Source organism: Ceratotherium simum, chromosome 30 (assembly GCF_057802395.1).
Source record: "Ceratotherium simum simum isolate JZ-2026a chromosome 30, ASM5780239v1, whole genome shotgun sequence".
Taxonomy (NCBI): Eukaryota; Metazoa; Chordata; class Mammalia; order Perissodactyla; family Rhinocerotidae; genus Ceratotherium; species Ceratotherium simum.
The window spans coordinates 7,565,205-7,626,152 of NC_141929.1; the positions used below are offsets into that span (position 1 = coordinate 7,565,205).

The following is a 60,948-nucleotide window of genomic DNA, read 5'->3' on the forward strand; positions in this document are numbered from 1 at the left end:
AACTGTATTCCCTCAGAAAGAGTAGTTGAGAAAGAGAGAAAAGAGAAACCATCAATGTAGATAAGAAAGCTTCATTGTGCACTAAGAAAGGGATGCTATCTAAAACAAATGGGCATAGGTTATTGACCACAGGAAGAACAAAATTCATTGGTATGTGAAAACAAACTCCCCAGAATCTCTCTGAGCTCTCCCTTTGAGCCAGCACCATCAATTATGATTATTAAGTGCCTGTTCGGCTGCTGTGCAGTGGAAGAGGCAAGGAGGTTTGGTAGCTAGGCAACGGCCTAGAAACTCAAAGGGTAGGAGTTGTGATTCTGGCTCCGCCATAAAAGTGATAAGTGGCTTTGGGTAAACTCCCCCTGCCTTGTTTTCTTCATCTGAAAAATAGCATCACCAGTCTGCCTTTCTGCATTGAAGGAAGAAAACAGAGCGTACAGTATACTGCAATTGTGGGAAAGTGAGCTTAGGGGGCCTGAGGTGTGAAGAACTCATCAGAGAACCAACCTTTCAACTGAAATTACCACTTTATTCCTAGTGGTTTCAGCCTGAGTAATCTGTGCCTCAATTTATCCATCTGGAATGATTCACAGGTAACAGTCAGGTCCTGACTTAAAATACAGATTAAAATGTGTGGTCTTTATTTCTGTAGGATCTAGGGGGAAACTTAGGTGGAGGAAGCTCTCCCCCAAAGAGTCCTCAGAATTTCTCAAGTACCCCTAGACTGTAAGGACCTCAAAGGCAAATGTCACATCTGCCTGATTTACCACACAAGCCCCAGCACCTGGCCCAGTGTCTGGTACACAGTTGTTGCTCAGTTGTGTTCACTGAATGAGTACATTAATTATTTAAATAATATCACCTCTTTAAGTGCGGATGAGACGATATGCAACCTCAAATGAAGCATAACTAGAGAAAAAAAAAAGTCCACTGAACAACATTGGAGGAAGTAGCCTTGATCTATACTCGAGGGTAAAGCTAAATCCATGCCAGGTCATGAATAGCCATGAAATGAGATTATACTTTGACTAATTCTCTTTTATTATTTTTACAACTATTTGGAACAGTCCCAAATAATATAGTTACAGCCCAACAGCATTCCTCCCTCCAAATATAACTGTCATTCCTGTAGAGTAAGTTTCAGAAATGTTTATATATTATCAAAATTAAGTTTCAAAATGAGCTACAGTATCTGGAAAAGGGGGATAATAATATTTCACAGAAACTAATTGGAAACTTGTTTTGAAATAAAGTAGTTATTATTTCCATCATGGAGAGATGAAAGTACAGAGATTTCCTTTTATCTCACCCAGCCTAGTATCTTACATTATTTATTCAAACTAAAATTAAAACCTGGCCAAATCCTACTGAGGCATTGCATATCAGTTAGAGATTATTCTTCTGGAAATGAACTTTTGTTCACGAATTTCATTATGCAGTTACAAATGACTATTATTAAAATGTAACGTAAAAAACTAAATTTTCTTTTTTTTTCCTGGCCATGGACAAGGTTCATTTTCCTATGCAGTATTATTCTTTTCTTCTGAACTTAGCAGCATGGTGTCCCTCTACCCATTGCCTCCACATCCAGAGAATCTCACAGCACCCACCCCACCTGCCTGGAGTCTCCCTCCACGCCACTTTTTATTGCTCTGTTCCTTGCATCCCAAGGAACAGACAGCAAGGGACATTCTCCACCTGGTGACCTTGCCAAGGCCCATTTTCATTTTTTCTGCAGACTCAAACCTCAGGCAAAATGACCACCTATGAAAAGTACCTGGAGTGTGGTGTCAAGTACTTGCAGGTTTCTGAACGCCTAACCCTGAAGCTATTTCCCACCCGACCCCCAGGCTTTGCTGTATCCTACAAACATTGCCTGGAATGCTCTTCCTTGATTGCCTAACTCCAACTTGTCCTCAGGTCTCAGCTTAGACTGAAGGATTTCCCTATCTCCCAGCTACTGGGTCTGGTGCAATCTCTGTGTTGCCATGGTACCCCATACCATGAAGCACTTGCAACTTTTTCTTTCTAATTGGTCTACCTCCCACTAGATTGTAATGCCCATGAGAGCAAAATTAGGTTGTGTTGGTTCACCGTTCTTTCACCAGTGCCAAGCAAGGTGATGGGTCTATAGCCATTGATCAATAAATATTTCATGAATTTGGATTTATTTATATTCAACTCTGTTATCTGGCATCTGGGAAAACCAATATCCCATCTGAACCCCAAAGAATGCTCACTATCTTTGGGCTTTCCTGGCATTAACTTTGTGGTTCACCAGAGTTCTGCTTGGTTCTTCACCTTGAGAACTCTAATTTCTCTTCTGCTCATTTCCTTCCACTGCTAGAAGGTCCTGCCAAGCACATCCAGGATCTTCTCTTCTGGTCAATCTGTTTGAATCATGCTCATTAACCAGTTTTTAAACTTGGTCCTACTTCTTGGGTTCTTCTCGTCCATATCCCATCTCCCATACATCCAGGCCAACCAACTTTTACTTTATTTCCACCTTCTAGTCTACTCTGTAGCTGTCTATAGGTTGGCAAAGATTAAGCTTGGTGTGTGCTTATTAAGCGGGGACTAAAAACGTATCTAGGTACCGCATGGATTGTTGTATAAGACAACAATTTTAAGAAATTTCCAATCTTAGTTTCTGTTCATCTACATGAACCTCTGCTCTTGATCCTGCTCAAATTTCCCCTTTTCCCCAGGACAGTGACACTCCTTTACCTACTAGCCTAAAAAAAAATAGCCTCCTACCCCAGTCCTGAAGGTCATTTTCCAATCAGCTCAGTCGAGCCTTTCCCTCTGCCTAGGTGCTGCCAACAGCTCCTTGTTCATCATGGGTTTCTAGATTTATTTGTTTGTTTGACCCTGATGAAAGGCAGAAATAAAGGCAGATTTTCCCAGGTGGAAGTCAATCAGGTCATTTTTGCACAGACTTTTTGCCTAAAGACTGTCTTGGTTCACATCTTGTTTATATATAAAGAGAGGAGCTAATGAATGTTGCTTACCTTCACTCTTACTGTTTACATCATTTGAAGTATGAAAGAGTTAATAAATAATATCCTTCTCTATCCTTCTCAAGTTAAGAATCTACTGAGAAATAAGACACAGGAAACAGAAAAATAGACATCATAACATCAGCTTTATTATTATTACTGATAAAACTGATGTGAGAACTTGGCTTGAGGTTTGGCACAAGTGGGCTTGCTGATACTCTTCTCAATTAGGCACCCACCAATCACAGGTCTCACTACACTACTGAGGGGCCCTTCCCACCCAGGCAGTGACTGCTCCATAAGTTTCCAACGTGTGTCAGTATCCTGTAGAAAGCAGAGCTCCAAGAAATAAAGGCCTGAGATAAGTTCTTTCTGTAATCAGAGAAGGCCAGGAATGTGATGATGCTATGCCAAAGGAAATTCATCTTGAAGATATAAAGGCAGGGGGATGGAGAGTCCTTCCATACAGCAATCAAATTCTATCAAAGGTTCTTCCAAAGGCCCTAATATGTCCAAAGATCTGATAGGCTCAGGGATCCCTTGGTTATTGCAAGTTTACATTTTCATACTGTTGTGAAATAATATTTTAGAATTCCCATGAGGTGTTATAGATTCGTTTGGCCTCATCTGGGACCAAGATAAGGTTTCCTTAGCATTCAAACTAAGCCAGAAGACTTGGAAATGGGTGTACTGCTTACTCCGATTCTCTGATTAAGAAGAAAGTCCTGGGGCCCACCGGGTGGTGCAGCGGTTAAGTTCACATGCTCTGCTTCACTGGCTTGGGGTTCGCCGGTTCGGATCCTGGGTGCGGACTTACTCACCGCTCATCAAGCCATGCTGAGGTGGCGTCTTACATAGAAGAACCTACAACTAGGATGCACAACTATGTACTGGGGGCTTTGGGGAGAAAAAAGAAAAGAGGAAGACTGCCAACAGATGTTAGCTCAGGGCTAATCTTCCTCAAAAAGAAGCAGCTCCCTTAAAAAAGAAGAAGAAAGTCCTTTTTTATTTCAAACCAGATTCAAATGAGAGTCTTGATAAAACTGCATCCATTTACTTTGCTGCTGCCATGAGCACACTAAAAGTAATTTAATCTTTCTTTGATGATTCATGGTCTTTGAGAGCCTCACATCGTCATTATTTATATCAATTCTCCCAGTTTGGGACTGGATACACAGAGATACAAGACACAAAAAATTGGATTGAATGTGCTCTAACCAGAAGACAAACTGTGGCTGCCCAGGAAGCTCTCTGATGAGGTCAGCCTTTTTAAAATATAGTTGAAAGATAACAGGAATACAACAGAAATGATTGTGGTGGTGGTGGTGATAAGCATTTACTATGTGCCAGACACTATTCTAAGCCTTTTATGTGTATTAAATCATATACTCTCAAGTCCTGGAAGGCAAGCATTATTTCCATTTTACTGATGAGGGAACTCAGGGTCAGAGAGGTTAACTAACCTGTCCATGGTCTCACTGCTATGGGAAGTGGAACAGTCAGGATTTGCCCTTGGACTGTGTAGCTCCAGAGCCCTCACTCACAACTGCACGCTAAAACAAAAGAGAATGCGCATAGGAGTACTGAACCGAAAGAATACAATAGGAGGCTTAATCCCTCCACGTGTGGTAGTTAAATATACTTGTCTTTCATCCACGAACTCAGAAACACACACACACCACTTTTATCAGCTACAATCAAAGTAAAAAAGATGAACCTGAAAAACACACTCACCGCTTGGGGCAGATGATATAACATCAACAACCAAGCAAGAGAAAGTCATATGTCTCAACTTCTGTTGTATTTCCATCTTCTTTATCAAGGAGAATGATCTTTAAACTCAGGAGGGTTGAATAAATGTAGTTTAGAGGGAATTGAAGTATGAGATAAGAAAGGTGATAGCAGGAGACCATCTCCCCGTTTTAAAAGAATTCAAGTCTCCAGACCTAAACAAATTACATCCCAGTGTATGGAAAGACTTTGCAGATATAATCTAAGAGACAATGTCAGCAATCTGTGAGGGATCATAGAGAATAGAAAAGGTACTGGGGCAATGGAGCTAGAAAAACAGTATTCCAATTTGTCAACGTGGGGGAAAAAGTGTATTCCATGATCTACAGATCCGCAAGCTTGATTTTGAAACATGGTAGAATTCTAAAATGATTAGATAGATGATTTGTGAGCCCTTAGAAAAGGAAGTGGTGATCACTAGGAACCAGGACAGATTCACTGGGGAAAAATCACAAAGATTCTGCATGCTTCTTTTTCTTCTTTTTTTTTTTTGTGAGGAAGATTAGTGCTGAGCTATCATCCGATGCCAATCCTCCTCTTTTTTTTTTTTTTTTGCTGAGGAAGATTGGCCCTGGGCTAACATCCATGCCCAGATTCCTCTACTTTATATGGGATGCTGCCACAGCGTGGCTTGACAAGCGGTGCATTGGTGCGCGCCCAGGATCCGAACCTGTGAATCCTGGGCCACCGAAGCTGAGCACGCGCACTTAACTGCTAGGCCGCTAGGCCGGCTCCCCTGCATGCTTCTTTTTTGCAGGTTTAAGGACTGGTGAAACTGGGCTGCCTTGCACACAGTGAGGGACGTGAGAGCAACCTGGCTGAGGCTCCTATCACACTGCGGGTCACTAGGGTTGATTCAGATGATCTGGCTGACCGACGGGGACCCCTTTGCTTTACATTCTATGAAGTTGCACATTTGCCCAGAGAGAAACACCAGAGAGAGAAAAGCCTTCGTATGGACAAGGGAATACAAATCCTGTGCCTCCCCAAAACCACTAAACAAGCTCAGATCCATCTGTGGTTTATATCAATTAAAGCCAGCATACTCACAAAGTCTCTTAATATTCTTGGGACCTGATGGATAAGTAAGACAGTATTTTTAGGAGAATAAATGCCTGGTTGACCATTCATACCAAAACTTCTTGAGTTTATGAATCAATATCCTTCTGACTAGAACCTCTCCCTTCAGAGAGTTGCATAGCTCGCTCCCTCGCTCCATCAGGACTTTTCCCATTGTTGCCTCCTCAGGCATGTCTTCTCTAACCATCTGATGTAAGGTAGCATTTGCCCCCTACCATACTCTGAGTATCTTGTTTTATTTTTCTACATAGTTCTTGCCATCATCTGATATCATATTGTATATTCTAGCTCTTACCACTACCTGACATTGTATTATGTACTCTATGAAACATACGTGTATCTGTCTGTCTGTGTCCTCCTCTTGCAAAGCCAACAAATTCTATGTGACTGATGTCCCTACATCATGCAAAAAAAAAGTAGTCCTGCCCTTTTGAATATCAGCTCCATGAGGGCAAGGTCTCGGCTGTCTTTTTTACTGCTATGACCCTAATCACTAGAATAGAACTGAAACATAGTTGTGCTCAATAAATATTTATTTATCAATATTTGTCTAATTAATGGATGTCAATCTAGAGAATGATCTCTAGAGGTTACAGTGCTCTGTCCTCGGTCCTATCCAAAATATTAACTTTGGTCCAGATAAGGAGAAAGAAAATAAGAGAAATGATTCTGAGTCCATGTCAATGAAGCACTTATTATTATTGTTATTAACACTATCACCTACTACGTGATAAGCGCTTATATTATTGTGAATGCTCAGAACAAATTTAAGAGGTAGAAATTATTATCATTTTCCTTTCCACATGAGCAAACTGGGCTTGGGGAGTTTAAATAACATGCCAACATTAGACAGCAGGTACACAAAGCTAGGATTAAAAACCAAGATCCGTCTCACTGTAAAGTGTATGATTTTTTACAATACTATGATAACACTTATAAAAAACATGGAAAACCTACTTAAAATTGCAGCTGACAGTAAAACCAGTACACTAGACGAAAAATCAAGATTTTACAAGAGCTTGACAGATTTCAACGGCAGGTCAGAATTCAAAAAACATACATATTAGGTATAGAGGTAAAGTCCCATACGCCAATTTGAAGAATCATGGACGGGGGGACATGGAGAGTACATGGGGGAGGGTAGTCATGTATTTGAAATACGCCAAGCGGTGTCAACTGACCACAAGCTCTGTATGAACCAACATTAGAATGTGGCTGTCAAATGAACTAAAATGATATTAAACTGCATTATCAGAGACTTTCAAAAGGGAAGGGGGATCCAGTTCCATTCTGCAGAAGCTAGACAAGGAAAACCATAGCCAAAGTATAGTGTTAAGGCGCCCAAAATGGTGAAAATCTTTTTTTTTTCCTATTGAGGTCATGTTGGCTTATAGCATTGTATAAATTTCAGGTGTACATTATTATATTTCAGTTTCTTTGTAGACTGTACCATGTTCACCACCAATAGTCTAGTTTTTATCTGACATCATATATATGTGCCCCTTTACCCCTTTCACTTTCCCCCTAACCACTATTCTGTTCTCCTTATCTTGTGTTTATCTTCCAAATATGAGTGAAATCATACGGTATTTGTCTTTCTCTGACTTACTTCACTTAGCACAATACTCTCAAGGTCCATCCATGTTGTCACACATGGCACAATTTTATCTTTTTTATGGCTTAGTAGTATTTCATTGCATACATATACCACATCTTCTTTATCCATTCATCTGTTGATGGGCACTTGGGTTGCTTCTAAGTCTTGGCTGTTGTGAATAACGCTGCGATGAACATTGGGGTGCCTATATCTTTTTGAATTATTTGTTTCATGTTATTTGGATAAATATCCAGTAGTGGAATAGCTGGATCATATGGTATTTCTATTTTTAGTTTTTTGAGAAAAATCCATACTTTTTTCCCAAATAGCTGCACCAGTTTGCATTCCCACCAGTAGTGTATGAGGGTTCCTTTTTCTCCACATCCTCTCCAACACATGTTATTTCTTGTCTTGTTAATTATAGCCATTCTGACGGGTGTGAGGTGATAGCTCATCATAGTTCCAATTTGCATTTCCCTAATAACTAGTGATGAACATCTTTTCATGTGACTGTTGGCCATCTGTATATCTTCTTTGGAAAAATGTCTGTTCATATCCTCTGCCCATTTTTTGATTGAGTTGTTCATTTTTTGTTGTTGAGTTGTGTGAGTTCTTTATATGTTTTAGAAATTAACCACTTGTCAGATACATGATTTGCAAATATTTTCTCCCAGTTGGTGGGTGTCTTTTCCTTTTGTTGATGGTTTCCTTTGCTGTGCAGTAGCTTTTTTGTCTGACGTAGTCCCATTTGTTTACTTTTTCTTTTGTTTCTCTTGCTTGAGTAAACATGGTATTAGAAAAGATCCTGCTAAGACTGATGTCAAAGAGTGTACTGCCTATATTTTCTTCTAAGAGTTATATGGTTTCAGGTCTTACATTCAAGTCTTTAACCCATTTTGAGTTAATTTTTGTGTATGGTGTGAGATAATGGTCTACTTTCGTTCTTTTGCATGTGGCTATCCAGTTTTCCCAGCACCATTTATTGAAGATACTTTTCTATCTCCATTGTATGTTCTTGGCTCGTTTGTTGAAGATTAGCTGTCCACAGATGTGCGGTTTTGCTTCTGGGCTCTCAATTCTATTCCATTGATCTATGTGTCTTTTTTCTGCCAATACCATGCTGTTTCGATTACTATAACTTTGTAGTATATTTTGGATTCAGGAAGTGTGATACCCCCAACTTTGTTCTTTTTTCTCAGGATTGTTTTGGCTATTCAGGGTCTTTTGTTGTTTCATATAAATTTCAGGATTCTTTGTTCTATTTCCGTGAAGAATGTCATTGGGATTTTGATTGGGATTGTATTGAATCTGTAGATTGCTTTAGGTAACATGGACATTTTAACTTATGCTTACTCTTCCAATCCATGAGCACAGAGTAACTTTCCATTTCTTTGTCTTCTTCAATTTCTTTCAATAATGTCATACAGTTTGCAGTGTATAGGTCTTTCACCTCTTTGGTTAAATTTATTCCTAGGTATTTTATTCTTTTTGTTGCAATTATAAATTCTTTTGTTGCAGACATCTCTTTCTGCTAGTTCGTTATTAATGTGTAGAAATGCAACTGATTTTTTGTGTGCTGATTTTGTACCCTGCAACTTTACTGTATTCATTATTTCTAATAGTTTTTTGGTGGATTATTTAGGATTTTCTATATATAGAATCATGTCATCTGCAAATAGTGACAGTTTTACTTCTTCCTTTCCAATTTGGATCCCTTTTATTTCTTTTTCTTAGCTAATTTCTTACCTAATTTCTCTGGCTGAAACTTGCAGTACTATGTTGAATGAGTGGTGAGAGTGGGCATCCTTGTCTTGTTCTTGTTCTCAGAGGAATAGCTTTCAGTTTTTCACCATTGAGTGTGATGTTAGCTGTGGGTTTGTCATAAATGGCCTGTATTATATTGAGATACTTTCCTTCTATACCCATTTTATTGAGAGTTTTTATCATAAATGGATGTTGGATCTTGTCAAATGCTTTCTCTGCATCTAGTGAGATGATCATGTGATTTTATTCTTCATTTTGTTAATGTGGTGTATCACATTGATTGATTTGTGAACCATCCCTGCATCCCTGGAATAAATCCCGCTTGATTGTGGTATTTTAATGTATTGTGGTATTCGATTTACTAATTTTTTTTGAGGATTTTTACATATATGTTCACCAGCAATATTGGCCTGTAATTTTCCTTTTTTGTGTTGTCCTTGTCGGATTTGATATCAGGGTAATTGTGACCTGATAAAATGAGTTAGGAAGTGTCCTGTCCTCTTCAATCTTTCAGAAGAGTTTAAGAAGGATAGGAATTAAATCTTCTTTGAATGTTCAGTCAAATTCACGAGAGAAACCGTCTGGTCCTGGACTTTTGTTTTTTAGGAGGTTTTTGGTTACTGTTTCAATCTCTTTACTTGTGATTGATCTATTCAGATTCTCTATTTCTTTTTTATTCAATTTTGGGAGGTTATATGATTCTAAGAATTTCTTCTAGGTTATCCAGTTTGTTGGTGTATAGCTTTTCACAGTATTCTATTATAATCCTTTGTATTTCTGTGGTATCCATTGTAATTTCTCCTCTTTCATTTCTGATTTTATATATTTGAGTCTTCTCTCTTTTTTTCTTAGTGAGTCTTGCTAAGGGTTTGTCAGTTTTGCTTATCTGATCAAAGAACCAGCTCTTAGTTTCATTGATCCTTTCTATTGCTTTTTAGTCTCTATTTCATTTATTTCCACTCTGATTTTTATCCTTTCCTTCCTTCTACTGACTTTGGGCTTTGTTCTTCTTTTTCTAGTTCTTTTAGTTATCAAGTAAGTTTGTTTATTTCAGATTTTTCTTGTTTCATGAGGTAGGCCTGTATTGCTATAATTTTCCCTCTTAATATTGATTTTACTGCATCCCTTAAGTTTTGGTATGTTGTGTTTTCATTTTCACTTGTCTCTGGGTATTTTTTGATTTCTCCTTTGATTTCTTCACTGATCCAATAGTTGTTCAGTAGCATGTTGTTTAGTCTCCAAATATTTGTGACTTTCCCAACTTTTTTCTTGTAGTTGATTTCTAATTTCATAGCATTGTAGTCAGACAAGATGCTTGATATGATTTCAATCTTCTTAAATTTATTGAGGCTTGCTTTGTTTCCCAACATATGGTCTATCTTTGAGAATGTTCCATATGAACTTGAGAAGACTGTGTATTCTGCTCTTTTGGGATGGAATGTTCTATATATATCTATTAAGTCCATCTAGTCTAGTGTTTCATTTAAGGCCACCATGTCCTTGTTGACTTTCTGTCTGAATGATATATCCATTGATGCAAGTGGCGTGTTAAGGTCCCCTACTGTTACTGTGTTGCTGTCAATTTCTCCCTTTGGGTCTGTTAATAGTTGCTTTATATACTTTGGTGCTCCTGTGTTAGGTGCATATATATTAATAAGTGTTATGTCTTCTTGGTGGAATGCCCCTTTTATCATTATATAATGCCCATTTTTGTCTCTGGTCATCTTTTTTACCTTGAAGTCTGTTTTGTCTGATATAAGTATGGCTACACCTACTTTTTTTTGCTAGCCATTTGCTTGGAGTTTCATCTTCCATCCCTTCACTCTGAGCCTATGTTTGTCTTTAGAGCTGAGATATGTTTCCTGAAGGCAGCATATTGTTGGGTCTTGTTTTTTAATCCATCAAGTCATTCTGTGTCTTTTGTATTGCGAATTCAATCCATTTACATTTAGAGTGATTATTGATATATGAGGGCTTAATACTGCCATTTTATCTTTTGTTTTCCACTTGTACTATATTTCCATTTTTTTCTTTTTCCTTATATTTCTGTTTGTCATTTCAGTTTGGTTGTTTTCTGTGATGTTTTTCTCAGTTTTCTCTTTGTTTATGATTTGTGATTTTGCTCTGATTTTTTGTTTTGTGGTTACCATGAGGTTTGTATAAAAGATCTCATAGGGGCCAGCCCAACGGCATAGTGGTTGAGTTCACATCCTCCGCTTTGGTGGCCCAGGGTTCACAGGTTCAGATCGCAGGCACAGACCTACACACCACTCATCAAGCCATGCTGTGGTGGCATCCCACATAAAAATAGAGGAAGATGGGCACAGATGTTAGCTCAGGGCTAATATTCCTCAGCAAAAAGATGAGGATTGGCAATGGATGTTAGCTCAGAACAGTCTTCCTCACACAAAAAAAAGATCTCATAGATGAGATAGTCCTTTTTCTGATAGCCTTTTATCTCCATTAGCCTATGCAGGTTTAATCCCTTTCCTCTTCCCCTTCTATGTTTTTCTTCTCACAAATTATTCTTTTTTGTGTTGTGACTTTGTGACCAAATTGAAGTGGTTATAGTTATTTTTGATGTTTTCTTTCCCTTTAGCATTTATGTTATAATTAAGTGTTTACTAACCTGTTCTGATACAGAGCTGCAATTTTCTGATTCTGTCTGCCCATTTATCTCCTTGCTCGAAGGTTTGTAAACCTTTGCCTTTTTGTTTCAGGTAGGAGGGCTCCTTTCTTCTTGTAAGGCAAGTTTATTGGCGATGACCTCCCTCAGCTTTTGTTTGTCTGGGGAAGCTTTTATTTCTCCATCATATCTGAAGGATAATTTCATTGGATAGAGTAGTCTTAGCTGATAATTTTTGTCTTTTAGTATTTTGAATATATCATTCCACTCTCTCCTAGCCTGTAGATTTTCTATTGAGAAATCCACTGAAAGCCTGATGGGAGTTCCTTTGTAGGTTATTTTCTTCTGTCTTGCTGTCCTTAATATTTTTTCTTCATCATTAACTTTTGACAGTTTTAATATTATATGCCCTGGAGAAGGTCTTTTAGCATTGAGGTCATTAGGAATTCTATTACCTTCATGTAGTTACATGTCCAGTTCCTTCCCCAGGTTTGGGAAGTTATTTCTCAACTGTTATTTCTTTGAATAATCTCTCTGCTCCTTTCTCCCTCTCTTCTCCTTCTGGGATACTTATAATCCTTATGTTACTTACCCTAATTGAATCAGATGTTTCTCGAAGAATTTTTTCATTTTTTTAAAATCTTAGTTCTCTCTCCTCCTCCACCTGAATCATTTCTAGGTTTCTGTCTTCAGGCTCAGTAATTCTCTCCTCCATATGGTCTGCTCTATTTTTAATGCTTTCTACATTTTTTTCATCTCATTAATTGTGTTCTTCATCTCCAGAATTTCTGTTTGGTTTTTTTGTTTAGAGTTTCAATCTCTTTGGTGAGGTACTGCTTCTTTTCATTAATTTAATTTAATATAATTTAATTTTTTTTGCTGAGGAAGATTCACCCTGAGCTAACATCCATGCCAATCTTCCTCTATTTTGTATGTGGGTCGCCACCAGAGTATGGCTGCCGACTAGTGGTGTAGGTCCATGCCTGGGAACCAAACCTGGGGCACCAAAGTGGAGCATGCCAAACTTAATCCCTAGGCCACAGGGTCAGCACCTGTTCATTAATTTTATTCCTAAGCTCATTGAACTGTCTTTCTGAGTTTTCTTGCAACTCGTTGAGTTTCTTTATGACAGCTGTTTTGAATTCTCTGTCAGTTAGATTGTAATCTTCTGTGACTTTAACTTTGGTTTCTGGAGAGTTGTCATTCTCCTTCTGTTCTGCAGTGTTACTGTAGTTCTTCATGGCGTTTTATGAATTGATCCTCTGCTGGTGCATTTGTGGTAGTAACCACCTTTCTAATTTGGGTATGGCTTTGGTTACTTTGGTTCTGAGCTTCTTCTGATTGTATTTGAGAGCCTGCACCCTCCGCCTCCACTGCCTCTGCCAGAGGCATCATCAATGCCCTCATTGTGCCACTGTGTCGCTGGGGTTGCCAGTGCATTGCTGCTTACAATGTCGCTGCAGTCTCAGGTGTTGCCACTGAGGTCATCAGGCTGTGAGCACTTCTGCTGCTTCCAGGGTCACCTGGGTCTCGTGTTTCACCACTGGCTCTCTGCGGGCACTCCACAGGCTCAGGTGCTGCTGCCCTGTGCACCACCTGCACTGCTGCTCCTAGCTTATCTGTGGGTGCTGGTTGCACCACTGCCAGGGGTGCTGGGTTCACAGGTGTCACTGTCACTGCCGTGGGCCTGGGGACCCAGGGACTTGTATGCAGCCCCCACTGCTGGTGGAGCTGGTGCTGGGTGTGCTGACACTGAGACCTGGGTCACTGGTTCTGCTGTGGTTCCTGATGCCTCTGGTCACAGGTTCCACCTGCCACTGCTTGGAGGGAGGGGTGCAGGGGCTGTTTTTTTCTGCTCCCACCCTATCTGCTTGCAGTCACGCAGCCCAGGGCACATGCTACCACCTCTACTCTGCCGGCAGTAGCATGGGCCGGGCTGCCCACCTCCTCTGTTCACAGTTGCACAAGCTGCTGCATGAGGATCTGCACCCTGGATCGCTGCCACCAGGGGAAGGTGGTGAGCTGCTCCCCTAGTTCCACCGCCTCCCAGGTGTCCAGTCCACCCACCTTCAGATGTATAGATGCATGGATCTCTTAGGTGTCCTGTTGTGCTGTGTAGGGAATCCTCTCTTGGTCAATGGATGTCCTTTTGGTTGTAACTTAGAGGGGAGAGATAAAGGAAACAACTCACTCTGCCACAGTGCTGACTTCACTGGTGAAAATCTTGTTATGAACAAAATGACTAAAGGGCTCAGTGAAGCTTGGCCTGGGAGAGAAGAGACCCAGGGAGGATAAAATAACCATCTGCATAACAACCATTACAACAAAATAAGTACCGTCACAACAAAACAAGATGACATTCTCTGTTGCTCCTAAAGAGTGAGGCTATAGGAAACAGGTTTGGCTAAAGATACAAAGCTTACTAATAATTAGATGCCTTCTGAGCTATGAGTTCCCCGTGTATCAGGGGAGATATTCAAGCAGAGGCTACATGACCATCTGACCCAGATACTTTAGTATCTACACAAAGGAGTGGGAAATTAGATTGATTTTGTGTTGTTGTTGTTTTTCAGTGAACCTCCTTCTACATACAGTGACCTTATTTTCTGAACCCCAAACCAAGACCTGTAGTCCTAAAAGACATTTGTGTGGCTTCTGAGTTTGAAAGACAGTCTAGCAGATATAGCACTATTAACCACCAAAATATCGAGTTTCTGGGAGACGTCAATGATTGAAATAATAGGGAAAATATTTGAAATTGGGACTTTCCTGGAAAAGGGAAGATGTAAAAATCACTCTAGGGCAGCCATTTTTCTCTCTTTGAGTATTCATGTGCTAACCAAATAGGCAGAAATTCTTAATTAAAGTTCACGTATTTTTTTTATAGCACAGCAAGTTTTCTTGAACTACAGTCTCTTCCTCTAAAAGCTGAGTACCAAAATATAACTACCTCTTTCAGTTCATTCAGATTTAGAAAATCAAGAAGCACCTGGAAAAGCTTCTTGGAGCATAGTAAAATTCCAGGCCCTTCTAAAAAAGCTATGCCAACCCTTCCCTCAGGATACCACTTATACCTTTGTGAGGATGCTCCAGTCTATGAAGTTTATCAAGGTCCCAAACTACCCTGTTTCCTCCAGCCCGGACCAGAGTGCCTCCCCACTAACTCCCCACATGGGGGTTCTTGCACCAAAAGGTGGGTGGGGAAAAGACCCCCCTCCCTTGGCCCAATCTGGACTCGCTCCTTTGCCCACAGGAACCAATCAGACTGATTGAGATATTGTAATTCCAGATATCACTCATTGGGCTGGTATCAGCTGTTCCCTATTAGACACAATGTTCTTTTCAATAGACTACTTTGTTTCACACTGACAGTCATTTTTCACCCTGCGTGGCAGAATTTCAAAGCCAAGAATTCTGTATTACACAGTAAACAAACAAAATTAGACACAAAATTGCCTTGTTTGATTTTGATATATTAATCAACTCTTCAGGAAAGCTTCTAAACATTTTCAATTACATCAAAAACAGGCTGGCAACATTTCCCAACTTCAAAAAACATCAGGCTTAGTTAAAGGTTTGTTTTCTGTTCCACTGATACGCTATATTACATATTTTCAACAATTTCTGTTTTAAGACAGATTGATTAATAGCATCAGTTCTAAAATCCCAGCATGTCCACAGGAAAAAAAAAGTTTTTCCATCTGTGATCTTCATTAACCAAGGCAGATCTACCTATTTTGGTGTATTTGCTTCTTCCTTTGGCTGCAGCCTTGGGTCCGTGCATATCTCTGAGGCTGTGGGCCTCATGGTTGCCACTGAATGCTAACTGTGGGTCAGGTGTGCACTCTAGAGATAGAAGGCAAATAATGGATCAAAAGAGCCAATGGGAAAGAGAGGTCTTGACACTTCAAAGATCCAGCCTCCCTCCTGTACTTTACGTCTTACTGGACTGGGCAGGAAAACTGGCATTTGGACTAAGAATGAAAAGACGCTGAAAAACAAAACAGGAAGATCTGGTCAACAGAGACGTATAAAAGAAAGTGTATGCTGGACAGTTATGTGCTTAATAGATTAGATGATGACAGTAGCTAAAGTGCTTAAATTATGTCTATTGGTACTTTCTTTAAGAAGTAGAAATCTTAGGAAGAATGCTACCAAGACAACTGAAATGTTTATACATCCTTCTCTAAATGTATTCCTTAAGAAAAGAGCTTAAGACTGCTCCTGCTGCTAATTGCTCAAGTTTTTTGTAACCTTTAAAGAAGTATCTTATCTACTAGTTAAAGCTGGCAAGTTATCAGGATTTATTGAATCCCTAAAGTTTGCAGTGTGTGTCATGTGCAAGAATACAAAAGAACTAGAATACAGAAAATCCGTTCATGCAAAGGGCTTACAGTATATGGTAGAATTGGACAAAAACACTTGCAAAACATGGAAGAATATTCTGAAATGTAAAAATGAATGCGATCTATTATACAATGACGGGGCTGTATATGTCACTACATTGGAATTTCACCTCCCTTATTAAAATGAAACACAGAACTTGAAAGCTTTCAGCACCTGAAGGTGCTTCTCCTGAAGGATAGAGGGACTGACCAAGTGACCACAGCTCCACCCTGTGATTTTTTCACACACACAAACAATTTTCTTGGCACTCCTTAATACAAATGAGACATCCTAAAATTTTCAAAAAGACTTTATTATTTCACTTTGTGTAAGATGGATAAAAGCAGTCAAGCTTATAGAGTCCAGCACAATAGCTACATAAACCTCTTGGCCCCCACAAATATTCACATTCTTCTTCCCCAAAGGAGCTAGTGATTCAACACTAATATGAGGCTGCGGGCCTTATTGATGCCATTAAAGACAGAATTTTTAGGGCCTGTCCCAGGATGCTCCAAAATTAGGGATGCTTCTCATCTCCGGTATAAACTGTATTTTAATTCTCTATATCATGATGAGGAGGAAATTTCAGGAAGGCAGAAGATAGAGACTCATAAAAGGACCTTACATGCCTTTTATTTCCTATCAAATACAATGCCTCAGTATTGCATTTGACCTCAGTATTATTAATACTGCTTCCAGCATTCTGCCTAAAGGTGAAAATTTGTTGCTGTTGTTATTGTTGAGGAAGGCTGGCCCTGCGCTAATATCTGTTGCCAGTCTTCCTCTTTTTCTTTTTTCTCTCCAAAGCCCAAGTACATAGTTGTATATCATAGTTGTAGAGTTGTAGCTCTTCTATGTGGGATGCCACCTCAGCATGGCTTGATGAGCAGTGAGTACGTCCGCGCCCAGGATCCGAACTGGCGAACCCCGGGCCGCTGAAACAGAATGCGCGAACTTAACCACTACGCCACCAGGCAGGCCCCAAAGGTGAAAATTTTTTATCATCCAAAGCTGGCATTTCTCAATCAGGGAGTGAAGCAAAGTAGAAAGGAGCTTCACCCCTATGGATGAATTTCTGTAAGGACTGATTTGGAGGAAGGTTTCCCAGCAAGTAGACAGGGTCCTGAAAAAGGTTTTACTTGTCTATGGGAAGAAATCAAAAACCCATAGTGACATCCAGTCACATCTTTGTTTTGCCTTTATGGGACAGGAAAGAACAAGTTTCTTCCCAGTCTCTCTCTACAGATGTACCTACTAAAAAGTGCTGGCAGGCAGGTATTCTAAATTAACAGACTATAAGTGGATATTTCTTAAGCTTTGTGCAGATATTTCTTATTTTCCTCCTCAATATAGATATACAGCAGCCTGTCTACCAGAAAAGGGAATAGGGTTTTCTTCTTTGATTAAGAACAATGATCACAGCCTATTAGTGTATTTTTTACCAAGAGAAGAAGAAATCACTACATGTCGATGCCAAAGGCTCAGGCTTCACCTGGGGACTTTCCTAAGAGTCTCTCTGAACGGACCCCATCTGTTCAGTTCACTCACAGTTTGCTTTGACTAGGTGACTGATAGAAATACTTGACTGTACAGTGTCACCCTTAAGTGAGACTCCATCCTCTACATCCATGGTTTGGTCCCTAATGGATCCAATGACAAATCTCTTGATGAAACCATTCAAAGAAGAGTTACTCACACAGTAATGGGGATACTACTCTGTCATAACTATACCTGGCAAGGGCATGTAAAGGGATGGTAGCCAAAACGGAGTGACTTATTCAGGAGTGAAATTAATTGAGGAAGATTTTTCTAAAGGTGGTAAGACCCCCATGTAGACGTAATCATTATCCAATTGCATTTATTTTGTAAGGCTCCTATAAACTGTAATTCCTGGTTATTTACATGAATCAATTAAAAACTATGTCTAGTAATCGTTCAGAAGAACAATTAAATATGTCTGAAATATATGTCAAGTTAATTTTTTGTTTCATTTATCACAACACTAATCCCAATTCATATATGTTCAGTCTTTGGTTTCATTTTGGTTTTTTTTGTGTGTGTGTGAGGAAGATCAGCCCTGAGCTAACATCCATGCCAATCCTCCTCTTTTTGCTGAGGAAGACCGGCCCTGAGCTAACATCTATTGCCAATCCTCCTCCTTTTTTCTCCCCAAAGCCCCAGTAGATAGTTGTATGTCATAGTTGCACATCCCTCTAGTTGCTGTATGTGGAACACCGCTTCAGCATGGCCGGACAAGCAGTGTGTCGGTGCGCGCCCGGGATCCAAATCCAGGCCGCCAGTAGCGGAACGCGTGCACTTAACCACTAAGCCACGGGGCCGGCCCCCTCAGTCTTCTTAAACACAGCTGCTATTACATGATTCTGTACACATGACTAAAAAAAAATGGAGGAAAGTTAATTTTAAGACCACTAAATTAAGCGTTTTTGTTAGGAAAACTGTGTCAGCTCAAAGGAGGTGGCTGTGCTAATGTAACAAAAGGTCTACAATATTCCTTGCACTGAGGTAATCCCCCATTCGGGTTGGCCTCCTTAAGTGTACTATGCCCCAGAATGATGGTACCCAAGAGCTTAAGAGACGAAAAAGAAAATGTAAAAAAACAGGGGCCTATGAGATTAATAATTTTGTAATTTAATATTTACATGATAGTACCTAACACACTAACTCAAAGTATAAAGAAATGTCACTAGTTAATACAAGTTTAAAGACTTACAATTATCAAGACAGTGGTCATTGGCAAGTGAAACAATAAGAGGCCCATGCTATGCCTGGTCCTACTGAGCAATTTTCAGACTTCAGCTCATTCTGGCAACTACCATCAATCAAAGAATACAAAGAAACCACAATTATAATTATATGATATTACATTGTATTAGTGAACATGTTTCTGTTGAAAATAGAAGGCTGAGTAAAACTGGCTTAAGTAATGACTTCTATTATATCACAAAACAAGAAGTCCAGAGGTAGAGTAGCTCCAGGGTGAGTTCACTTGGTAATTCACCAACATGAAGAAGGACCGAGGTCCTTTCTATCTGTCCACTCTGCCAACAGAAGCTTGTTGGCTTGTCCCCTGAGGCTGGTCCTCCTCAAGGTCCTAGGATGGATTTTCCAATTCCAGGCACCATATAAAGATGAAAGCAATCAGAGACAGAAGTGTTCTCTTCTAAATTTTACCCAGAAACACCCTCCTCCCCAAAGACTCTCCCTCAGTTCTCATTGGCCAAAATTGTGTCACATACCTACATGTAAACCAATCACTGGAAGGAAAGTAATTAGAATTATAATGTCTGGTTTAGACTATTCAAGATTCACCTTCCCTAAGGGCTGAGGGGAACCCTGATTCCCCCTCAAGCACAAGGCCACCCAATATTTGAGAAAAATAGGGTTCTACTAGCAAGAAGCCAGGCTAGTGAGAATGAAAGTGGAGTAGGCAGTCTAAAGTGTCTGCCACATGTACCTAATAAGAATAGAAATGGAGCTTCGCTCACTATACATGGCTCAATGCACAGAGCTGACACTAACATTTTAACTGGTGGACAGTATCATATATCTAAGATTAGCCATTGTTGCTATAGCAGTATGTCTTCATAGACAGCTGCAAAGACCTGAATCTCTCTTTAAAAGGCAATAAGTGATTGTAATTGAAGAACAAATCATTGCTAAATCCATATCCTCTACATGGACCCTGAATAGATATTTTCTCTTTTATTGAAAAATCAAGAGTTCCCTTTACTGGAAATTTCAGTTCCAATGAGTTTCCAGTAACAGTTTCACATTCCAGATGTGCATTTGTAATAAGTTTGTATTGGTTAGTTGGGCTCAATTTTTCTAATGAGCCGCTAGAGTGGTCAATTGTTTATGCAAATTAGGAATTGTGGCTGTATTAAAAAGTAATTTATTATATAACACACTATCTGAATATACTCAGACATACATCATTTAATTTTTTCATTTCACTCCAAATTCTTCATTTATTTCATGGTCATCTCTCACATGGAAAAAATGGTTAAGATGATACTCGTTAAATATGTGTTCTTTTCTAAAATATTTAATCAATCCTAATGAGAAATAACACTATTGAAATATTTTACTCTATTTAAGGGATGTCAGGAGAGACAACGTGATACAACTATAAAGCAGTCAACTGAGACGTAGGAGACATGAACTCTAACTCTAATAGCATTTATTCAGTACTCACTATGTACCAGGCACTGTGCGAAGTGTTTAACTCATATTCATTTATATAATCCTCATAGCCCTGTGAACTGTGTACTGTGATTATCTTATTTTCAAATGTGGACACTGAGATACAGAGAGGTGATGTAACTTGCACAAGGTCACACAGCTGATAAGTGGTGGGAGCAGGATTCAAACCCAGACCACAGGACTTCAGAGCCAAAGCTCTTGACCATGGTACAATACGACCTTCTCCAGTCCTGGGGTTGCCACTAGTTGCTTAACCTTGTTGGAGCCACAGTTTTCTAATGCATTAAATAAAGAGTTGAATAGAGATCTTTAAGAAAATTTCCAGTCCTAACACTTAAAATGTCATGAAAGCTGTGAACTTACAGACATTATTCTCTGCCAAAATGTTTATATTAATGTTAAATTTATCACACAAGTGAACACCCATGTTTGGACACTTACTTTCCAGTAACAACAACTGCAAGATGATCCAGAGGAAGAAATAACAAAAAAGCCAACCTTGTTACATAAGTCACAGGAAAAATACATCTCCTTGGAGGAATAAGGCGGCAGTTCATCAGACCTAAAGTCATGAACTGCCCCAGACACTGCTGTGAGACCTACCTACAGGGCAGGTTACAGAACTGGGTTTCCTACAACACGGCTTCTGAATTAACTAAAGATCTTCCAAAGCATGCTACAACATTTCCTGACACCAGGCAGTGAAAAATTCCTCCCCCTTCAGAGCAAAATGCCTCTCCTCTGTCTGGGTCTCCTACAGGAGTTAGAATTGAATTATTTTAAACTATCTCACTAAACATAATTGTAAGTATTTATAAGAGTCCTCAAAATATCCTCTTTGGGGTATCCAGACACAGAGACACAGAGTAGAGATATACATTTGCAGAAGAATTAATATTAAATTTATTTCTCCAAACACTATGAACTACCCACTAGAGTGGCCTACCATTCAGCTTGTCTGAGGGGTGAAATTTTAAATCTAAATGATTAGTCTCGAATCTTATTTTAATAATACAAGTAGGATTGAACTGTACCTTCCTGTGGTCCGTGAAGCAGTTCATACTTGCTGTACTTTTTCACTGTGTGTAAAGAGGGACATCAAGTGGTCTAAGTTCTGGAAGATTCTGTCTCATCAGGGGCATTTTCTCAACCCAATCTGTGGAGTTCCTACGATTCCTGATGGGATGGCTAGAGCAAAGGAGTGCAAAAGATAGAAAACCTCAAACCACTCTTATTCTCAAATAATCACCTCAATAATTTCAGCAAATTTTTGTAAGGATCAATTTTCTTTGGGTTAGAGACAGTTTCTTTTGGGTACACAATAATATCTCAATTATCTCCAACAGGTAAGGGATATAATAATGTTTTTAATACAAAGATAATTTAGGTATCCTAGTATGTGTTTGTGTGTATGTAGGTATATTGTTTTACACAGGCTAATTTGCTTTCCTATTGCATTCTTTTAAGGTCAAATAACAACTTTAATGTTATCCTGCACAAAAAATGACCCCCAAAAAAGCCCAAAACATTGTGGATGCTAAGATCAAGTTGTGAAAAATAAATTTGCTATAGCAAACAAGGACTAATCCATAACAACTTTTTTGAAAGGACAGTTAACAGCTTGTTCACATCTATGATTTGGAATGTATTCCAAATAAAAGTGCTGGGCACTTCTGTTCCCATACACTTCTAATCTCTTTTGTCCTATGTTTATGGACTAGGTAAACTAAGAAGAGCTTTACGACATTTTCCACCAAGAAAAAAAAGTTAGGCAGCTGGAGAACTGCACAGAAAGCCACTAATGACAAGAACCATCTGCCTGTTATTTAAGCGTTTCTCAGATCAGAAGAGCATAACGTTTTTTTTTGGGTTGTTCCTCCTCTTAGTCCGTTAGGCCAATCAGATTCTACAGACAAGGGGGAAAATGAGAGGAACTACTACTCTGTCTTGCCTGAGCCGTTGAGTTTATAGTAAAATAGTTAAAGCTAATAAGGAAATTAAGCAACAAAAGAGCCAAACAAGCATGAACTGAAATCACAAAGTTCATTCTGTCGCAGTGAGACCTGCAGAACCAAGGGGAGTGGAACAATCAGGGAAGTGACTAAAGCATGGGCAGGGGAATCCCAGCACATCAGTTCTAAGCCTGGTCAGCCACTTCCAAACCTCTGGTAGTTATTTAACTGGTCTAGATCATGTTTCTTCATCTGTGAAGTGGGAATACCCACCCCAAAGGGTTATGGTGAGAAATAATCCACTGACAGCACTTGTCAAAGTGCCCGGCACATAGCCAGCACTCCATACATGCTAACTGCTACTCTTGTTAACCCAAGAGTAAGATTACCCAATTGAGGGACAATATTTGGACAGGACATCCTGATCTGAGAATGTCTCTTATTTCACATGTTGATATAATTTAAGTTCTTCCTTTCATGAATTCTTTTTTGAAAATTTAATTCCAAAAGTAATATACATGTATTTTTTAAACAAAAAATACTAAAGAACGGGTTAAAAGTGAGAGTCCTTTCCCTATCCCCAATACCAACTGTGATTATTCTTACTTTAAAAGTACAACTGTTCTTGGTTTGGGGTATATGTTTCTCATCTTTTTACATGTTTAAACAAAAACAGATGTAGTTACTTATAATTTTTAAAATAGAAATTGAACTATATTATAAAAATTATTTATTTGCTCTTTCACTTAACATATCCTGGATATCTTTCAGGATATGTTAGCATGTGCAGTTTTATGCTGTTGACATAAATTTAATATTAAATTTTCAATAAGGAGAGGCCGGCACCGTGGCTTAGCGGCTAAGTGCGCGCGCTCTGCTGCTGGCGGCCCGGGTTCGGATCCAGGTGCGCACTGACACACCACTTGTCCAGCCATGCTGAGGCGGCGTCCCACATACAGCAACTAGAAGGATGTGCAACTGTGACGCACAACTATCTACTGGGGCTTTGGGGAGAAAAAGGGAAAAAAAATTTCCAATAAGGAGACAAATAGGATAAATGATGAAAATAAGGACATAGTTAAAGTGTTCTTTCTTCATTGTTTAATTTTCAAGTGTGATGATGGCATTGCGATTAGGTTGCATTTGTTTTTTTTTAAGTCCTTACCATTTAGAGATATCTACAGAAATATCTAGAGATAAATTATATGATGCCTAATTCAAAAAAATTTGAAGAGGGGTGGAGAGAAGGAAATTGGGGGACATAAATAAAAGAAGATTGGCCATGAGTTGATAATTAAGCTGGTTGGTGAGTATACGGGTGTTAATTAGACTAATCTCTAATCTGTACTTTTGAATATTTTTGAAATTTTCCATAATAAAATATTTTAAAACATTTTCTTTCTTTTTTTTTTGGTGAGGAAGATCAGCCCTGAGCTAACATCTGATGCCAATCCTCCTCTTTTTTTTTTTCTGAGGAAGATTGGACCTGAGCTAACATCCGTGCCCATCTTCCTCTACTTTATATAGGACGCTCCCACAGCGTGGCTCGACAAGAGGTGCATCGGGTGCGCGCCCGGGATCTGAACCCACGAACTCGGCCGCCACAGCGGAGCGCGCGCACTTAACTGCTTGTGCCACTGGGCCGGCCCCCCTTAAAACATTTTCTATCCTTAAAATTTATCTACTAAATGCCAAACAGCTATACATTTAACTTACAGCAATCAATTTCTGATTAGATAATTTAATCAACAAACTAATCATTCCTAACGCCCATCCCCTAAGAAGCACAAACAAACAAAAAGCAACTTAGCTTCCTTGTAGTTTGAATGTTGCTATAAAAATCCAAATACAATAATCAGTCCAGAGAAGCAATGTTCATTAATGTTATGGGAGGTATTTATTGACAAGTGTAAATTAAAGACTATTATAATTATTGCTTTTTAGAGTTAATGAAGAAGTGTTTTCTTTTTTCTCTTATATTGGAATTATTGCAGCTGGATGAAAAAAGGAAAACAGTTCTTCAGTCTACGTACAGTCAAGAAATCAAGAAGATAATGTTGTGTGCTCTATTCACCCAGATAGATGGACACACACAATCTAGACTGCACTCACCAAAACTCTGTCCTGCTGAAGCCAAAAGAAGGCTTTTGTTATGACTGGAGCAGAATAATTTTTTGAGTCTTTAGTTTGTGTTTTGCTCTGTGCACATCTCAGTTGTTCCAAGAAGGCAGCCAAGCCCTTAATATCTTATAGGGCAGAGAGTGGAAGCCGCTTGGATTCTACAGCTCCTCCTGACTCCTGTCAAAGCCTACACTCACTGAAGAGGTATGTCCACGTGGCCTGGAGGCAGATGGGACAGCCGGAGTACCTTCTAGGGGGGCAAAAGGGAAAAGGAAAAGTTTTCTCAATATTAGAGAGAGGTCAGGATTCAGAAGGTCCAGTGAGACACAGAATCTGGAGTGTCTGTGTGGTGCACCCAGAGAGGTTGGACACTTGGCCACCAGGCCTTTCAAAGATTCCCGAACACCAAGCATAGACTAGAAGCAGTGGAGGAGAAGAATCTAAAAGGACCAAGCTGGCTGGATGATGACCATCTCCATATTATCCAGTGAGATCCAATGATCAATGACCACATGGATCTTCACCTATACTTTGGCACCATTTAAGATCCTGAACCTTTGCACAATGTTTGGAACATGACAGCACCAATAAGTATTTAGATTTAATTCCTGCCAGCCCAGAAGTATGATGAGATCTTAGATTTGGGTTTAAGTGAATTTAAAGAAAATAAAGATGTACAATAGTTTTTACACATCTGTATTTGTGTTTATTAATTCATGTAGACTACTCCACTTAAAAGGCAACCACGCCAGTAATAGTGACTATAAAAACAACCTGAATCCGTGCTGTAATAATAACCATCCTTCACATCTGCACAGCTTTGTACATTCGGTAAGGTGTTTTCACAAATGTTATCTCATCTGATCCTCACCAAGTTAAGAGCGTTCAGTGGCTCTCAAGCTGTTGAGAGTACATGGGCAGGAGCAAAATGACTTAATGGAAGAGAGGATTTTCTCTCAGATATCTGGTCACTAGGTGTTTCCTTTGCTCAGTTGTGTTCTCTCTCTCTCTCTCTCATTCCTGTAAAGAACAAGAGGAAACAATTATTCAACACTTCATTTAAAAACTTCTGTGCAAAGTTATCATTTCTAAGATGAATTTCACAGAACCCAATGCCAAGGATGAATTCACTTCCTAAGGGGTTGCAATTTAGGCTGCCACCCAATGGTGGTAGTAAGTCATGGCCAAACCTTCTCATGAAACAGAGAAAAACAGAACAAAACAAAGAAACAGACAAACATCCCTAGGTATATTTGAGGGGGAAAAAGAGATTATAACACTTTGCGATGCCTTCTTACTATTAGAAACAGATATCTTTCATAAACTACTTAGATACAAAGTTTATTTAAAGAGTATTTTTTAGCACAAACTTTGAAAGCCAAAGGATTTAACAGAGGTTGCCTCTGAGGAATGGGAGTTAGGGGAGTGAAGTAGGTGAGAATTTCATTTTTCTACTTAGTACATTACTATATTTTTGTATTGGTTACAATGAAATATACTACTTTTGTACTACATTGTAATTCGAAAAACTAATAAAGATTTTTAATCAAAGGAATCTAATATTTAATTAGATTCTTTTCCTTTTTATCACAAAACATCATTGCTAGTTCTCTTCTCCTTTTATATCTTACAGGAATTCCAAGTGAACCTTCATTTCTTTCTTTTAATTGTTCACTTTTGTCATGAAAACCCCTGCCCTGGCCTGTCCATGCCCTCTAGGCCAGGAATTTCCAACTGTGGCAAGAACACCAGAGAAGGACTCAGAACCAGCATCAGAATTATGAATTCACTCTCCATCATCCTACACCATCTGCCAAGTGTGCAAGACTGAATGCACCTGCCACTGAGTTTTCAGGTATACTTACAGCAAAGAGGCAGTAGTCTAGGAGAACAGTTTTTTGTTTGTTTCTATTTTAAATTTACAACAGGAAAAATTTCTCCAAAAGGCAAAATGCATCTTGATGTCTGCAAAACTTACTACAAATAATAAATAACAGAATAGCTACAAACATATAACTGCCCTTGTAAGAAAAATAACGGGCTTTTTATTTTTGTAGTGGTGGACTCACATTCTTAAGAGTGGTAGAGGGATATAGAACAGTGAGAGCCACTGATGTGGCTTGGTTCCAAGTCCAAACAGCCTCCTTTTCAACTATTAGCTTTGACTTTTATAACCCAATCTCTCCTTTCTTATGAATAAGAACTTGTTATAGGTAAAGAGAAGACTGTTCAGTCTCTCCAGCCCTCTGATGTAAGACCTCTTTTGTTCCTCCTTATTATTAGTAAACACACAATTTCCCCTTGGTGAAAATAAACATCCATCTTAGCTGTGGCTTGACTTCCAGAATCATAACATGTTCCCCTAACATTTCATTTCCACTTCTCTCTCTGAGAACCTCCTCCATTCCCCACGAATGTCTTCCAGGTTTAGATCTGGTGGTTTCATTTGTATACGTTGGTCATATTTTTACATTTTTTCTCTTCATAATCCCCATAGCAACTGGCTTCTTTAGAAACTTCCACAGAAAGTCCAAAGATATATCTTTTAACTGAACAGAACATTTTCAATAGAATTGGTACAGGAAAATAAGCTGATTTCACTACCACGTCCTTGGCCTCTCATTTTTTTTTTTTCTTTTGTAAAATGAAAATTTTTTTGAAAAAGTGAATTCAGCTAGATAGAATTGGTTAGGTATTCTGGGGCTTATAAGTTATTAAAGAATGTGTATAATTTTAAAAGATGCTATCTCACCCATTTTAAAGAGCAGTTTTTCACTTATTGTTTCAATAGCATTTATTGAGCACATTAAGAACTGCTTGAAGCTGTGAAATATTTAGGTAACTACAAAACTCGGAACTGCCCTCCTATACCACAATCATGTTAGGTAACAATCAAAGGTAGGGTAATTAAACACTGAAACTATAACACAGTCCTATTGGCATTTAGAATAAACAAGGAAATCATCATTTTCAGTTGATGAAAGAGGAAGGTGAAATTTGAATTGGGTTCTGAGAGAGAGGCAGGATTTGACAAGTTGAAAGGAAACATTATTCCAGGCATCATTCCAGAAATAGAAGGCAGTATGAATATTTAAATGGAAGGTAAATCTGGAATGTTTCAAGGCATAGTGAGATCGATTTGCCTAGAAGAGACTAAATTGAGGCATACAAGGCAGGGCTAAAAAGCTAGGAGATAAGGCTAGAAGGCAGGTGTAGAAAGCCTTGACCATCGGCCTGGATTTTATCTCATAGGTGATAGGATTAAGTAGTTAAAATAGGAAATTAATCTAAAAGAAATTAGGAAGGGTAATCTAAAAGAACGATTGAGATGACTTGAGGGTCAGAATTTCTCCCTGCCTTGTTTTGTTTTTCCTTCCTTCACTTCCCTCCTCCACTTTCAGCCAGAGTGATCTTAAGAATGACACAATTCTATTGTACAATTTTTAAATGATGTCATTCTCCTGCTTAAAACAGTTCAATAGCTTCACAGCGACTTTCAAAATCCTCCCAACTTAACATATGGCCTTTAAGATTTGGCCCTAGCTTGCCTCTCTAGGCTTGTCACTTACACGATAGCCATCATTCAAACCCTTTCCCATCTGACTGAAACACTCCCTCACTCCTCCTGCCCCTTTCCCTTTTTTGTCTGGCATAGTCTTAACTCATCTTGAGGTCTCAGCTTAGATATCACTTCCCCAAGGAATGCTTTCCAAGCGCCTCAAATCCAGATTAGGTTCCCTGTCACAACTCCTATCTCTATGACACCACTGAGACCTGTATCCTTGTCTGTGGCATACTCTCAGGTAGCTCCCCCAGCACCTACCAAAGGGCCAGGAACATAAGAGATGCTCAAAAATATTGGTTAAAGAATGAAAAAGGCAGGGGGCAGAAAAAATAGGAGACTTTGGCTGTCACAGTCATAAAGTAATAAGATTTAGCCATTAAATTCAGGGATGGTCTCATGACAATGGAAAGAAAGGAAAGAATGGGGGCACAATAAAAAAGAAAGCCAAATGGAGAGTTCACAAACCTGAATTCTGAGTTGATGCAATTTGGTACATATAATTAGGAGACTCATCTAGCTCAGTAGTTTCCAAATCCTGGCTGATCATCACAATCATCCAATAATTAGGAATGACCTTTGTTTTTGACGTGTTTTAAATTTCCCCTGGTCATTCTGTCATAACCACTGACTGATGTCTAGGAATTACTTACCTGGATGCCCCATAAGGTCACTTCCAGCACCAAGTTCTAATTTAACCAAGATAACCACGAACAAGTAATAGATAGGACTTAGTAAGTAACTGAATGTAAAAGCAGAAGGGATGTATTACACTACTTAGATTTTTAGACTGGTTGTCCTACAGTCACAATTTGCACGTAACAGGCAGCCAATAAATACTTCCTCACCAAATCAAACAGGGAAGCAGGAAGAGGGAGCACATTCTGTGAGAAGGGATATATTTCATGTTGGATGTGCATTTTCCAGCTGACACTACCAATTATTTGTCCTTTGGGGCTGTGTCAACAGAACTCTCTTCCTTCCTGCCTTAAATAGATATTTGTCCTTGACATTGCTGTTTTGGCTATTACAATGATTACCTCTTCTTTGTTACAGCACCCAAGTTCTCTTTAAAGAATTACCCTCCCCGCTTCTGTATAGTCCTACAGGGACTATAGAACACGTGTTGCTCTCTCTTAGCTAACTCAATGAGACTCTCTCCTAGACTTTGAAAACTTGAGTAGTGTCCTAAAAGCAGAGAAATCAGTTGGTGTTCATCATTCTTGCAGTGGCACTAAGTTAATTCCTGCTTCCTAGATCCCTGGGATGCCCTGGATTTTGTCCTTTTAACTTGGCCTTGTTCTCAGGCTTTGTTACTACTTCTATGAACTATCTAGTATCCTTCTAATAAATCCCCATTTAGTAACCCATTATCAATTTCTGGTACTTGCAAAACAAACAAAAGAACAAAAGCTACTAAATAAAGAGGAAGAAATGCAAGCCATAAGTGTAATCTTAAATTTTCTAGCAGCCTCATTAAAAAAAAAGATGAAATCAATTTTAATGCTAGGTTTTATTTAAACCAATACATTCAAACTATGATTATTTCAACATGTAATCAATATGAAAAAATATTGAGACGTTTTACTCTTTTTTCATTTCAGGTCTTTGAAATGTGGTACTTATTTTAAACTTAGCCCATCTCAACTCAGATGCTAAATTTTCAAAGGTTAAAGTCAAATGCAGTCTTTCCAAAGCAATAAAATATATATAATGGGAAAATATTTTACACTTCTAGTTTTTAAGTTTAAAATTAAATATTCAGTTCCTCAGCCACATTAACCACATTTCAAGTGCTCAGCAGACACATATGTCTAGGCTTCCTGTACTGGGCTGCACAGCCTTAGATACAGTCGGCTACAAGAGTGGAGAGGCTCAGGGGACCTTTTCTTGATGGCTATAGTAACTGGAAGGAATTGGAAGTTTTCACACTTCTAAGAAATTCTATTAGGAAAGGATTCAAAATCCATTGTATGTGTGAAGACCTACAGAAATCTCTCTTCCTTAAAAACAATGTTTCCTTGGCTGTGTAACTAAAACAGGTTAATACACTGAGTGAGAGACTTATCTTCTGTGTTCTACAACTTAGTAGCATAGAGTAGCATAGAGTAGCATCAAGGAGTTATCTTCCCTGACAGGGAGTTTAATTCAAAGTTAAAATTACACTATTACTCTTAAATCACTTCTCATTTATTACATTTTGATGGGTTGGAAGAGACTATAGGGATTAGTTTTAATTAAAAGTATTTTCATTGTCAAAGAAAAATGCAGGAGTAGCAGGTTGAAGAATTTGACCTTTACTCCTCAGACAATAAGTTATTGTAAATTTTGAAGTAGGAAAGTGACATGATGAAGCCTATGTTTCAAGAAATGAATCAGAATCCAGTGTGCAAGTAGACTGGTACAACAGAAGGCCATAGGAAAGGCGTGGAACTTCTAGCAGCTTAGGACGCTCTTATTTCTGCCAGGAATTGTTTTCCTCTTAAGCTGACAAGATACATGCTCATCCTTCAAGATCTCAGCTGTTTCCTAGCTGCAGATGGTAGACTGGGTCACTTCTTCACCTCTGCTTCCACAGAACTTCTTTCCAAATCCTGAACACAAGTCAAATTCACAGAGGCAGAAAGTAGAATAGTGGCTGCCGGGGGTGGAAGGAACGGGGAGTTACTGTTTAATGGGTAGAGTTTGTTTTGGAAAGTGAAAAGTGTTGTGTGGATGTCTGGGAGTGTTGGTAGCATAAAACTGAATGATTGGAAGGCCTTTCCCCAAGCTAAATCCTCCCTTTTGAGATCTCCACTTAAATGTCACAGCTTTAAGAGTCCTTTCCTTTTCCAAGCCAGAATGGTTTAGGTTCCTTTGCTATATCCTCTCACAAACCCCTTAGTTTTCTTATAGGGCTCTTATTACAACTGTAATCTATAGCTAATTATGTGTATTAGTTTGCTAGGGCTGCCATAACAAAATTGTATAGACTGGGAGGCTTAAACAACAAAACTTTATTTTCTCAGTTCTGGAGGCTAGAAACTCAAGATACAAGTGTAGACACGTCTGGTTTCTGAGGCCTCTCCTTGGCTTTCAAATGGCCGCCTCCTTGCTGTGTCTTCACATGGCCTTTCCTCTGTGTATGTGCATGCCTGGTGTCTCCCTATGAAACCAAACTTCCTCTTCTACTAAGGACACCAGTCAGACTGGATTAGGACCTACCCTAAGTGCCTCGTTTTAACCTAATCCCTCTTTAAAGGCCCTATTTCCAAACACAGTCCATTCTGAGCCAAAATTCTTATGAATTTTGGAGGGACACAATTCAATTCATAACATGTGATTACCTCTATTGTTCCCTTGTCTTGCTCTCCTTTTGGGACCTTTACAGACACTAGTCTCTCCTCTTAGAACACTCTACCTCCAACTCTTCATACAACAGGTTTTTCTCAACTTTCAACCTTAACACCGCCCTCTGACAAGAGACATCCCGGATCACCTTACCTAAAGTAACCCTACAGGTCACTCTATCACATCATCGTCTTTCTTCCACGGCATCCACAAGAATGCCAGCTCCAGGAAAGGGAGGGCATGTGTTTTCACACACTATGGCTGCCCAGAGCCTGGCCCAGTCCACCCGTAGTCATGAACGAACTTCCATAACCGCTTACCACACTGCAATGCCTTTATCCACTCCACTCAGAAAACCTGCCAGGGCAGGGCCACGTTTTTATCATGTTTCTTGAATGTCAGCTCTAACACTTACTAGCTGTGTGAACTCGGGTAAGGCCCTTAACCCCTCCAGGCCTGGGGTTCCCTAACTATAGGATGACAACAATATCTTCTTCAGCGTTCTTACGAGGACTAGATAACACACGTAAGGTAGCCAGCAAAAGAACGTGGCACATGGTGCAGGCTCTCAGCTGAAATGCTATCAGGTTGGGCGTCGCCCGAAGTGCAGCACCTGTGAAGGGTGTGAGCAACGTCCCGAGGTGGTACACAGGGCACTGAGCTATCATCTTCTCAGCTCTTCAGATTCAAACAAGGTCGTCCTCGCCACCTCACGGCGTTGACTATCTCTTGCTATTCCCCTATTCAACACAAAGATCGTTTAGGTTCAAAGACGCACACAGCCGTGAACAGCCGACTTGACCACGGTTTCCGTTGTATTTCCAGAGCCAGACTGCCTGGGTTTAGACCCACCTCCCTCACTCTCCTTCGGGCTCGTTAAGGAACCTCCCTATACCCCAGTTTACTCAACTGCAACATGGGGACAATGCCAGTGCCCCCCACGGGGTTACGGCGAGTATGAACTATTACACGACGCAGAACACTGGAATCCTGCCATCCATGCCAGAAAAGTGGGAGAAACAGTCCCTGCGGGGTGGTGTGGCAACGGTCTCGAGGGTCTCACAGGACGACTGAGGCATCGACGCGGCAGGACCGGGGGCACGGGGGCTGGGGGCCCGGCAAAAGCCCTCGGGGAAGGCGGCCAACAGGTCGGAGCGGCCGGGACTCGGGCCTCCTCCGACTGCGGCCTCTTTGACGTCTCCCTCCCGGCGTTAAGTCGCTCTTCCCTCCACTTCGACGGCCGGGCCTCAACACGAGCTTCCCCCTCAGGCGAGCGCTTCCTGAGGCTACGCGCGAAACACCCGGGACGCTCTCGAGCGCGAAAAACGTGGGCGCAGCCACGGTGCGGGATGACGCACGCTACGTAAGGCGGTGCCGCTGCGCACGCAGCAGCGCGCATGCGCGGGGGGATAGTGGCGGAGCGCCGGGTGGGAGCCAGCATGGCGGCCGAGCGCAAGACTAAGTTGTCTAAGAACTTGCTGCGCATGAAGGTGCGGGGACGTGGAGGAGGCGGGCCGGGCGGCAGGGGTACCTGGTCTTCCCGACCCAGCCGGCGCTGAGGCGGCGAGCGCATGGGGGCACCAGAGAGGCCCCGGAGCCCTCCAGCTGTGGCGTTCCGTCATTCATTCAGCGCCTGCTCTGCGTTAGGCATTAGGAACCGGATTATAAATCCGGCGGGTTCTCGCACAAAGCCCGCGGTCGGATAGGAGAGACAGACACGTGAGCAAGCAGTTAGGATACAGTGTAGTTAGTGCAGTAATGCTGGAAGCGCCGCGAGCCCCGGAACTTCCTTGGGCTTCTGCGCGGAGCGGCCCTCAGGTAGAGACTGAAGGGGGAGAGGGGGTGCACAGCGACGTAAACCGAAGGAAAAGCGAGTTCAGAAGTCTGAGAGGCAAAACCCAAAAAATCCGTTGAGATTTCCAGGAACTAAAATAATTCAGTGTGTCTGGAAGGCAAGTAGCAGGAAATGGGCCTGGGAAAGTAGCCAGTGGTTACAACTATGCAAGGAATTTGGGGCCAGATTAGGGATTCTTGTATCTTGTGAACATTGGGAAGCTATTGAACAGTATCGTTAGCTGTGCTTCTTTTCAAGGTTACTTAACTGTCCGGTGGAGGATAGATTGGTGAAGGCACAAAATTGCAGTCAGAAAGACCAGCTAGAGGTTCTGATGATCCGAGTGAGGGTTACAGTGGTGATGGGAACGGGGAGAATTATAGCAGTTGAGGTGAAAGCGAGTTATGTCACCCAACTTTAAGCAAAATTGATTTTTAGATTTGAAATTAAGTCAGTTTAACCAAATAATTTCAAAGGGGGAAGAAAAGACAAGCGCGGATAAAATGAATACAGGAATTAAAATAGAGGAAGCAACCAAACCTTGAAACTTAATAGCAAACATTTATAGTTTTTGCTGTGTGCCAGGCACTGTTCTAAGTGCTTTGCATATATTAACCCATGAAATCCACATAATATCCCTTTGAAGTGGGCACAGTGGTACAGCTGAGGCAACTGAAACAGAGACGTAAGTAACTTGCCCAAAGTTGCACAGCTAGTAAGTAGAGTAGACAGGACTCAGACTCAGGCAGTCTGGCTCCAAAGCCCCTGCTCTTAATTACCACTCTATACTGCTTGTCGCTGAACACAATACTTACAGATGCAGACTGTTAGATGTCACGTGTAGAGAGTTGTGGAATTTCCAGGAAAAGGAAGCATAAGTAATATTTCGGGTGTAACTAGTGATGAATAGGGCGAGTGAGGGTGGGGGTAAATCGTGGCATAATTTATAGTTTCTAAAGTACTTCTTTGATGCGTATTAGCAAAATTTGAATCTTTACTGAACAGGGTTTTCTTTTGGCTTATGGTTTATAATCATATAGATTTCAGAGACGTGGAATGGATTGACAAAGCAGGCATTGAAAAGATTTTAGAAGTTGTTTTAGCTCTTGGAATAAGTCAAATGAAGATGTGCTGGGTGATTAGGGCTCAGACCAAAAATCTGACTCTGGAGTTAGAAAGGAAGAAGTTAACTTAAAAAAAATTATCCACCCCTACCCGAGTGGTTGAGGAAGACTCAACTGGATATTGGAAGCAAAGGAGAGGAAAAAAAATTACCCAGGTTCTCTAGTTGGGTTAGCAACTTCAGTTATTGAAAAGGAAGAACTTATTGGCAGGATAACAGGAGACACTATGTATACAGATAGAGTGGAGTGTCCTTTGAGAAGGAAAGGAGCAAGCTGCATTAGGTTGCCCATATCCAGTGTAGCTGTTAGAGCTAAGTATAGAGCAAGAATGAGAGGGTTGAGGATTTAATACTGACTCCTTTGTTTTCAGGTGTGCTTGAAGTCATCTGACCTGGTCAGCTACTGGGGGCTGGTGGGTGATCCTCATGGGCAGTGGAAAGTGAAGGATGTATGGGAGGTCTGTCAGTGTGATGGAATGGTTGTAGAGAGGGCTCTTATTTGTGATTTTTAGCTCTTTCGGACTCTTAAGACAGGAGTTGGTGAACTTTTTTTGTAAAAGGATAGATAATAAATAAATTAGGCTTGTGGGCCAAAAAGTCATTGTTGCAACTACTCAGCTCTGCTATTGTGATGCAGAACTGAATGAGGTGGCTTTGTTCCAGTAAAACTTTATTTATAACAACATTTATTTATAACAACAGCCTAGGGACTATAGTTTGCGATAACTGCTGTAGTCCCTCAGCTGTGAATAAAGCTAATTCACTCGCTTTGGAGTGTGTTCTTAGATGCTGTAGAGTCAGGAGAATTGTATTGCTAGACCTAAGTCGAGTTCCTTGATTCATATTCACATATACACATATTCCATGTGTACAGCTATTATATATATACAGCTATTTTGTATGCCATAATAATATCTCCTTGACTAAAAATAGAAGATAAAAGGGCATTTGGGCAGGATTGGTGAATTTTACCAATAAAACTATAAGTGATGAAATGAGGCATCTGGGTATAAAGAGAACCGTCCAAGAAAGGGAATCTGGAAAAATAAGACAAGTCTAGACTCACGTTCAGAGAACCTTTACTGAACTCTTTTTGGGTACCAGGTGCAGCCTGAGTACCGGTAATACAAGATGAAGAAGAGACATGGTATGCTCTTCAGAATTTCAGTCTTGGGAGACACAGAAGAAGCATAATGAACAAAAGCCAGTGTTTATAAGGCTGTCTTAGAAATGGGAAAAGGTATTCTTTTACAGGAACATGCCTGGAAAGAGTTTGGCCAAACAACAGTCAGTGGAGGCCCAAAGGCCGTGTGCTCTGGCCCTTCGCAAGTGCATATTTTGCCAGGCAGAGAATGGAAGCATGGTGTTGAGTAGCAGGGGCAAAAGGACTGGGAGGTACAGGGGATGCATTCCAGAAACTGCCAATTCTTTCCTGTGGTGAGGGTATAGACACAGAGGCAAAAGGATGAGGACCACAAAACACTTCAGATAGGATTGCAGACATTTCTTTTATGTTTATTTAAGATAATGATAGATTCATAGGAAGTTGCAAAAAAAATGTACAAGGAGATCCTGTACACCCCTCATTCCACCTCCCTATCTTATGTTGCTAGAGTGTAATGCAAAGCCGGGAAATTGACAGTGGTACAATCCACAGAGCCTACTCAGATTTCACCATTTTACACGCACTCCTTCATGTGTGTGAGAGAGAGAGATACTTCCATACAATGTACCACGTGTAGATTTGTGTAACTACCACCACATTCAAGATGCAAAACTGTTCCATCACCTGGAGCTATGCCTTTATAGCCGCTCTTACTCCCTTCTATCATCCCTAACCTCTGGCAAGCACGAATCTGTTCTCCATTCCCATAATTTTGTTATTTCAAAGATATTATGTAAATGGAATCATATAGTATGTCACCTTTTGAGATTGGCTTTTTTCACTCAGCATAATTCACTTGAGATCCATCTAAATTGTTGAGTATATCACTAGTTCCTTTCTTTGTATGGATGATTAGTATTCCATGCTGTAGATGTACCACAGTTTATTTAACCATTCATTTGTTGAAGAGTATTTTGGTTGTTTCCAGTTTGGGGCTGTTATTAATAGAGCTGCTGTGGATATGCATGTATAAGTTTTTGAGTGAACGTAAGTTTTCATTTCTCTGGGATAAATGCCCAAGAGGACGATTGCTGGGTCATATGGTAAGTGCATGTTTAGTTGGGTAAGAAACCGTCAAGCTGTTTCCACAGAGGTTCCATTGTACAGTCCCACCAGCAATGTATGAGTGATCCAGCTTCTCCACATCCTCCTCAGAACTTGATGTTATCACTATATTTTATTTATGAATATTTTTTGAGTTTTGTCATTTCATTTAGTAGTCATTGGTAAAGCCCTTATGCCTAAAAATGCTTGTGTTTTTGGAATGCTTTGGATAAGGGAAAGAAATGGGGATAAATGGAAACCAGTGGAACCCGAGACCTAACTGCTGGGAGGCTTCTGGGTGTTTTCTGATTTATTTTCTCCTGTATTGATACTTTATCATTTTGCTATGATTAACTTCTTTGTTCACCTGTCCCCTGAGGAAATAGACCTATTGTTTGTGCTATGGAGAGATTAGCAGCAGGACTGCTGTTTTCTCTACTGGCCTATTTTGAATGGAACTTCTGAAGATTTTATAATAAAGAGCAGCTATAGAGTTGATCAGCACTTCAGAGGAAAGATATCAGTGAAGAGCAGACTTATAGATGTAGCTTCGCTTTGGTCTACATCTAAAGAGCCCTTACTATCCATCATTCATCATGCTGGTACTGATGAAAGAGATGATCCAGACACAGTCCCTGCCCTGAAGGTCTCCAGAAGAGACAGATGCTTGAGAAATTAAAATGTGATGACACTATTTGAGGGTGCCATGGGAAGCTTCTAGGAGAGAGATGCTGATTTTGCCTGCAGCTGTGAGGGATGATTTCGCAGAGCTGGAGTAGCTTTACCTGTGTCAGAAGGGCTAGGAGTTGGCCAGGTGGAAGAGAGTCAGAAGGGCATTCCAGACTAAAATCAGCAGGTACAAAGACCACTGGGCTCTGTGGGTCAGCAAGAGAATCAGAAAGTAGCGAGTCTCTCGTCCTTTCTTTCCCTCTCACTTTCTTCTCTACCTGCCTGTCCTGATTGTAGATCAATCTTTGTCTTAGTCCTTCCTCACTGGCCATTATGTATCACATATGTAGTGTGATACTTATTGAATACAGTTTTTTGTTGCTTGTTTTATTAAATCAGAAAAACTAGGCTATGGTAAAGATCTTTTTGAAGTATTTTAAAGGAGGTACACAGCACTTTTTTGTGTGCTCTGCAAGTTCCCTCCTGGTCTAGTCTGATGTTGTCAAGGGCAGAGCTGCGTGGTCACCCCACCCCCACCCTCAATCATGAGATGGGATTACTAGAGACAGGAGGGACAGCAAGTGGAAGAATAAGTTATTTGAGTTTTCCTCAACTCTAAGTTGGGAAAATTAATTGCTGACATTGATTTTGTTTTGTTTTGACAGTTCATGCAAAGGGGACTGGATTCAGAAACCAAGAAACAACTAGAAGAGGAAGAAAAGAAAATCATTAGTGAAGAGCACTGGTACTTGGATTTGCCAGAGCTGAAGGAGAAAGAGTAGGTTTATTAGAAATTATATTGATGATGCTTTGGGCATTCAGAGGGAAGACCTTGTAAACGTGACTCATCATTTCAGTGATATGGAGCCTGTGAAATAGTATCTCTTCCATTTCTTGAGTTAGCCTTACAAATAGTTTTCTAAAATTATTAAACCTGTAAGAGTTCTACTTGGATTTATGCATTTTTACTGGCCCTTGACCAACATTTGTAATATTGTTCTTTTTTTACATTGAATAAAAAAATCTAGCCCATACATCTCTTTTGTAATAATTAGGGACCTTTTATGGGAATCTGTAACGTGCTGTCTATCATATTAAATTCCGAAGATTAGGTGTGTGCTTCAGGCCTCTCCAGTTTTGTTTCAGTAATAGAGTTTTTCATGAGCTTCTTAGAGGCAAGTCAAGAGTTGTTTGTTTCTTTTTTTTTAATTTTTGCTATTAATACCAGTCTTCTTAGCTATTTATTGAGTCTATAGTGTGTCCTAGCAACTGGCCTAAGCACTTTACATCTCTTAATTATTTAATCCTCATGGCAAACTTGAGAGCTGGCTCCTATCATTCCATCCATTGTATAGTTGAGGAAACTGAAGCTTAAGAGAGGGTAGCAGTGACCCAGCCAGCGGCTGCTGGAGCTGGTCACACACTAGATCACTGCTCCTCCAGCTCTACGCCCAGTTGCCACTTGATAAGCAGTTTTGAAGGAGGGATTGATGGATTCTCATCATTCATTAATTTATCTAAGTTCTTCTGGAAGCTGTTTATCATTTCTCCTTGGTGCTTTTCTTACCTTAGTAAGTTCTGTGGTATGGCAGTTTTCCTTAAACTTTGTCAAATGAGTAAAGATGCTACTTATTATCTTCAGGCACATTTGTTTTTCCTTTCTGTACCTTATAATTTATTTTTGTTTTTAACGTGTTATATTCCCTTGTTCACTTGGCTGACCTTCTCTGGATCCTTTTTGGAAGGTTAGGTATCCTCTAAAGATAGAAGTATGTCCCAGCAGGAGAGATGGAAGGAAGGTACTTGCTTATCTCTACTGCTTCTCAGAGGAAGCAAGATATTAGTGAGGAAGGGGAAGATAATGCCAAAGAAGGTGTGTATTTGGGAGCCGGGTGATGTGGGAAAGGACCATTGCTAGGAAGGAGTTATCGTTTAATTTGGGGCCTGGACTAAACTTGCACAAAATAGTCCACGTGTTTTGTTACTTACTTTTATTGAAAGGCAGAGCAGTTTCTGTCTTGTTTTCAGTATTCTTTTTTTTTCCCCAACACAGCATATTATTCCCAGAAAAATGACCTTTTAGATTGCTTTCCTAGGGAGATAAACGTCTAAGTCCGTTCGGGCTACTGTAACAAAATACCATAGATCGGGGAGCTTATAAACAACAGAAATTTATTTCTCACAGTTCTGGAGGCTGGAAGTCCAAGATTGAGGTTCCAGCATGATCATGTTTTGATGATGGCCCTCTTCCCAAGCACCTCTTCATAGCTGGTAACCCTTCTCGCTGTGTCCTCACCTGGTGGAAGTGGCTAGAGAATCTCTGTGGAGTCTCTTTTATAAGGCACTGATCCCATTCATGAGTTACGCACCTCCCAAAGGCCTCACCTAGTACCATCATCTTTGGGGGTTAGGATTTCAACATATGAATTTTGGGGGGACACAAACATTCAGATCATAGCAGTAAATAATAACCTTTTGCCGTCACTCAGCATCCTATTTATGTTTAGGTATGAATATAGTTTAGGATCCTATAGTTTAGGATGTTGGCAAGAAGAGATGACACTGTCAAATTGGGTGATTTGAGGGGAATATAACAGAGACTACCAAAGTGTGGGCAGGGCATAGGGCGTAGGGAAGCCACTAGGAACAGTCCAGTACCTTGGTGACTTGTGTAGTGGGAGTAATTTCCACTCCAGGCCTGGAGGGTCAAGAGGAGGAAGTGGTTACTGAATCTGGAGACAGGCTGTGTAGAGAGAGCATCTTACAAGAGTTGCTGCGTTCATTTGAGAGCATAGCAGCCCAAGGTAATCCCACGGGAAGGGAGCCAGGTTGAAGTAGATCTGGAGGGGAATGAATGATATGTTCTCATGGTGCATGGTTTTAACACCCCAAATAGGGAGACAGTGGAATGGATTTGTTAATTAAGCTTATGAGCTCTGGAGATAAGGCAGACCTGAGTGTGATGCCCAGCTCTCTCACTTGCTTATTTGTGATCTTAGACAAGTTACTTAAGCTGTCTTTTGTCATTTGTATATTGAGTATGATAACAGTACCTGTCACGTACATTATGAGAAATAAATGAGATGATATATATGAAGCAGTTACAGTGCCAGTCATAAAGCACAATAAATGTTAGCAGTATATGTACTTCCTTATACTTGAATATTGTGAAATTGACCCACGTTTTTTGGTCATTTGTATTTGTGAATCTTTCCTTGGTAGTGTCATCTGAATTATTCCAGAAGGTTACTGCTATCTGTGAAATTGGAGATTTAATTGTGTATATGCTCTGGAAGTCTAAAGGTTGCCATTCAGCTGTATCAGGCTATAATTCAGTGATGATGGTCAGGGCTATTCAGGGTTCCCACCTCCCCTAGAGGACACCCATAGCTGGTGACTAGGCTGTGTAGGGGTATGAGGGTCTAGCTGCTTTGCCTCAATTGCATGGCTTTCATAACTCCAGAGCTCCTCGTAGGGGCCGAAGTCTAAGTGTAGCCACATTGCAGGTCAGCTTCTCCCTCTGCCCAGTCCTGCTGTTTTCGTTTGCATAGAGGGGCATCTCCCAGACAGCACTGCCCAGTAAAACTTATGCAGAGAACTCTGTCTCAGAGTCTGTTTCCAGGGAACCTGCTATAAGATGCTTAGTATAAATTCCTAGGAATAGAATTTACCAGATCAAAGGTTATGCTATTTTGTTGCCATATTTTTCTCCAAAGGATGTGCCTCAGTACCGAGTATGTGAGTTTAGCCAGTTTAATTACTCCTTTGCCATAGGATGTTGTTTAAAAGGTATTTTTGGCTACTGTGCTTCTTGTGTTTGTGTATTGTGGCCTGATGAACGTCAAGAACTGTGAGATCTGAGATTGTACCCTACATAGAAACTAACAAGTTAGCCGAGCACAGTTTCATGGATGCTGGTAGAAGGTACGAGACTCCTGGGTCAGAGACAAAGAACTTTGTTACTCACAGCACGGCAAGCAGCATAAGCATCACATTTGCGTCATTCCCCCCTTGTCCCTCAAATCCCATGGGAGATGACGTGGTGAGGCCCACCTGGATGTGATGCTCACAGTAGGTCTGCATCACAGCTAAGAAATACAGAGCTTAGGAAACCTGAACCTTTGTATTGGACTACAAACAAACTTGCCTTTGGCCCCAAGGGAGATATCTTTATTATACTGGGCATTAAGCAAGTCTGTGCTTTGCTCCAGAGGAAAAGACTAGCTCTGTATTTCAAAGCTGTTCACTATACACATATCCTTGAAAAGATAGTCTGGAACAAAAGGGCAGTTAGTACCTTGCTTACAAGATATGCAGAAATGCAAGAGACCTGTAGAGAATGGTTTTGTAACAGCAAGCTTTTGCCCTATTTTGCCATGCATGTCATTTGTGGCTTTAGGCAAGTCTGTTTATTTTTTTCTGAGCAGTAGTTTCTCATCTGCAAAAATAGGTGAAATAGATAATTTCCTGGATGTGTTTTGTCTCTAAAATTATGGATCTTCATTAATGAAAATGGAGAAATTAAAAGATAGGAATGTTTACAGTTAAATTTTGTAATATTTCACTTGATTGCTACCTCTGTATTTAATTAGTTTTTCCTAATTATTGAAACAATGCACGTAAATAACAAAACACCTATGCTCCTTTTTATGTTAATGTTAAAGTTATTGTGTCAGTGGAAACGTATGGGAAAGCCCTCTAAGGGGCCTGTGGTCCTACTCTTAATCCACCCCTGGCCTCTAGGGGTTGCTTCCCTCGGGGTCCATCTTCCATCATAAGTGAATGCTTAAAAGCTTATGTACAGAGCTTTCCTCAGGGAGGTGATTTACTTGGGGGATTGGTGGGCTGTACTCTATGAGTAACAAGATTGGGCAATTGAGGGAGAATCCCAAATTTATGGAAAAGGCTGAACAAAACAGTTCAGGAGAATGTGTGCCTGAGGTTAGGTTCCCTCAGGGAGAGGCTGTCCTGAAGAAGTGAGGTGCTGGCTAGACTAGAGGGCCAGTGAACTAAAGAGCTTTTGTTTCTGTAGTTTATATCGTGTCGATATTTACTATATAAGAAATTAAAATAAAAATACTCATTTAAAAAATAAACTCAGGGGCTGGCCCGGTGGCCCAAGCGGTTAAGTGCGCGTGCTCCGCTGCGGCAGCCCGGGGTTCGCCGGTTCAGATCCCGGGCGCGCACCGACGCCCTGCTTGTCAAGCCATGCTGTGGCGGCGTCCCATATAAAGTGGAGGAAGATGGGCACGCATGTTAGCCCAGGGCCAGTCTTCCTCAGCAAAAAAAGAGGAGGATTGACAGATGTTAGCACAGGGCTGATCTCCTCACAAAAAATAAATAAATAAATATAAACTCATACATATTAGCATGAATGACAGCTTTTGCAGGAAAAATAACTGTTTTCCAAGACAAAAAAAAATTTGTGAGAAAGGTGGCCTTGTTTTACATTTTTGTAGATGTTTAATGTCTAGCATAATAAAAGACGGATGGATTCTCTTAACTCCTGCATTCAGCCTATTATAGTATGTAGTTTTGGTTGAAGTATATAAAGAAAATCCACCCTCATACAGATGATGTAGTTGAAAAGGGAGGAATATTGCAATAGATTTTTCCAATAATTCTTTGATACTACTCCAAAACTCAATAAGTAGTAGTTTCTTAAAAGTTAACTGCAATGTGGAATCTGAAAACATCTTTCAGATTGATTATGAGCTTTTCATAATCATTGGTCTATGTTATATTTTGAATGGATCTTTTATCCATGTATGATTTCATAACATGCATTTCTCATTTGGAAAATATTAGTTCAATGAATTGTATAGATTTTCCAAATTTTAACTTATTTCATTATATGGTATCAGAAATCACATTAATTAATATCACCATGGGTTTCATCAGAAAAGTCTGTTTAAGTATTGGGAAGCTGTCAAGCCCAAGGTGACATATACAAGCTATTCAAAATTCTAATTTTTGTCCAAAAGCTTAATTTTGTTACTGGCAATCGGTGTTGTCAGTTTTTACCCTTGAAGTAACAAGTTCACTTTATTTATTTTCAAGAAAATGTCTGCCAAGTATCCAAGTCTGCATAACCATAGTTATAGTGTTCCATGAAAAAAGTGGCTAGTTCAATTCACAGCTCGATAACACAAGTGCATCTTCTCAAGACAGTCATCATACTTCACTATGCAGAAGTACCTTGTATATACTTCCTATTTTGTGTACAGAATGGTTTTTAAAAGTGTAATCAAGGGCTGAGATTAACAAAAGTTAGTAAGTTTTTACTGCTTCATCAAGAACATTTTTATTGGCTTCTGTTTTTTTTAAGACTGTGAGAGCCAGCAGTGAACAATACAATGACTGCTAGTACAGTCTGGTATCACTACTTTAATTCATGCTAAGATGTGATTTTACCCATAATTGATTTTGCACACTCTGTGCAGATGTCAACACAGTGAAAAAGACAGATAACGTCTTAGTGTTATCATGAAAATAATTGTGACCTGCTACCATTCTTACCTTCTCTCACTCCATTCCAGTCATAGAGGCCTCCTTACTGTTTCTCAGGCAGTCCACTTATATTCTCCTAGTTACTTTTAACTAGTCTCTCTGGTGTTCTTCCCCTAGGTATCCTCATATCTTTTTCCTCACTGCTTTCTGAACTTTGCTCAGATGTCACCTCATTCAAGAGGCCCACCCAGACCACTCTTTATAAAACAACCAAAGACAAATTCTTTAGATAAAAAGAATTTAGATGAATTGGATAGAATCCTGTTTTCATTTCTCATAGGTGAAGGTGGAATTGCTGGGTCATAAAGTTGATATATATTTGACCTTATGAGAAACTTTCAGCCCAGTTTCCAAAGTGCTTATACCACTTGACACTTTCACTAAGGAGGTATAAGAGTTCTGGCTGTTCTACCAATATTTGATGTTATCTTTTTAATTTTATCTATTCTAGCATTCTAGTGGTGTCTCATTATGGTTTTCAGTTTGCATTTTCCTGGTGACTAATAATGTTAAAGAACTCTTACGTGCTTATTGGCCATTTCCCTATCTACCTTTGTGAAATCCCTATTCAGATCTTTTGCCCGTTTTAAAAAATGAGATGGTTTTGTCTTTATTTTTAACATTTTATATCACATATTTATTCACCCTTCTATACATCTGTCAGTACATTTTATCCCTGAACACTTAAGCATGCATATCATTAACTAGAATTCAGTGTTTATATAGGGTTCTTTTTTTTTTTTGAGGTAAAACTTACATACTTCTATACAGATAGGAGTTCTTTATATTCTGAATATAAATCTTTGCTAGATTTATGTATTTTGAGTATTTTCTTCCAGTCTGTATCTTGCCTATTTATTTTCTTGATGTTGTCTTTTGATGAGCAGTAGTTGTAATTAATTTTATTTCATTAATTTTTTTTCCTTTTATAGTTAGTTCTTTCTGGGTTCTGTCTACCAAGGTTGCAAGTATATTCTCTGTGTTTTCTTCTAGAATTTTTGTTAAGTTTAGCTCTTACATTTTTATCTGTGATCTGTCTCTGATTTTTTGTCTATGGTGTGAAGTAGGAATCAAAGTTCATTTTTTTTCTATAAATAACTGGTGGTCCCAGTACTGTTTATTGAAAATATTGTTCTTTAGTCATTGCAGTGTTTTGATGGCTTTGGGCAAAAAAATTAGTATCCTGTGTTAGTATAGGTCTATTTCTGGACTCCATTCTGTTGCATTGATATATTTTCTATCCTATTGGCTTGATTGCTATGGATTGTAGTGAGTCTTGAAATCAAATAGTGAAAGTTTTCCACTTTTATTCTTTTTCAAGATTGTTTTGGCTATTCTCTGTCCTTTGCCTTCCCATATAAATATTAGAACTAGTTTGTTAATTTCTCCCCACCATCCCCTTCCCCTCCAAAAAAGTAGGACTTTGATTGGCATTGCATTCAATCTGTAGATCAATTTGGGCAAAATTTGCATCTTAACAGAATTGTGTCTTCCAGTCCATTAACAGGATATATCTATTTATTTAGCTATTATTTGATTTCTCTCAGCAATGGTTTGTAGTTTTTGGTGTAGAGGTTCTGTGTGTATAATATCGTTAACTATATCCCTACATATTTCATATTTTTAAATCCTATTGTAAATGGGTTTTTTCCCCAAAGTTGTCTGTTGTATTTATATATGTAGAAATTGATAGTTATATGTTGACTTTGTATTCTGTAACTGTGCTAATTTGACTCACTAACTAGTAGTTTTTTGTAGATTCCTTAAGATTATCTACATATGCAATTATGTCATCTACCAAAAAAAAAGTCATACCTTTTATTTCTTTTTCTTGCTACATTTCATTGGCTAGGACCTCTGGCAGGTCCACTGATAAGAATGGACATCCTTGCATTATTTCTGATCTTAGGGAGAAAACATTAACTTTTTTACTATTAAGTATGAAGTGTTGTGTGTTTTCATAGATGCCCTTTATCAGCATGAGAGATTTTCCTTTCTCTTCCTAGTTTGCTGAGAATTTTCATAAATGTTAGTGAAAATTGTCAAATCATTTTCAGTGAGATGATTATATAATTTTTCTTCTTTCCTCTGTTAATATGGGAATTATATTGATTTGTGAATGTCAACAACCTTATATTTCTGAGGCAAACCCCACTTGGTATTCATATGTAGTATATATATTTATTTCAATTTGCTAATATTTTACTGATGATTTTTGCATCTATATTCATAGAGGACATTGGAATGTAAGTTTCTGATAATGTCTTTAGTTTGAGCCATAACATGAGTTGGGAAGTGTTCCCTCCTCCTCTTCTCATTTCTTAGTTTGTGTAAAATTGGTAGTATTTCTTCCTTAAATCTTTGATAAAATTCACCAGTGAAGGCATCTGGATCTGGAATTTTCTCTGTGGAAAGACTTTTAATAATGAATCCAGTTTCTTTAATAGATATAGGACTATTCTGATTTTTCACTTTAGATATTGTTTTTTTCTGTCCTAAAATTTCTATTTGGTGATTTATCATAGTTTCCATTTTTTAATTCAGGTTCCCTATTTGTATCTTCATTACATTCATATTTTCCTTTAAATCTTTGAACATATTTATAATAGCTGTTTTAAAATCCTTTTCTACTAATTCTGTCATCTCTCTTTTTCTATTGATTTGTTTTTCTCCTGTTTATGGGTCACATTTTCTTGCTTCCTTACATGTCTAGTAATTTTTTATTGTGTGCTACACATGTGTATGTTATATTACTGAGTACCTGGATTTTGTTGTCTTGATAAAGTGTTAAATTTTGTTCCGTTAGGCAATTAATTTACATGCTGATCAGCTTGATCCATTTTTGTTCGAGTAGGTTTTACAGCCTTCACTCTAGGACTAGATTAGCCTTGTTCTTAAGTTGTGACCTTTCTATTCAGTGTTAGAGTGTTCAGCTGGATCTTTCCCCTCTGGGTAAACACAACTCAAACATTTCCCTCATCTGTGCAAGGTCTTATATTTGTTCAACATACAGTTCTGGGGCAAATTTTCTTTCCCAGGTGTGGTAGGCTGGGAAATGGTCCCCCAAATAATATCTAGGTCTTCATCTCTGGAACCTGTGAGTGTTACCTTATATGCCAAAATTGGCTTTGCCAGTGTGATTAAGTTAAGGATCTTTAGATGGGGAAATTATTCTGGGTTATCTGGTTGGGCCCCAGATGCAATCACATATGTCCTTATAAAAGGGAGGCAGAGAGATTCCATGCACACAGAGAAGGCAGTGTGACCATGAAAATAGTTGTTTCCTATTTGTCCTGTTTTATAGTTGGTTGCAGTAGGAGAGCTAGTTTGGTACCAGTTACTTCCCTATGGCCAGGAGTGGAATAACCTGCTTCATTTTTATTCATTGTATAATATAAATCTTTTATTTATTTATTATCTGGCAGCATTCTCTAGAATGTAACCTTCGTGAAAGCAGAGGCTCTCCTATTCATGGCTGTCTCCGCAGCTTCTGTAACAGTGCCTGGCACACAGTTGGGTTTAATAAGCGTTCGCCGAGTGAGTGGGAGAGTGAGTGAATCTTGACAAGAAGCAGAGCCAACTTTCTGCCAAAGAAGCCATAAAGGCCAAGTATTTGCTTTCCTAGCATGCTTTATGGTTGATAACCAGACTGTAGTCAGATATGCTCACCTGGGACAGGAATCATGCACTGGTGACTCAGGAGACTCCCTTTTGGAGACCAAAACATCTGCCTGCATCCTGTTTCCAGGGCAGCAGTGGCCTCCCCAGTGCCCTCTGGTGTCCGGAGTTTAGCCCGCTCAGCAGCAGCGTCATTTTTACTGGGATAGTTTTGTAGCATGGTTTGGTTTTGAGTCAACCACCTGCCACCTTTATTCCTGCCTATTTTCCAGTTGTGCTCATCCAGCTTTCCCAGTGATTCTGTGAGATGCCCGATAGCCTTCTAATAAATTCCTTTTCTGCTTAAATCATCTAGTGTCAGTCGTGGTTGTTTATAGCTGAGAGCTCTAATACACTCTTTTAAAGCTGCCTAGTACTCTGATTTCTGGATATTTAATGAGAACTTAATTTAATAAGAACTTAGTTGGAGGTGTAAACGTCAAGGGAACTTTGCTTCAGACTTGGAGAATTCAGGTTTATTATAAATACTTAAGGTTTCTACATTATGTAGGCATTTATGCAAATTAAACATAGTGTTTAGAAGAGACTGTGCCTCCAGCCTACAGCTCCTGTCTCCTAACGCCTTTGCTGGACAAATTAATCAGGTTTTATTTCTAACCCTGGGTTGAAAATCCTACTGTATTTGATAACCGTAAGATCGATTTTTCATTTGAAATCTTGAGTTCTATTTGCTGTGCTCTATTATAAGTAGACATGCTATTAATACACGTTTATTTTCCCATTTAGGAGTTTCATAATAGAAGAGCAAAGTTTCCTACTATGTGAAGATCTTCTCTATGGAAGAATGTCGTTCAGAGGATTTAATCCTGAGGTTGAGGTATTAAATATAATTGCTTCAAATTTAAAATTTTTCCAGTTGAATTCTTTCTGCTAATAATTGGGTTTAGGTTTTTTCCCACCAGGTACTATTTCTCCTCATTATATAGAAAATAACAAGTCTTGAAATATCACCATAGCTATTTAAAGAAATTGCAGGTGTTGCAGTCTAGTTTTATGGTACAATTGAGTAGGTAATTTAATAGAGCAGTATACAGTCCTTGACATTGCCACTGTAAGTGTAGGAATTTCATCTCGTATCTTTTACAAGAACATTGGAATTTTATTCCTATGATGCTATTATGAAAAATTATTTCCTGGCATCTATAAATGTATCTTTTCTAATGGGAAAATGTTACTTAAAAATTGAGTAATTTGACTTTTTAATGGACAAGTTTTAATCCAAGCTTGTAAATAGATTTTTAAATGAATCCTTTGGAAAGTTGTTTGAAAAGCAAATATTCACCTTATAACTTCCAGTTCTTATAACTGAACTGTTCATTTGAATTTTCCTTCCTCAGGTTTATAGGGAAGCATAGACCTTCATTTAATAAATATTTATTGGAACTCTGGCTCACGTATTAAAAGCCATCCTATCAAGTACTTGACCAACCAAATGGAGGTTTATGATGTAAAGCTTTAGTTTCTAACTCTCACTTGAAGCCAGGGTTTCTCAGCCCTGGCACTGTTGACATTTGAAGCCAGATAATTCTTTGTGGTGGGGCTGTCCTGTGCATTTTAGGATGTCTAGTGGCATCCCTGGCCTCTACCTTCTACCTGCTAGATACAGATAGTGTGTGTGTGCCTGCATGCACACACACACACACACACACACACATCCCCCGTTGTGACAACCAAAAATATAAACAGACATTGCCAAAGGTCCCTGCTTGAAAACCAGTTCTCTAAAGATGCCTATAGAGAACCACAGTTAACCAAGCTAATTGCCAAAGTTTATTTAAAGATTATAGGTTAGGGCCGGCCCCGTGGCTTGGCAGTTAAGTGCACGCGCTCCACTGCTGGCGGCCCGGGTTCGGATCCCGGGCGTGTACCGACGCACCGCTTCTCTGGCCATGCTGAGGTCGTATCCCACGTACAGCAACTGGAAGGACGTGCAACTATGACATACAACTGTCTACTGGGGCTTTGGGGGGAAAAATAAATAAATAAAATTATTAAAAAAAAATAAAAATAAAAAAATAAAGATTATAGGTTAGTTTTCTTTTTTTTCCCCTTTTTTGAGGGGGTATGATAATTAAGGTGCTAATATTTACTTTACACAAATCAACACTAAAAGCATTTATTTTTAATATATCCTTTCCCTGCTTTGGCCTGCTTAAAGGTATAGATTGGGAAGAGGAAAGAGGGCACTGGAGTAAAAGGGGAAAAAAAAGCAATGCTTATGAGTGTATGACACCCAGAGACTGGGGTTGTGGCTAGGCAAGCACTCCAAAGTATGTCTTGTTCATGGGAAAAGGAATTGATACGTCCCTCAGAATTTGATGTGGGGGTTATTAGAAAATGGCTTTAATTACTGGCACTCTGTAACACTGAATACATTCTCTCTGGGAGAAGGTTTTGTGCTGTTTGTCTCCCAGATCTGAGCTGTCTTAAAATGTGAGAAAAGTTCAATATACCAGGTTATAAAAAGAATGATATCAACTTGACAGCGCTTACTTTATTATAAGCAGGATGTACTTAGAACACATTTTTTATATTGTATGTGTTACTAGTGATACCTAGCACGGAGTTTATTTATTCAATAAATATTTATTCTGTAACTATGGTACAGTCCTTTAAACATTGGAAAAGGTAGTCGATGCTGGTTTCTCTTCTGCTTTCCCTTCCTTATCCCATTTGCTGTAAAGAAGTTATCATACATTAAAAAAACAGTCTGTCAGAGGGTAACTGTCAAGAAGAGGTTCATGTGAGAAAAAGAGGTAAAGGAGAGAGCTATGACACATGGACATCATATGGGATGCATTGTCCACCCTTGTGTTTGGGGGTGAGGCAGGTCCTCCCCTTATACCAGGGCCAGGCTTCCAGCCCTTCCCTCCAGTAATTTGCTGCCCTCCCCCCCAAAAAATGCATTTAAAATTACTTCGACTGTAGTACTTCTTCTACTTGGCTCAAAGATGGGAAGTTTAGAGGAAATCTGAAAGTTTACTTTTTCTTTGTCTCTCTCACTAGTGTGTGTTAGCAGTGTGCCTGCTTTAGATAAAAGTAACTAATAAGATTTATGATCTAAAATACAGTTTTAATTCATTAACAATAAGTATTAACTAATGGGATTTTATCTTATTTTGATTCAGAGCTGACTTCTGTTAGCACAGTGTGGAATAAAGTATTACAGAGAATTCCTTACAAATTTTGTCTAGTCCTGTAGATTCTGTGACTTCTGTTTATCTGCCTTCAAATACATTAACACTAGTTCTTTTAACAAGCCTTTCCAGCCCTCATAGTCAGCATTGATGTATTTTTCAGAAATTAATGCTTCAGATGAACGCTAAGAACAAAGCAGAGGAAGTTGAAGAGGAAACAGTGGAGCTTGATGTGTCAGATGAAGAAATGGCTAGAAGGTAACCATTACCTTGGAACAGCTTTATAACCTGGGCCCAGCATTCATTGGCTTTGAAAAGTGCACTGCTCTTAGCCCACAGTCTCCCGTAGCTTTGAAGGGAGTACCCCAGCAGGAAGCTGACTTTCTGCTTTCTCTAGCATGACCTGAGGTGGATTTATATCTGTCACGGGCTGGCAGTTGAGGGCTCATTGGCAGTGCTACTTCTTACATGTATTTTAAAGTGTACTTCTCAGTGTATTTAGGATAATGCAAAACCAGAAAACATTTAAGAATTTAATCCTTCGTAGAGAAATTCAAAAATTTTTAAATGAGATAGTTTCTTTTAATCGTAGTTTTGATTTTTCTTATTCTTTGTTGCATATTTGGTTTGATATTCGACAAGACTTGATTCCTACCTTTTTTATTTGAAATTAAACTTGTGCTATATATCATCTTAACAGATACGAGACCTTGGTGGGGACAATTGGAAAAAAGTTTGCCAAAAAAAGAGACCGTGCCAATTATGAAGAAGATGAAAATGGAGACATAAAACCAATTAAAGCAAAGAAGATGTTCTTAAAGCCCCAAGATTAAAACGGATGCCTTAAGATATGGCTCTGGGATGCCCTGTGAAAGTTAGCATATTTTGGAACTCATTCTGATGGTTTCTCTCTAGTTATTAATATTGTAATGTTTATTTGTAAAAGTAATGTATAATTTTGGAAATATGCTGTTTTTGAAACAGATGTGTGATGGATGTTATACATCCTTTGCTTACTGGTGTTCATCACGAATAGATGATTAGCCCTTGCTCTTCAGGTGTACACAGGTGCCTGGTACATGCTTCCTGAAGATGTTTTTAGTATAGCTCTCCAGTCACTGACCTTGAATTGACTCATATAAATTAATACCAGTGTTTAAATTGCCCTTATGTTTATATTTTACTTTAAATTATTAATCGTGTCAAGCCAATTCATACATACTTTTTGGAATCAAATGTCATGAGAATTTGTTGTATGTGAATTCATCAGGAACAAACATGCCTCTCCAGCCCAAAGTATTTGCATTCTACCAAGTCATTGTCAGTTGGTGGAATTATGGTTTTTTGTTTAAAGCCCTTAATTAATAAAAAAAAGAAAATTGTTCTATAATAAAGATCTGTTTTCATATACTTTCTCTATTCTCTTATACTTTCAAATAATAATTTTAGTCTAGTTGCGTATTGGAACTTTTTATCCAAATAGTAACTTTTAAAAGCCAGACATTAATTTAGAACATGGTGATGTATTAGGTTGAACCATAAGAAATTACTTTTTGTGGGCAAAAACAGTTATCAATTTCATATAGTACAGGCCAGTTGAATTCACCACCAACCAGGCCATCTCCTAGTCGGAACCTTATTCTAACTACTAAGTACAGAAGCACATGGTATTAAGTGTGTGTATGTGTGTCTGTCTGTCTGGAGGTATATACCTAGAACTTCTAAGAAATACTGATTTCATTTAATTTTGTTCCTAGCAACTAAATGAGGTGTGTGTCTCCTCTCTCTGAATCTCCTTAGATTCTGATTGCTTTGTGACCTCAGCTCTCTAGTGAGTTACCAAAAAAAGTCATGAATTTGAAGTTAATTTCGCTCTTTTTCATTGTAAAAGTGAGAGCAGTGCATCTTTCAGCTCTACATCCTGGGGGCGGAAGCTGGAAGTTCCTCCCAATGCTTCACCAGCACCACAATCCATGGATTTATGGAATGTTTTATTCACCCTCATAATATTCTGCACAGGATTACTTCTAACAGACAAACCCATTTCACAGAAGTAGTGGGGCGATGGGCTTGTGCCTCTGGAATTCGCTGATCTTAGCACATACCCCATCACCTAGGAGCAACAGTCATAATAGAATGGTGGAATGGTCTACTGAAGTCTCAGTTATGGCCCTAGGTGAGGTACAACGCTGCATCTTATGAAATGTAATTTATGCTTTGAATCAGTGACCACTCAATGGGGCTGTTGCTCTCGTAGTCAGAATGTATGGTCTGGAATCAAGCAGAGGTAGAAAGAGTGGCTCCTCTCACTGTTACACCTGGTAACCCACTCACAGATGTTTTGCTTCCTATACCTTGATTTTGAGCTCTGGAGGTCTGGGTTCCCAAGGAAGGAGTGCTCCCACCAAGGAACACAATAGTGGTTCCATTGGCAGAAATTAAAATAATGTGGTCGTTTTACCACTAAACCAACCCACAAAGAAGGAGTTTACTCTCCTGGCTAGTGCATGTGATCTTGGGAACAATGGGTTATTTGTGTTCCTACACAATGGGTGATAGAGAAGGATATCTGGAACCCAGGGCATTTAGGGCATCTTTTAGCATTTCCATGTCCAATGAGAAATTTTAATGGAGATCTGTAACATGAAGGAGGTGGAAATGATTTGACCCTTTAGGCAACGAAATTTTGGGCTGCCCTGCCAGCTATAAACCCTGAGCAGCTGAGATCGTGGCTAAGGGAAGCGGAAACGTGGAATGTGAAGAGGAGGAAGTTGAACTACAGCCTTGTGGCCAATTACAGAAACAAGTTACTGAGCAGTTACCTGTAGTTTCTCCCTTGGGGTGTGTGTGTACATTTCTCCTTCCTCTTATTGTAATACCTTTTTAGAGGGTTAAATTTGCTAATTAGTCTTGAGATAACAAAGTATTGTGATGGGTCTGTGACTAAATTCTAGATGTAACTAACATAGTTAAGAGATGAGATGAATAGTGTGACTGTCTTCCACAAACCAATACAATGTGTGCTGGGAATTTTGTCTCCTCATTTTGGAGAAAGAGTGAGAACATCTTTTGTACAAAGGATGTTTGCAATTTGTTAAGTAGAATAAAGAGTTGTTTTTCTTGTGGGAAGTTGAATCATATTTAGAAGCGTGTGTGTGGATCCTGAATAGCCCAAGTAATAGACTGTAGCCGGTATTAACATGGTTTCTCAGATTCAAATGCTCTCTTACACTCAGTATGTGGTGCAGGGCTGGTACTCAGCAAACCCTGTTTCTCCTCTGCCAGCTGGCTTCTTATTGGGATCTGCCAGTAGAGGCCCAGAGGGAGATAGGAAGGCTAGAGGAGGAAGAAGGGGCTTGGTCCTTTCTGCCTGCTTCCTCTTTGCTTCCTATTTCTTTGTCACCCCCAAAACACCTCTTCACCCCAGCAGAGGCTGGTGTTCAGTAACAGTCATTGATACCATGTGGTGCTCCCTCCCCAAATGTCTGCCTAGCACCCCGGCCCACAGGGCCCCCGACTCAGCTCTAAGACACTGGTTTTAACTAAGCAGCAAGTTCTTGTCAGAGGTCTTGAGTTTCAGCCCTCCAGGACCCCACCAGGCTTCTAAAATTGAACAATTTCAACCACTTCCCTAAGAGTAGCAGCTTCCTGCATGAAACCTTTAGGTATGAAGTGTTCCTTTTTTGCCCTTGTATAATTGCCTTTAATACCCAATTAACAATTCTTTATATTGCATTTCCCCTGTTCAAGTAAGGGTGGCTTTTATCTCCTGACTGAATTTTGACTGATAACAGACTCACTCCAAAGCATTAGTAGCTGTGAAATCATGGATTTGGTGGACTTCAAATGCATCTTTTTCTAATCTGCATTCAGGTTGACAACTATTAAAGTAAAAATGTTCAGCCATTTACAACTTCCTGCAAGTTATCTCATGTAACCAGTAGTTAGCATGTCACTTTTTGGAAAATGCTGCCCCAGCACAGTAAGGACCATCAACTTGGTTGCCGAGTCATTCACCTTCATTTCCTTAGTTGTCAAGCTACTGTCCTCTAGAGTAGGGACTATGTCTTATCTTTTTTTCATTTTCCCCTGCACCTGGGAAGGAAATGTGGCTCATGTTAAAGCTTTTAGTAAATGTTTCTTCAGTGAATGGATAAATGAATGAATGATAGTTGGATGACTCGGAAAATAATTGACCTGCAAAGCCTGTTTAAACCACAGTGCTGTAGAAATAAAGACCAACCAAAGGAGAAAACAAAGACTATTTATCCTGTAGTTGCTGTGCAGCAAGGGTGTCAGCCACCATCACTTGTGTTTTGCCAAGACTCAAAGGCAGGCAGAGGCAGGGAAAGCTGTATAGTGGAAAAAGGACAGGCCTCAGGTCTGCCTTGACTGGAGGCTGTTGGCCGGGGGGAGCTGTAGGTGGCTAACTAGAAGCTATCCTATGGGATTGGTTAGGGGTGCGTATTTGACCTCTAGTTGGTCCTAAGTTGGAATTGGGAACAAAAATTAGGGAACCTTTGAGTTATTAATCAAGTCCTGACCATTTTGGGCCCACTGTTACAGAAGTTACTGTTCAGCTTCCTGGATTGTCACTAGAGATAACCTCTGGCTTACTGAAAGTCTGACTTATAGCAGGCTGGCTTCCTGAGTTGTTTATCGGAGATAAGGGGTTGGTTTCTTGGGCAGGTTGATGCAAGTTGTGGGTCAGAGTTCTATTTTTTTGTGTGAGGAAAATTAGCCCTGAGCTAACATCTGTTGCCAATCCTCCTCTTTTTGCCGGGGGAGATTGGCACTGAGCTAACATCTGTGCCCATCTTCCTCTGTTTTATATGTGGGATGCCTGCCACAGCGTGGCTTGATAAGCGGTGCGTAGGTCCGCTTCTGGGATCCAAACCTGCAAACCCCAGGCACCGAAGTGGAACATGCGAATTTAACCACTATGCCACTGCGCTGGCCCCCTGAGTCCTATTTTTATATATGATCTGGCCACTGTCCATTTGTATATTCCCTGGGTGTCCAAATTTATTTCTAATCATACCATAAAATGCAACTATTTGATCATGTCTCTGTGGAAACGTATACCCAGTTTAAGAAGACGCCACCAATGGGATCAGGGATGTTTGTGGCTCCAGCCATTAGCAGAGCTGGCTGTGCTGGAGGCAGATCCTGCAGTAGTTAGTTACACAGAGACAAGGCCACCAAATCAGGCAATTGAAACCTTTTGCCATCCCAGATCTTGGGAAGGAAAACTGAATACCATTGGCTAATGGATATAAAATTCAATTTAATGGATAATCATCATTTCATTCATAGATACACAACCATTCATTCACTGACAGGCACGTTGCTTGATGAACTTTTTCAAAGCGGGCTATTTAGGGAGGGAAAGAAGATGTAGCTATAATAGTAGTTTCAAGAAAATCCCTAGAGAACCTCCACTTTTTGATATGTCTTTTATGAAGATATCAGTTTCCCCACTTGCCTGCCGAAACATTTACATTTTCCCACTCCTGGCCTCAGAGAATGTGCAGGTGCCTTGTCATTTGAGTCCAAGGTGTGTTGGCAACTTCTAAAGAGAGTCTGTAGTCTGACCTGCCTTCTCCCTGTAGGAATATCTTTACATGAGCAGTTTGATGAAATTACTTGGTGGCTCTGTAAGTTCTTACAGAGCTATAAGCTTCTCAGTACACAGTAAGCTCTAATTTTAATTTTAATCATTATGAAAGTTGTAAAATAATAGAAAATATATACTGGTCTCTGCCACTGGTTCCTGGCACTGAACTCCTAAAACTCTTGTCATTTCCTATGTGATAAGAACACTAGGAGCATCTCTTGTTCTAATATTGGTCTTTGACCTCTGTTCCTGACCCTCCTGAAACCCTTGTAATTCCCTGGGTGATAAGAGTGTCTTTTGTTCTAATGTGTGACTCTGGGTGGATTCCCGGATGGCTCTTAAATGAGGGCTGGTCACCCGAAAGACCAAGCCATGAATGGAAGCTTAGAATTTTCAGCCCTGACCTCCGTTCTCCTGAGAAGGGAGAAGGGCTGAAAATGGAGTTAATGATCAATCATGCCCATGTGATGAAGCCTCCATAAGACCCCAGAAGTATGGGATTCAGAGAGCTTCCAGGATGGTACACACATGGAGGTGCTGGCAGAGTGCTGTGCACGGAAGCTCCGCGCCCCTTTCCACTTACCTTGCCCTACGCACCTCTTCCACCTCGATGTTCATCTGTATCCTTTATCATATCCTTTAATAAGCTGGCAAGTATAAGTAAGTGTTTCCTTACGTTCTGTGAGCTGCTCTAGCAAATTAATCGAAACTGAGGAGGGAGTCGAGGGAGCCTCTGATTGATAGCCAGTTGGTCCGAAGTACAGATGATAACCTGGGCTTGTGACTGGCGTCTGAAGTCCAACTAGGGGGTCATTGGAAACTCGGGTATATAGCCGGTTGGTTATATACAGAGGATAACCTGGGTTTGCAACTGGTTTCTGAAGTGTGCGTGTGGTGGTGGGGCAGTTTTATAGCACTGAGCCCTTAACTGTGGAATATGATGTTATCTCTAGGTAGACAGTGTCAGAATTTAGTTGAATTCTTGGGCACTCTGCTGGTGTCCGAGAATTGCTTGGTGGTATGGGAAAAATCTCTACATATTTGGTGACCAGAAGTGAAGTGTTCTCCGTGAAGGTAAAGGAGACATGCAGTAGGGAAGAACTGGGTTTTTCCCTACATAAGAAGGAAAAAACTGGGGTTTTTTCCCTTTACACAAGTCATTAACCCATACATGTACCCTATTTAGCTTTGTTCGCACAAAGAAATCATTTGCACAGAGAGGATACCACTTTCCAAACCAACAGCTCAATTTTATATCCTAGAGTTTCCTTCCAACATATTTTTCTTGTTTTCCGTGTGGCCCTATGTTTTCACTTGCCCCAGGAAAAAAGATGCACAGGGTTTCAGATACTCGTTATAAAGTAGGAGTCCCTAGACTTGTTTGTACAAAGTCACACTGTTCTCCTTAAGGCATATTTAATCTGGATGGTGTCTCTTGCTAATATCTCTTCCATCAGCATTCTCTGGATGGGAAGAAACCCCGCCTGCCCATGAGTAGCAGGGGCAACCCTATGTTGTTTGAAAATTGCAGCAGGATCAAACAAGACCATTCAGATAGTGAAGATGACTGTCTGACAAATACTGGCAGACTATGATTTCTAGTGACTTCTCTCCCTGCTCTCCCACTCACGGCAGGCTCTCACACCCCTGTTCCCCTCTCCAACGTCTGCCCTGATCATTGTCCCTGATGGTCACTTCACCACGTACAACACCCATATCAAATGGATTCTATCCTTGAACCTGCCACTTCTCTGCTCCCACCTCTGATTCTCATTTAACCTCATTGGGATGGCAACAACTCAAAAATGGAGGCTAACATAGGACAGGTGTGTAGTTCAAACCATAGGCCAGATTCTGGAGTCCGCGGTAACAGAAAACCTGAGCTGCGTCAGGGGTGTGAAGCACAAACCCACACTTGACCATCAGAGACCCAGCAGGTGTTTGATCAAGAAGGGAGCTGATCCTGGTGGGACCTAGATGTTACCTGGAAGAAAATAAAGCAAGGCGGCAGCAATTGTTCTGACGATGTTCCCCAAAAGAGTAACCACGGTGACAGCCATGCAGAGGAGATCTGTCATTAAATGTCAGCCATGTGCCAGGAATACTTCTGATATTGTTCATTTGTTTGTCTGACAAATGTTGAGTTCTGACACTCAGCCAGGGACTAAATTATGGGCTGGGGATGTAATTTATCTCCATTTTACCCAGGAAGAAACTGAGGTACAGAGACATTCAGTAACTCACCCAATGTCACAGAGCCTTTAAGTGATAGAGCCAGAATTTGAACCCAGATTACTGACCTCAAAGCCCATGCTCTTTCTCTTGTGTCACACTGTTGGAGAAAGCAGCAGAATAGAATTGGGAAACAGCCACAAAACAACCTAGCCCCGTAAGACCCTAATTTTTGCCAAACAGAATCTTTCAGAATCATATTGTACTAACTGACATTTTTTTAATATTTACTTTTTTATAAATTTACCTTTTACATATGGTATGGGTTAAATTCACATTAACAATCAGTTTTTGATGCAAATGATTAATTTCATAAATAGGGTGTTCTCAGTATTAGTGAAACCATGTTAAGAAAGATGGTATGTGAGAATCTGTGATAAAAAAATTAGAAAAGCAATTATTTGATGAGTGCTCACTTGGAATATAACTGTACATCATCACATATCCATTTAGGTCATATTCTATGAAATATTATCTAATTTGAAAGCAGGGATTATGCCTTACTCTTCTTTGTCTGGTTCCAACCCCAAGTTTCTCATGCAGGGCTTTTTAAAAAGTAGGTGTTTAATAGATAACAGTGAATGGAATGAAAAATTTTTTTCCTATTTACCTAACCTCACATAAATGTTTTTAGTAACTCTCTTCTGTGAATTAGTTTAATAAATATTGGACTCACAAAGATTTTGCATACTTCACTGTTTTGCCAGATAATTCTATCTGCAGGCATATACTCATAAACTCATGATCTGCAGTTGCTCAAAGCTCAAGAGTAATGGAGAACTTCAGTATTTTCCCCAGGAGGTTGGAATTATGACCCTTCTGATTTAACCAGGTACAAGATTCTACCGTCTTTTGTCAAGCAGAAGATGCAGAGCATCTGAAGCTGGTTCTTCCCAGAAATTAACTTCAGGGCCCAGCCCATCTGGTAAGATGTAACTGAGGAAATTCCCAGGCAGAATGTTAAAAATGGCAAATGGGGGCCCCGCCCAGTGGCCCTAGCGGTTAAGTGCGCGCGATCTGCTGCGCCGGCCCAGGGTTCGCCGGTTTGGATCCTGGGCGCGCACCAATGCACAACTTGTTAAGCCAAGCTGTGGAAGCATCCCATATAAAGTAGAGGAAGATGGGCATGGATGTTAGCTCAGGGCCAGTCTTCCTCAGCTAAAAGGAGGAGGTTTGGCATCTGATGTTAGCTCAGGGCTGGTCTTCCTCACAAAAAAAAAAAAAAAAGTGACCAATGGCTTGTTCTGGCTGCTTATGGTAAAATACAAGATAGAGAGATGAACTACAAAAGGAACTGTTTAGTTTTATAGCAGAATTTAGAGAAAATTTGAGGACCCGGGGTGGTCTTTCTAGCAAGCAAAAAGTTCTCAAAGAAATAAAATGCAAAGCTCAAATCTGGTGTGTTATCAATAAAATTTGGTCTCAGTTTAAATTTTGAGGTAAATCCTCAAAGTCAAGGATGCTGCTGTAAGACCATTTTCTGACTTTGAGATGTCAGAAAAATTTAAGGGCATGTCTCTTAGATCCTCTTTCTTATATAGGAGAAATTCCAAGACTCTTAAGGACATTGTCATGAACTTTGGGGTAGTTTGTTATATAGCAATATATAACTGAAACACCAACATTAAAACGTTTGTCAATCTTAAGTGTGCAAGGTGTGGCATCTGAATGTTACTTTTGTTTGCATTTCTCTGACTACTAGTGAATTTGAGAAGCTTTTTATGAATCCCTGTGAATCCCCCAACCTGTGAATTGGATGACAAGGTTTGGAGGTGGAAAAAATGTCTTCCTTAAATTGCCAGGATAAATCGGCTATATGGGATAAACTACAGTGCAGATGTCGCTGGAGAGAATTTTCAAGGGAAGAAAATAATCAGAATGTCAGGTTGCTGGCTGGCCCATCCTTACACAGGGTGCTGGAGTAACATTATATCTGATCTCAGGAGAAAAGTTGTTCAACAGATTATGGCCTCTATCTCCTTGATTCTGGAGAATCCAGAATTGGCATCTGGATTTTTAGAAATTACGTTCCAAAATGGCCAAATGTACAATTCTGAGGTTGCTTCTATCATCTCTAGCAAAAGGTCAGATGGTCCTCCAGCAGGAATCAAAGAGGAAACTCCTGGGTCATTAGAAGCCTCACTGGTAAAAGAATGTGCGGCTGAAACTATCTATCTTCATGTTGGGGCAGAGACAAGTTGAGGCTTCCAAACACCCTCCAGCACTTACGGATTGGCAGTCAGCAATTTTCAAATCAGAAATTTGGTATTTTTGATGTTTATACCTGGGAGCAAAAGAGCAAAACTAAGAAACACCTGAAGTCTCCCTGAGCTTACTTCTCATAGATAAAGAGGTAACAAAAAACAAGAAAGCTACTAAATAGATGCCAGTGATTTCATAGGTGAGAGGAAGTAATAATTAGTAAGCTAAGAAAAACTCTCTTATGAATATGAATTATGCATTTGCACGCTTATTGACTTTAATACTGAAGAGCGTTAGAATTAGTACTG

General features: G+C 39.8%; 1 protein-coding gene across 1 annotated transcript; it reads left to right on the forward strand.

Moving 5' to 3' along the window:
- The first annotated feature begins 32,836 nt into the window (after positions 1-32,836).
- On the forward strand, positions 32,837-51,999 carry MPHOSPH6 (M-phase phosphoprotein 6). The gene is made up of 5 exons (XM_004437071.3): positions 32,837-32,919; positions 37,930-38,042; positions 48,179-48,269; positions 50,753-50,847; positions 51,290-51,999. The coding sequence occupies exons 1-5, from the start codon at positions 32,869-32,871 to the stop codon at positions 51,420-51,422; spliced, it is 483 nt and encodes a 160-aa protein (XP_004437128.1). The 5' UTR covers positions 32,837-32,868; the 3' UTR covers positions 51,423-51,999.
- The last annotated feature ends 8,949 nt before the right edge of the window (positions 52,000-60,948 follow it).

Coding starts and splice junctions, on each gene's coding strand:
- MPHOSPH6 (XM_004437071.3), top strand. CDS start 32,869: ATGGCGGCCGAGCGCAAGACTAAGTTGTCTAAGAACTTGCTGCGCATG. Junction 32,920..37,929: donor AGAACTTGCTGCGCATGAAG/GTGCGGGGACGT, acceptor TTGTTTTGACAG/TTCATGCAAAGGGGACTGGA. Junction 48,270..50,752: donor GATTTAATCCTGAGGTTGAG/GTATTAAATATA, acceptor TGTATTTTTCAG/AAATTAATGCTTCAGATGAA.